This window comes from Sorex araneus, chromosome X (assembly GCF_027595985.1).
Source record: "Sorex araneus isolate mSorAra2 chromosome X, mSorAra2.pri, whole genome shotgun sequence".
NCBI lineage: Eukaryota > Metazoa > Chordata > Mammalia > Eulipotyphla > Soricidae > Sorex > Sorex araneus.
The window spans coordinates 279,431,064-279,492,011 of record NC_073313.1 but is presented as its reverse complement, the minus strand read 5'-3'; the positions used below and the strand labels follow the sequence as shown (position 1 = coordinate 279,492,011).

General features: G+C 42.1%; 1 protein-coding gene across 1 annotated transcript; it reads right to left on the bottom strand.

Moving 5' to 3' along the window:
- Window positions 1–5,761: 5,761 nt before the first annotated feature.
- On the bottom strand, window positions 5,762–56,678 carry FOXN2 (forkhead box N2). The gene is made up of 6 exons (XM_055120212.1): window positions 56,526–56,678; window positions 27,155–27,705; window positions 21,824–21,942; window positions 20,182–20,246; window positions 12,358–12,426; window positions 5,762–10,199 (listed from the first exon to the last, which is right to left on the bottom strand). The coding sequence occupies exons 2-6, from the start codon at window positions 27,689–27,691 to the stop codon at window positions 9,676–9,678; spliced, it is 1,314 nt and encodes a 437-aa protein (XP_054976187.1). The 5' UTR covers window positions 27,692–27,705; window positions 56,526–56,678; the 3' UTR covers window positions 5,762–9,675.
- Window positions 56,679–60,948: the final 4,270 nt, after the last annotated feature.

The window sequence follows — 60,948 nt, the reverse complement described above, 5'->3', positions numbered from 1 at the left end:
GTTATCTCAACATTATTTTATGTTTTCATTGTGTATGTCTTGCATATTTTGTGAAATTTTCCTCGTAGTATTTTATATTTTGCATATCACTGTGATAATTTTCAAAATTTCATTTTCCAGAAGTTTGTTGCTTAGATACAAAGGTACAACTAATTAAAAAAAACATGTTGACAATGGCATATGTGGACTTGCCAAATTTACTTTCTAGTAATCATTTGTTCTAGTAATTGTTTGTAGATTTGGGGGATTTTTTTAGTACACAACCCTGTCTTGAAATAAAGATGGTTCAATTTCTTCTTTTCTAAGCAGGTGCTCTTTGGTCGTTCCTTCCATTTCCTGTTCCTCCTTTAACTCTTCTGCTCACCATTCTGGCAATGATGCCCCGGACACTCGGAATAGAAGCAAGAGAGTAGATGCAGCCCCACAGTTTGCAGGGAAGCACCAGTGTCTCCTGGTGCTTTTATCAGGCAGAGGTATGTAGGGAATTGTGAGGGTAGGAGGAATTTTTTGTTGTTGTTTGTGTTGATTTTTGTGCCGCAACCAGGGATGCTCAGGGCTTACTCCTGACTCAGCTCAGGGATTACCTCTGGTGGTGCTGGGGGCCACTATTTGGGATGCCACAGATGAGCTGCATGCAAGGCAAGTGCCCTACCTGCCATGCCATCTCTCCAGCCCCAGGGTGGGGTCTTGTACAGCACATCACACTAACACACAGCCTGCAATAGCGTCACGGGTACTGGCAGAAAGCGCAAGATCATCGGCTGGAGACAAAGAAATTGGTTTCACAAGCCGAGAGCCCAGTTTTCCCTGTTATTATCATCCTAGTAAGGAACACTTTTTACTATCAATGCAGTGCGATTATATTATTACAAATAAATAAACATGTAATAGATCATTGAAATATTAGTTTTCCTCCCCTACTGTTCTTTATCTGTTTGAGGCTCATTGAGGATACATTTAGTTAGCATGTCTCCTTAGATTCCTTCTGGTTGGACAGTTCGAGATTTTCATCATTTTCGATGACCTTGACAGTAGTGTGCACACTGGGCAGGCAAAGAGTAATGTGCGAAGCTACTTTGTTTAAATACACAAATCAGTGCAGGAGGGCTTTGTGCAACAGCTGGAGGGCATACTCCGCATGGAAGGGGTTCATGTGAGCCTGAGCTCTGCCAGGCGGGAACCCCCAGTTTAGGTAGAAGCCCCAGAACACTACCAGGTGTGACCCAAAAGCCAAATAAAAATAAATGAGCATACAACACATTCTTTTAAGTCCCTCCACCCTGTTTGGGACATCCATTCTCTTCCCTCTGCAGTGGTCAGTGTTCACTGGGCTGACTGATATTTATTTGGACTGTTCATCAGTTTTCTTTCTGTTGCACACACAGAGGAAATCACTGGGTGATTCTTTTTCTTCTCTATTTTGCTATGCACAATCCCTTCGAATTCCTCCATTTTGCTACGTTTTCATCTTGTTATATAGCAGAATAGTATTCTACTGTGTTTTTATAAAATAGTCATAGCTTCTGAATCCAGTCATTCACCAATTCAAACTTTGTTTCCACAATGTAGCTATTTTGAAGTATGATGCAATAAACATTGGGAATACAACTTGAGTTAATTAATTCATATATTCTTTGTTTGGGGGACCATGTGGTGCTGGGGATAGAACCTGAGCATCCACAACAACTCACAGGTGTTTCTCCACATCTTGCCAATGCTCATTATTTTTAATAGTAACCATTCTAATGGTGTGACACAATAGTAACCGTCATTATGACTTTGATTTGTATTTCCCTAAAAATTTTAATGTGTTTATAGCATCATTTGATATGGTAGCTGTCCATTTGTATCTTTCTTGGAGCAATGTAAATAGCTCATATCTTTATGACTGGACAATATTCCAATTGGTGTTCTAACTTCCTTATCCATTCACATATTGAAAGGCATCTTGGTTGCTTTCAACTCTGAGTAATTGTAAGTAACTTTTTGTTCTTAGAAGTCATGCCCGGTGGTGTTCAGGGCTTCCTCCTGGTTCTGCATACAGGGATCACTCCCAGGCTCCAGGGTCATACGTGGTGCTGGGGACTGAACCTGGGCTAGCTGTGAGCAAAAGTATCCTACCAGTTGTACTAACTCTCTGGCGCCTTAACAAACTCTCTTCCAAAGTGGGTGTGTCATGCTCTATTCGCACCCGCAGAGTTCATGCTGCTCCAGGATTTTGGCTGGCATCTGGTGTTCATTTAGATTTCAAATAGGTTTGTAGTTGTATCCTGGTCTTTTGAACAGTTCCCTGTGTTTAAAATTTAGTGTTGAACATCTTTGTGTATGCCATCATTTCTGCATATGTCATCTACTTATCATTTTTGGTGAGGGGTATGTTCAAATAAGTATTCAGATATTTACTGATAATTTTTAAGTGCTTTTTGGTGTTTTGGTACTAGTTGTTAATCAGATGTTTTGTATATTTTACCACAGCTTGTCTCATACTCCGAGCAATGTCTGAGTAATTTTTATTTGTGATAAAGTCCAGTTTACTGATGTTTTCTTTCATGGGATTGTTTCTGTAGGGGCAATTTGTTAAGTTTTTAGTTACTAAGAATCATCATCATCATCATCCCGTTGATCGTCAAATTTCTCAAGTGGTCTCAGTAACGTCTTCATTTGTCCTAGCCCTGAGATTTTAGAAGCCTTTCTCTACTTGTCCTTCCCATCGATGCCGCATTGGAGGCTCTTTCAGGGTCAGAGAATGAGACCCAGCTTGATACTGGTTTTGGCATATGAATACATCATAGGGAGTTTGCCAGTCTCTCCCATATGGCAGGAAACTCTCGGTAGCTTTCCAGTTTCTCCCAGAGGGAGAAGTGGGCTATAAGATATGGCGTGACTGCAAAGCTTGCTTTTAAGTCTGGGAGCTTGCTTTTAAGTCTCTGGATGTTGGCCGTTGATGGGATTACAGCGCCAAGGGCAGTCCCTGGGTGTGACCACCTAGCTACTGGAAAATGGAAAATCTGGGCGGAAGAGGCCCAGTCCTGATCTGAGCAGGCTTGGAGGTCTCAGCTCCGGGTCCCACACACCTGGGTTCCTCTGCCGGTATCTTCATGCATGAGGCTTATCCGAGCGTGTGGAGAGAGGCCTTGAGCATGGCTGTAGCTAGGCTCCGGAGGTCTTCGGCCACCAGGAGCTTTGCTCAGGGCAGGGAGGGAAGCTAGAGCCCATCCCCTCTGAGGGGCCCTTGGGAAAATAGCCAGGCGCACTAAGAATCACTGATTCAAATAAAATTTGATACAAGACTATTTAGATGTTGTTTTCTTCTTGATTTTGGTGTGGTAATTTACATCTTTTAAGAAATTTGTTGGGCCAGAAATGTGGCTAGTGCTGCACACAGGAAAATTAATTTCATCTCACTTTTTGTTTTTGGGCCACACCTCAGAATAACTCTTGGTGGTGTTTGAGGACCATACGGGAGGCAGGGACGGAACACGGCTGGGCCATGTGCAAGGAAAGCACCTACCCACTGCTATCGCTCTGGCTCCTACACCTCATTATTGGAGTATGAAAGTCTTAATGCTATTCTATAAGGCTTTTAGTGTCTGTAGACTATGTCATTTTTATGTACTCTGAATCTTCTTGACAATTCCGTCTTTAATCTGGCTGGAAATATCACTGTATTACTGTCATATTGTTTATCAATTTGCTCGAGTAGGTGCCAGTAACGTCTCCATTTGTCCCTGTCGCATGCTAGTGTAGCCTAATGGCATATTGGGGGCTCTTTCAGGGTCAGGGGAATGAGGACCGTTGTTGTTACTGTTTTTGGCATATCGAGTGTGCCAGGGTAGCTTGCCAGGCTCTGCTGAACGGGTGGGAGACTCTTGGTAGCTTGCTGGGCTCTCAGAGAGGGATGGAGGCTTTTGGGGCGGCCTCTAGTCGCCTCTGCAGGTGTTCCCAGGCTACCGATGTCAGTTTTGGTCACTGGCATGTTGTAATAGACATAAAGACACTAAATAACTGGGTTTGCGTTACAAAGTGGGAACATTTCTTCCCCTGAGCATCCACACCGAATGCAGAGAATTCTATATTTACAGGCCGCCGCTGTCCACCCGAGGCAGGGGGGACCCCAGGGCGTGGTCATCCCTGCTCAGCCCTCCCCGCGCCCACGGAGAGGGGCGCAGTCGGGCTGCACGGAAGTAGGGCTTGAGCTGAGCGGAGGGTGGGCGGGAGGGCAGGTGAGGCCTGTCCGTGGGGTCGCAGCCGAGCCAGGTCGGAATCCAGGTGACGGCCACGGCCGCGGCTTGTCCCCGAGAGCCAGAGGCGCGGCCGGGCGGGCGACGCGCCCTCGGGGTCTCCGGGAGTCGCCGAGGCGAGCACGCGGGGGAGGCTGACGGCCGGGGCCTCCGGCCCCCCGCCACTGCCGCCCCTCGGCCCGTCGGCCCGTCGCCCCTGACGCCCCGCGGGGGCCGCCCGCGCCGAGCCGCGGTCCGAGGCGCGCCTGTCCCCTCCCTCCCAACGCTCCCCGCGAGGCCAGCTGACCCCCGCTCCCCGCGTCCCCTCGGCCGCAGGCTCCGTCCCGCGCGACCCCGGGCCTGCGTCCCCCGTTCCTCGGGGCTCGTGTCGCCGCCTCGGCCCGGCCCGCCGTGGGGGCCTGGTGGCAGGGCCCGGCGCACGGGGACACCGCGGCTCCCCGTCCCCCTCCGGACGAGGCTCGCCTCCTGCCGCGCTCCTCGCACCCGGGCCTCGCCGCTCCTGGCGCCGGGAGCAGCAGGGCCAGGCCTGCCCGCTTGGGCGCTGGCACCGACGCCTCCTCCGGGCGGGCCGCCGGCAGACGGACCAGGGGACTCTGTCCTGCGGGGCCTTCCTGGGCACGCGGATGCGCGGGTCCCAGGCTCGTGTCCGCAGTCGGCGGTGCCGGGTCACGGAGGGGGCTGGGGCTGCAGGCGCCCTCCCCCTCGGCGCGGGGGGCAGGGCGGGCGTTTCCCCGGGCCGAGACCCTCAGGCCGCCCCTGCGCGGGTGCAGACCCCAGCCCGCGCTGCCGGAAAAATCACTCGGAAATGCGGTTTTTCAGATTCCGGCGTTCCGGGTTTCTACCTTCCCACCGCAAATTTGAAGTAAAACGACTTTAAAGTCTTCATTTCTTATTTTTTCAAAATTTTATTTCGCAGTCTCAGATGTTCATGATAGAAAAGGAAGTCCCACACTGGGGCTGGGGAAATATGTCAGCCCCTAACGTGTGTTTTGCATACCGGTGGCCGAGACTCGGCCCTCGGGACTCCAGGGAGTGACCCCTGAGCTGGGGGCACGGCCTGAGCACTGCAGCGTAGAGCCTAAAATCTCGCAAGTGCTCTTGGGTTGGCGCAGGAGCACAGCAGGTAGGGCGCCTGCCTTGCCCGTGGCTGGCCCAGCTTCGATCCGTGGCGCCCCCAGTGGTCCCCAAGCCCGCCAGGGGTATCCCGTGAGGAGTAATGCCGGAGTGCAGGCCAGGAGTAGGCCCCGAGCACTGCTGGGTGTGATCCCCCGCCAAAGAAATGTTTTTGGAAAACATTTTCAGTTTAATTTCAGGAACTGCATAATTTAATTAACACTGGTCTAGTTTTCAGTGAATGGCACATCAGGAAAAACACCTGAAAAAGACAGTTATTAATTTTTCTATTGTGTGTAATTTCAGCTTTGCGATGCCATAACTGAAAAGTGTATACTTTTTGTGGTGTGTGTACGAGGATGAGTCAACTACATTCACTACCCAAAAGAATCAAGAAATCACAAAAATGCTATAAAACAAAGTTTATTCTGCAATACTTTATCATAACGAACTGCATCTCTTTGGTAAAAATAAATTTTATAAACGTCTTAATAATCAAGAGATTAGATACAAAAACTAAACATTTGTTAAGTTGTTTTCAATGTGAGCCGAGACTGGCGACTGAGAAGTAGTTCACTTGGACTGGTCATCTATGGCAGCTGTAACTCAAACTCAGGGCAATTTTTATGCTACATTAGAAAGGAAATGGTTTAATAACTCAAATTTCTTGTATCAGAAAGCATTCTTATACTTTCATTTAAAAATAAATAGTTAAAATGAATTGGCAATCATACATTTTTATACACTATATGATGGCAAAATAATACTTTAAAATTAAGCACTTCGTTTAATAAGAAATGTACAACAATCTTAAAACAAGTTTTAATAATGGCACTGGCAGTTAGATGCAAAGAATGTGCTTTAAGAACAAAAAGGCAGGTATGACATTAAAATATCCTACTTTGTCTTTCAATAAATATTTGACTACATCATTAACATACTGAAGTAAACTTTGATCAAAGCTTACATATTTCAAACTAACAAAAATCCATAAAATATATATAAACCAGAAAGCCTGAAGGTTTCATAATAGCTATGGTTTTCACCAAAGGTTTAGTTACTGTAAAATTTAAGACAACAGTATTTAAACTTTTTGACATATTCACATCAGTTGTTGAAACTGCTGGGAAAGGCCTCCTTCCTGGTTTACCAAGACACATATATCCCCTCAACACTTCGTTCTAGTTTTGAACTCATGCTAACATATATTTAACTGAACATTTATTATGAGTTTTTTAATATAATGCCTCAGAAAGTAGGAAAAGAAAAAAATTTTTAACTTTAATATGTACAAAGGAACCTAAGTTAAATCATGCTGGTAATAGGAAAAGACTTAAAGGCTCAAAGGTGGAAAAAAGAGATCCACCAATAATTAGCTTTTCCATTAATACAAGTAACATTTTCTTTCTCTGAATTTAAAAAGGGAAATATTAACTCATTTAGTAATATATTGCACAAAATTTTTCAAATACATTTTTAAGAAAACACTGATTTTATTTGGGATCTGAATAAGGAAGATTAATCATGTTAAGTCAAACTTTTACTAGGAATCTAATAAAAACTAAAATTGATGCTAAAACAAATTTTATTTTGCTGGTAAGGCAAATTATATATAACCTTAAGTCAGTTTTAGAATACAATGGAAAAACATAACCTCTTCAGGATTTCCAAGTTGTTTTTATCACAATAAAAGTCTATTATTAAAGTATTGCTGGAAATGTAATTTCCAGTCCACAAGACTGAAATTCAACTTTGTTTGATCAACCACTTTCCTTAAATTGGTTGGTTACTAGTTGTTTTTAATTTCAGCACACCTGAAGAATGTGATCATGTCTGTGGAAGCAATAAAGGGGGATTAAAATTAAAAAGGATCTTCTCCTTATAAAAGCAAATAGAAAGTGATACACTGAATTCTGCGAAAGAATTCAGAAGAATACTGTTTCCTCGTTTGCTTTGAGTGCAAGTCATTTTTTAGCCTTGCTAGAGTACAAGAAGAGAAAAAACATTAACAGTTTTTGTTATTTATCTGAAGACAAAAAAAATTTATGAAGATCCCTATTAACTGGGAATAATTCTTTCACTCCTCATCATAGATGAGGTTCCCAAAATTATGGCCTATCGACCTCTTTCAAAAAACAAAACAAAACAAAAACCCAAAAAACAATTCACTCAACATTTTCCTGAAAATCTAGCTCCTTTAAGTAGTGACAGTGTACTTGCAAGTGTGTGGCCTGCCCCACACTCCTCAGTTAACCCAGCACCTCCTACAGGAGGCCGACACAGCTGCCTTGGGGAAAGCGTCTTACATGGTTTTCCTTAACTCAGACAGAGTAACTAAAAATGGACAGAAACCAGAGAGAACATCTGTGATGTAGGACTTCAGTAGAACATAAATTGGAACCAGATCATTGAAATGCTCTTACTATAGTGTATCCAGAGACAGTGATAAATTGCTTCAGGATATTATGTTATTGCAATCATTTCAATAATTTTTTCCTCTATTACGACCGTAGTAGAAGCATTTCTTTTTCGGTGTTTTATCAATGCTTACACGTAAAAGGTACTAACATGTGTTGCTATTTTCTGTAGTAGATAAAGTTATATGCATATAAAAAAATCTAAATATCTCACCCTATACACTTAAGGATAATTTTTCATTATCAGCAAACTGTTATATTTAGCAGCACCAATTTTATTAATGTGGCTATCCAAGTTCATTTAAAACTCACATGAGAACAGGACAGATAATAGAAATAGGTATCCCTGGTTTAAAGTCTTGCCAATTGAAAAAGACATTTTCAGTATGCTTCTCGTTTGAGTTTTGCCCAAATAAAACTTAGAAGTTAAAATAAAAAGTTTCTCTCTTAAAAAAAAATCCAAGAAAATTCTCGTCATAGTAACAGCTAAAAGCAACAAACCAAAATCATAACTGTGTATGTATGATGCATGTGTAAGAGTATGAAACTACCAGAAAAATGAAAACGAATCACTCTTTTGTGGAGCAGGTGTAGCATGAGTTAAGACGAACCTTCTGGAAAGGTGATTCCATGTTGTAAAAAATATAGAGATAATGAATAAATTGTTTTATTAGTATCCCTCATTATGAATATAGTAAAACTATACAAATGGAAAAACGTCTCATTCAAGCAGATTTGTTCAGATATTTAAAATGCCTTAGTCAATGCATGTCTGGAACAGGTATAGAAAATCTCTTAGCATGGAATAATGGCACATATAGGAATTACCCTGCCTTCTCTAAAAGGTATACTGTATATGTTCTTTTCATGAAACTGAAATCCATGAAGATATTTTGTCTTTAGTTTTGTTAAAGCCTTTAAAATTTAATTAAGGATATACAAATTTAATTCACATATAAGCCTAAGTTCTCCTCAATGACCAACCTTTGTGATGACATAAGTATTCGAAATGCTTAAATTTGATTACACTCCATATCTATTATAAGAGCCACAGAAAGCAGCACATGAAACAAGCAAATGAAAGACTCTTATTGCAAAGTTGTGCCCAAACGGTTGGTGCAAGCTCCATCCTACACTTTATGGCTATATCCCCCTCTGGGTAGTTTCCAGTCAACAGAAACAGCTAGCAGCTAAAATTTACAATGGTTGCAAAGCACTTGGGGAAATACCAGAGGCTCTTGTAAATACTACACAATATTAGAGAACTAAGAAAAAAAAATCAAAGAAAATACTGTAATAGAAATTGGAGTGTTCTTAGATGAAATTATACCACAAATTGTCTTTCCTAAATCTTAGGATTCTCTGCCATAGTCTCTGCCTATGTAACCAAAAGGAACTTTCTACACTGTAATATTTTCTAATTTATACTGCTTTGCTCATGTTTCAATAAATAATAAAACAAAAATACGACAAAAATTTCCAATGTCATCGTACTGGATTGTGTGTCAAGAGAGGAGTATGGGGGGAAAAAATCAGCACATTGTTAGATCAATCAATAGTCACTTATTGACTAAAAAAGAAAATGAAAAGTTAGATAGCTTCAAATTCTTCCATTTTGATATATTAAAAAAAAATCTTTCCTACAAGTTTAAGACAGAGAGTGGAGAATTTCTTTTATAAAAAAAATTTACAAAATTTGGAGACACTTATCGCAAAAATCATGCATCTAGGACTTCACCTCGTGTTTATGGTTGGGCATGATCCTAACAGCAATTATAAAAAAAAGCCCCAATTATGCCCCTCCCCACCCTGAAAGAAAAGAAGTCCATTATGGCTTTGCTATCCCTTGTGAATAATTAAAGAGTATTGCCACACTGTAAAATAATTCCACACTGATCAGATTTCTATTTCTTCCGCTGCTTCTGACTCTGAGTCTTCGCAGCACTTATCAGGGAGCCCAGACACGTGCGGATGCCCGCGAGGTGGAGCAGAGAGCCAGCCGCCTCCTTGAGCTCCTCATCGATCTCTTGACACGACTGTTTCCTCAGCTTTTTGCCCGGCTGCCCTTTCTCCGAGGTACTGACACAAGCCTGGGACACATAGCCACTATCCCCCAGGGGGTCATCTTCATAGTCCACGTCCGTATCTTCTTCACTAGGAAACCCCTCGCTGCCGTCACTGCCCGCACGGCTGCTCTTTGGGATAAACTCGTACACCTCATCCACAGACGACAGGGAAGATACGCTGGCCCTGGAGGCACAGCGCTGTGCCGCCATGCTGCTGGCACTGTAATTGTGGTCTTCCTTTGGGTCGATGCTGGTGGCCGAAGAGTCACTCTCTTGCAGCCGCACAGTAGCCGGATGGCTAAAAGCACTGCCGTAGCTTCTCTTGGTTTGCACTGCTGTTGTGAGGGGAAGGGGCTTCTCACCTGTGAAGAAGAGTTTCGTCAGGAGGACACATGCATTTGGCTGCACAACAGGTAAGAACCACCCCACCCCTCCTGAGTAATAATGCTTTAGGTTAATATTTTACAATTTTCTTTTATGCAGACTATATTACCCTATAGGTATTAGAAACAATTTTAAACCACTTAATGAATGATGTGTCTTGACCTTTTCCCGGGAAATATAATTATCTCAAGGTGTTCATAAAAAACCTCAATACAAATGTACTCCTTTTTAGCTAAGCATTTTCTTGTTGATATTTGTATTGTCCTCAATATTCACTCATACTATACTGCAATGAAAATCTTTGTAAATGTATTTCTTTCACATATGCAATATTTTCTAAGAGGAATCCCATTAATTGGAATTTCAAAGTCAAAGAATAAACAGGTTCAGGATCATATGTAAATGGGGAAAAAGGTTCAATATCGGTGTGACGGGCATAATTCAATGGGCTGGAGAACATGATTTGCTTGTAGGAGACCTGGACTCCATCCCTGGCATCATATAACAGTTCCCTGAGCACTACTGGGTGATCCCCAAAATAAAAAGAATACACAGATTTAAAATGATAATTGAGTGGGATTAGTGTTCAAATATTAAATGTAATCAAATATTGTGAACTACTTTACAAAATAAAAAATTTTTTAAAAATAGTAAAATGATCATTGAGACTTGAGGAATAGTGCAGTGGCTTAGTGCCTGCCTTATGTGTTCATGAGTTCATGGTCATGAGTTCAAATCCGTGGTGCCCACCCAACACCAGTGCATTTCTATCTATATTGCAGTCAAGTGTGTAAGACACACACACACACACACACACACACACACATACACGGGGTGGGGGGAAGAGGAAGGAAGTTGTGGAAGCCTCAGTGAGCACCACAATTATAATGGTGTGGCACTGAGGCCAGGAAGTAAAGTATCTGGTGAACATTGTGTCAGCATCGCAGTGGCCCTGACAGCACCACAGCCAGACTTGTGGTTATGCCTCAACTCAGAGTGTGACCAGGGTGAGAAGTTGCAGAAGTGCTGCAACAAGGTGTGCAAATGTCAGTGAGTAGTTTAGCCAAGTGTGCAAACACTGTAACCTGACATGCAAATAGGGTGAGCACCAGCTTTAAAAAAAAAAAAAAAAGCATGCAACATCAGAGCCAGGGTGGCAACAGAGGGAAGGGGGCCAGGAGGGAAAAACAGACAAAACTTGAAAAATAAAATTAGGGGCCAGAGCAATAGGACAGTGGGTAGGGTACTTGCCTTGCATATGAGTAACCTGGGTTCAATCTCCAGCACCCCATACTGTCCCCCGAGCTGCTGGGAGTGACCCCAGTACAGAGCCAGGAGGGAGCCCTGAGCACCAAGTGTAGCCCCCACCCCCAAAACATCATAATTGGTATTCCTAATTTTGTCTTCCAAAAGCCTATGCTACCTTATATATAGTAGAGTGCTTACAATATGCAGACTTCCCAAACCTAGTACCATTTTAAGTATCATTTACTGAGTATCATAATCTCTAAACAAAAGGTAATGTTTCAATATTGTCTCATTTTGCACTTTCCTGATTTCGAGAGAAGTTGTGTATCTTCGCAAATGTGTATTGTCCATAATGTTTGTCCTCTAAGACCCACCTGCTTGTGTATTTGCTGGCTTTTCTACCAAACCATCTTCTATTTCTTTTCCATTGGATCTTTTTATATGTACTCAACAGCAAACCCTTACTTGATATACAAAGCAAAAGAAAAAATAGTTCCCTAGTGTTTTACCATGCTTTACTTTTTTTTTCTTTTTTTTTCATGCTTTACTTTTCTTAAAGATATTTTTTGTTGTCAGTTATACAATTTTGACATTTAAATTTACCTATCCTGTCTTTTATATTTTTATAATTCTTATTTTAACTTAAATATTCAAGTTTAATATCTAAATGTCTTAGTTTTCGGTGAATGTAAAAAATTTCTATCATATAATTAACTTCACTTTCAATTAAATTACTCACATAAATGAAAGGTAATGATAAAACAAGTTTAGTGATAAAAACACAATTTAGATAAAAATATTTCTTCCTGTAATATGTACAATTTCACATGCTAAATTACATTTTAAAAGGAGTCACAGGAATGTTTAAGAAATATCATGATTTCTTACATTCTAAAATCCCTTGTTTTATAGAAGTATTTAAGAGCATCATTGCTGTGGCAGCATCAATATCAGATTCTGAAAAAGAAAAAAAAAGATAATGTTAAGGTTCCTTAAAATGAGAAAATAATATTAATGATTTGAATGCACTTAAAGAAAACCAACTGTGAGATTCTTCCCTTGCTGGGAACCACACAGTGGCAGCAGCAGGGGAAGACAGACACACGTGAGGTTAAGATGAAGCCTGGGCCCAGGCTCAAGGCTTGTCCTGGCACTGTAAGCCACCAAGTTACCTACCAGGGCCTGCTACATTAAGTTTTTAGTTTATATACTTCTACTTAAAAAACAAAACAAACCCAGAAATATATTTATAAAATAGAAATAAAAACAAGCAACAGATTTTACAATCTGCTTTGTTCACCTGGAATTATGAAGTACTATGAACAAGAGTATACAGAGAAGAGCTAAGAGGAACTGAGATAATTTCTCTAATTATTTAGGAAGAAAATGAAAACCTGAACTGAGCTCAATAAGGTTTGCCCTCTAACTAAATTAGCTAATGGCATTACTTTTTAGCATTAAAAAAAAAAAGACATATTGTACCTGAAGTTATGATATAAGACATTGTTATAGGAGGTAAAAATGTAATTGGTCAATTTAGATCAAGTACATTTCTAAATGCTAAATACTAACAACACAAAAAAATCAGCAATTTCTTCAGTTGTATTATTTTTTGTTTGTTTTGATTTGGACTGGAGCTATAGTAGGGCGTTTGCCTTGCACACGGCCGACCAGGGTTCGATTCCTCCGTCCCTCTCAGAGAGCCCGGTAAGCTATCTAGAGTATCCCACCCACACGGCAGAGCGTGGCAAGCTACTACCCGTGGCGTATTCAATATACCAAAAACAGTCACAACAAGTCTCACAATGGAGATGTTACTGGTGCCCGCTTGAGCAAATTGATGAACAACGGGACGACAGAGCTACCTACCTTTACACTGAAATTTAGTAATCTTTTAGTCTGAAAAACTTTAATAGGATAAAACTGAAAGAGCATAATCTAAGTGTGGAAGAAAGTTAGGAATAAATTACAAGGGTTAAGTGCAAAATCAGACTCAGGAGTTAAGGTGACAGTAAAAAAGGTCCGAGCCGAGGTCTTGCATGCTGGAGACCCCATTTTAGCCGTGTCTAGCACTCCCGGAACTGCTGACTGTCTGACCCAGCCTGACTTTCCTACTTGTAGAGAACTGATTAGAGCTATTGCTAGCGATGGCCCAGGGACTCTGCACATGGCTGAGGGAACCCTACCAAATGATTAATGAGTAAGTGTACTGTCTGTCCTCTTGTCTAAGACTACGACAATGATCTCTAAATAACATGCAGTACTTGAAGGGGCGTGACATGATCTCAGTATTAAAAACTCCTTTAACCCTCTCGACTGTCCGATGTGAGGGCCACGAGCATCTGCATCTGCACGTGGGAGGGCTCCAGCCACAGGTATCACCCGAACCGCAGCAGGCGAGCTGTAGAAGGCCGGTCTTTGGTCCATTTTCTAATACTGAGTATTAGTTTCCTCTCAGACTTTCTAGCCAACCATGTGACTGGTGATAGTATGGTGAGATTTATATGCAAATAGAGGGATCAAGTGATACGCTCAAACATTTGTAATATAAGCCATGATATAAAGTTTTATCAGAAAAAAAAAGTGAAATAAAATGTAAGTAGAAAGATGATGTAGAAAAGAGTCAGGCTCTCAGGGATGTACTGAGTAAATAACAGGAACTTGTAAAAATCCACATAATGCCACCTCAGAACTGTAAGCAGACTATTTCCTCTGTGCACGTATGTGTATCAACACACATCTTACTACAAAAGAAAAACAATGTATAGTACTAACTTGATTTCTCTTTTTTTGTTGTTGTGGTGCTGGAATTAACTCACGGCTTTATACATACAAGGCAAGTATTTTACTAACCTAACTTTTCTACTTACAGTGATACAGAATGACAGCAAACTTGACTCTTGCCATAAACTTAACTTTATATAAGATAAAACTTCCAACACCCCACCAATTAATACTAGAAAAAAAAGTGCAACTTAATTAACTCAAAACACACGGGTAATCAAGAACATCAGATTATCAATGATCTAAGGTATAATGAAGTTATGAAAACAAAATAAAAACTGTCAAATTTACAATTTTGATTTATTGTACTCATTTTTTTCCTTGTCATTGTTACTGTTTTCGGCATATCGAGTACAGCACAGGTAGCTTGCCAGGCTCTGCTGTGCACGCGGGATACTCTCGGTAGCTTGCTGGGCTCTCCGAGAGGGACAGAGGCTTTTGAGGCGGCTTCTAATCGCCTTTACAGGTGTTCCCAGTCTACCGATTGCCGGCTTTTAGTCGACTGGCATGTTGTAACGATCTGCACACTGACAAACATGTACCTGTCTGCATCTCTGGGCAGCACCTGGGACATCTGTGGTAATGACAGTCCTCATTCCCCTGATCCTGAAAGAGCCATCAGGCTAAACTAGCACTCGACGGGGACAAATGGAGATGTTACCGGCACCCACTCGAGCAAACAGATGAACAACGAGATGATAGTGATACAGTGATTTTTTTCTGGTATTAAAATGAGGGGCTGGAGCGATAGCACAGCAGCAGGGCATTTGCCTTGCACTCGGCCGACCAGGGTTTGATTCCTTTGCCCCTCTCGGAGAACCTAGCAAGCTACCGAGAGTATCTTGCCTGCACGGCAGAGCCTGGCAAGCTACCCATGGCGTATCCGATATGCCAAAAACAGTAACAACAAGTCTCAAGATGGAGATGTTACTGGTGCCCGCTCAAGCAAATTGATGAGCAACAGGGTGACAGTGACAGTGATTAAAATGAGAAGTCACAGTTGTTTACCATCACAACTGAAAATAATACACGATATTTTTTTCAATAACAGATACCTTAACGGTGGTGTTTTTGCTTTTTTTGGTATCAGGGTCTCACACATGCAAAGCAATTGCCCTAACACTGAGCTATATCCCCAGCTAAAATGACCGTGTTTTTAAAATTCTATGGGATCTGGGGACGCAGTTCAGAGGTATAAGGGATGTACACATATGTGAGGCTCTAGGTTCACCCTGGGTTCACCTATCACTCAGTGGTAGGCCGAGCACTTGTCTTGCATGCATTAAATCTTGAATTTGATCTCCAGCACTGCAAGGGGATCAAATAAAACATGAAGGGGGGAAATGCGATCAGCTATATTATCTAATGTATTGATAACAAAGTGTGAAATCTGTTTCTTATAGTCTTCCTATGCTTTTCCTAACACTACTAAATTCAACGAATAATCATTCCCAAGTAAGAGTCATTTGTCATTAGAGTCTGAGCACAGAGCCAGGAGTAACACCTGAGCACTGCTGGATATGGACCCCAACTACCAACCTCCCCCCACTTAGTTGAAAGTCAGATATTTCCTTTTTAATCCTTCTCAGTTCTGACTGGAGTTCAAATCATGCTGCTGATAAGGGTTAATGAAATTCCTGTTGAAATTGTTAACTATGTTTCCTATGCTGAGATTAGGAAACTATTGAGAAAAAAATTAAAAGACATTACTTTTAGCCACGTGAAGTTGAGAGCTGTAAGACAAACCAACAAGTTTCAGTTACTTAATTCCCACTTATTTAGAGAATTAGGAATGATAAGAGTCTGAGAAGTAGAATTCAAGTGGTTATAGGTTTTTTTCAAAATGTGGAAGTATAAGGTTCCTACTTATCATGATTTGGTATATTACTGAGGGTGGGGATGGGTACTAAGGACATTATTATCATTAATATGGTCACATTTTAATGTCCACAGCCCCAAGGTAACCTGTCACATCATACCAAATAAGAACATTTTGTTTTTAAAGAGTGGGAGAAACTGCAAACTCAGTCATAAATATGAGGATCCACAGCCTCTGTCAAAACAAACATATTTTCACACAGCAACCGCATGAAGAGGCTGGCTTATGCTTCTTCCTTTTCAGGTTTTGGGCCACACTATGTGGCGAAGCGTGTCAGTGGCTATGCTGTTGCGGGGGGGTGGTGGCGCAGCTTCCGGAGGTGCCTGGGGGCACATATGTGGTGCTGGGGACCAACCCCCAGTCTCCTGCATGCACAGCCTGCGCACGAGCCCTTTGAGTTATCTCCCCGCCCATCTTGTTTTTAATAAAGGAGAAATTTTCAATACATTATTAATACCTTAGGCTTCCTGGATCACTTTCCTTTCACTTTAATATTATGCAAATTAAAAATCATAAATTTGCACTTAATCCACAACATCATTGTTTGAATTTCACATTTGTTTGCACTATGACTAGGTAAATACTAGAGTTTTCTAAGCCAGAATTTGTTTCATTTGTTTTGTTCACTGATGTATTATCGCTGGCGTCTAGCACAGTGCCTAGCCCAGAAGTGTACTCAACGAGTGTTGTATTATTGTTATTTTTGTCTGTTCTAGGGTCATACCCAGAGATGCTCAGAGCTTACTCCTGGCGGCTCTGCCCTTGGGGATCAGTCCTGGTGAGCTTGGGGGACCACAGAAGGTGCTGGGGATCAAACCCAAAATGGCCATTTGTGAAGCAAGAATGCTACCCACTGTACTATTTCTTTGGCTCATTTTCCTATTATTATCGTTGTCTTTTGCTACCTTATAGACAATAACCTTTATTAGTACATAAAAATAGAACATTATGAGGTGAACAAAACTGTACTTTAACTATTCCACCTTCTATTCTGAATTTCTAAGCCTAACTTCTATTTTTAAAAAAATATTTGTTTATTTATTTGTTAGTGAATCACCGTGAGGGTACAGTTACAGATTTACATATTTTTGTGCTTGTTTTTCAGTCATACGAGGCTCGAGTACCCATCCCTCCACCAGTGCCCATTCACCACCACAGATGATCCCAGTATCCCTCCCACCCCACCCTGCCTCTGTGGCAGGGCATCTAACTTCTATTTTTAATCTAAAAATAGCTCTACTATAGTAATCAACAAAAATGATTCTAAAAAGTGGTAGATGAATTTGATGTTGTTAAATTACTAAACCCCAACAATGATGAAGTAATTTTTACATAACATAAAACTGACGATGCTGCCTCACTCTTTAAGTCCTGAGCGCCTCCTGAAGGGGAGGAAAGCAGACTGGAACTCAGAGTTGCTTCTACACCATTTCTGTACTAGTTGTCTGCTTTGATAAAAGTTAGTCCCTCCAAACTTTATTTTATTTTCAAAAGAAGATAAAATATCTCAAAGAACTGTCTTGATGATTAAACAAGATAGTGTATGCAAAACCATCAGAGAAAACTCAACTGATGCTAATTAACACATTGACACCAGAGCTGCAATTTGTGTTAATTAAGCCATATGAGCCACTGGTATTGTTCATGTCATAGGAAGAAAAAGAAACTCCTTATGCTAAGTATTAGTCCCCCCTGATTCAGCAAAAGCCTTCTCAGAAGTCTTCACCTGCCTCGCCCAAACGGAACGTTCGCATTCACAGCAACCTGACCGAGGCCTCCTAGCCTTCTTTGATACTCCCAGGCTCTGCCCATACTCATCAGCAGGTGATTTTCAGCAAACGCCCGCCATGAAATTTCTAGCTACCCTTGAGAGTTGAGTATTCTCCCAGCTTTTGAGGTCCAGAGCAAGCATAACACGTCCTTCTCCAAAAGACATTTTCTGATCTTTTTCCAAGCTTAATTTGTCCATTTCCTTACTCTCCTAAACTCTGCATGACTAATCAACCCTCATTAATCTGTGTGACTTCTGAGAGCACAGGTCTCCTTCACCTCTGCCCAGCCTACTAACAGTACCTGGCACTAAGTAGGAACTCAACAATTACTTGTAGAATAGTTGAACGTTAAACAAACTTTCCCCCCAAAAAAACATAGAAAAAAGCAAACTTCCTCAGAAGTTTCAGAAAACACCCGAAAACAATGATTCCAATGTAAGTTTTCACATTTTTGAGACCTATACGCACTGCCCTTAAAATTCACAGGAATTAAGAAATCTATTTTAGCAAAGACTGCATTTATTTAACCAGGAAAACTAACTACCCTCCGCTGCCAAGTGAACTATTCTTAGGAGAATAAGCCTGAGTACCCAGACGAAGGGAAGGGAGCGGTCTGCAGCGTGGAGAGACAATGCATATTGTATGCTGCCATTAGACAGAGAAGGACCAATGTTCTAGTTATGAACAAGTGGGCCTGAAATGAACAACAGAAAATTGTAGAAGTGTCTGTTTTCATAGGAAGGATCAAAATTTAAGTGAAAAAAAAAAAAAAGAGCAGGAAAAGATTCCAAATATTGCAATGATAATATTCTCAAATATTGTATATAAATTGAGCTTTAAGTCTGAGTATCAGAATTTACTGAGATTAGTGTCCCAGATATACAGAAAGACTTTTAGTCTGAGAATTTCTATTTTATTTTTGATTTATTTATTTATTTATTAATTTTGCTTTTGCTTTTGCACAGGGGTTACTCCTGGCTCTGCACTCAGAAATTACCAGGAGGTGCTCAGGGAACCATATGGAATGCTGGGAATCGAACCTGGGTTGGCCACGTGCAAGGCAAATGCCCTACCCATTCTGCTATTGCTCCAGCCCCAGAATTTCTATATTAAAGAATATTTAAAAAATACATCTCTAGGCTCCAAAATAATGTTTAAAAAATTAATGTACTACTAATTTACATTAACAATGAGAAAGGAGGAAAACTCACTGATTCAAAAATATACTACAGACTTCTACAAGTTAATATTTTGCCACTTTCTTTACACTTAACCTATAAAATCTTATGAACTATATTGTAATCCAGAGGTCAGCAAATTTTCGTAAAAATAAAATACTTACCAGAATAATAAAGTATGCTTTATTCTTTGTGTGTTTAAAGTAAAATAGTTTCATTCAGAAAAATGTAGAGAAAAAATTCACAACACAGAGAATGCAACTATTTTATTCTTAAAATGTTACTCTAACTGTCATCCTGTTGCTCACTGATTTGCTCCAGTGGGCACCAGTAACGTCTCCATTGTGAGACTTGTTACTGTTTTTTGGCATATCGAATACGCCATGGGTTGCTTGCCAGGCTTTGCCATGTGGGCGAGATAATCTTGGTAGCTTGCCAGGCTCTCCGAGAGAGGCAGAGAAATCGAACCTAGGGTCGGCCGCGTGCAAGGCAAACACCCTACCCACTGTGCTATTGCTCCAGCCCCTTAAAATATAATAAAGGAAACTAAAATAAGAATTTTCAGCTTTGTGGATCAGATACAATAGAGTTCTCTGTTGCAGCCATTTAACTCAACTGTTATAACAAACTTCATAAGCCTAAGGATACTGTTCTCTTTTAGCCATTTACAAATCCAAAGGTAACCCTAACTCACAGAGCATGCAGAAACAATTACAGGAGAAACGCCATCCACGGGACAATTCAACAAGCTACATGTTAGTCTAGTACGGACTTGAGAAATCTCTACTGATATCATAAAGAATATTTTCTTATTTTCAAGGAAAACATACTTAAAAGGAAACGTAAGAGGCAATATAAAGTAGTATGTACAATATAAGTCCAGTATTTGGAAAAAAAAATTATGTGTCCATGCATGAAATTATGTCTAGTCATGCTATAAAATTATGTCTAGTCATAAAATGGGCCACAGCAATTCTAGTAAACTGTCAACAACAGAATATTCCTACTTCCCCAATCTTCTAAAACAAAATACTTAAAATTAAAATCATGACTTTAGATTTGAGTTTTTAATGATATAAAATACTGATCTTATACATACCTTTGAGGGTTTGCACCTGGTTTGGCTTCAGTATAGAGCTTAAGTAGTGAGGTGAGAAAGAGCCACTGAAAAATAAGGAGATAATTTTATTTCAAAATAAGATAAACATAACTGCTTACTGAAAAAATTTGTTTCACCTTTTACAGATCTAAGTCACAAAAGCAATTTGTAGAATTAAAAAACCTATTTCTATGTTCAACCAAAAACAAAACATAAAATTACATAACTTTTGGATGTTCTTAGGTAAAAATAATTCACCTTTTAGTTCTTTTGCCTGTAAAAGATGAATAATCGATATCTCACGTAGCATTGCTTTGATAATTAAGTAAGCATAGAGCAAGTTAGGGCTGACGAAATAGTACAAAGGTATAGGTATAGACGTAGGCGCTTGCCTTGCAAGAAGCCAACCCTGGTTCCAACCCTGAAACTGCATGTGGTCTCCTGAGCACCTCCAGGAGTTAAGCCCTGAGAACCACTGGAGTGTCTAAAATCAAGCAAAAATAATAGAGCACTCTGAATGTCTGGAACAATAACAGAATACTATTTGGTTTTGTATTGGATGCTAAGGTTAAGGTTTGGTATGTTAATACAGGCATGACTACAGATAGAAAGCATTTAGCAGAAACTTATTTTAGGAGGGTTATACGCACACACACACCCCCAACATGCACCTCACACAAAATCAAGTCAAACTTTATATATCTATTCATAAAAGTAGACCATCCATTTTTAATAAGTTCCAATACCTTTTTATAAAAAAAAAAACTTTTTAATTAAGTCACTGTGAGATAGACCCTTACAAAACTGTTCATGATTGGATTTTGGTCACACAGTGTTCCAACAGCCATCCCTCCACCAGTGTACATTTCCCAGCACCAGTGTTCCCGGGTTCCCTCCCATCACCCCCCGCCCCAGTTAGAATACTTTTTATGAAAAATTTACTAGAAAAACTCCTAACAAAAATAAAACACAATAAAAACTCAAATATTATTTTGCTTATCAAACAAGTAAAAATTTGAGAGTTGAATGAACTTTTCAAATACTAAAAATCCTGTGAAATAAAACAAAAATTTAGAAAAACCAAATATGCATATAAAAATGTTTCATGTGGCCAAGAAGAATGCTCAAAGTGAGGGACACTCAAGGCCCTGAACTTGATTTCCTTCCTGAGCACTGCGTGGTGGGCCCCTGGTGCCCTAATGGGTCCAAGAAGCCGCACTCTGCAAGGCCCACAGCCTGGGACTGGCTGAATCCCTCCCACAACCACTGGGAAGGGTCCCTTCTGCCCCCGGCGGGAAAAAAAGAGATGTTCAAGAACAAACTTAATTTTATGTTTTGGAACCAATTAAAAGGAGTTAACATTTGTGTAGCTGAAATTGTCTTAAAATTTTACTCAAGAGTTTAGTTATAGTCAAGATTGTGTATGTTTTCCAGAATGCAATTTCTCACATATTTCTTGCTTTCTAATAACACAAGTTATATGAAATAAAAATGCCTTAGGCTAATGTCCTACTCACAAATATTTCTCTATCCAGTAAAAAATCCAGGCAAAAGACCCGAAAGCTTATTAGCTTTGTTAGCCAGGTCTTCTGTATCACGCAGTGAACTGAATTACCACAACACTCAGATCAAGACCCTCTACCTTTGAGGAGATGCTGGAGGGGTGTTGAACGGCGAGGAAAAGGACTGCTTCTTCAGTGCCTGCATAAGACTGGGTTTATACTCTGGATCAACGCACCATAAGGAACCTTTTCCATTAACCTAGAATAAAATAGGCCAAGATTAATAACCTGAAGCTTTAAGATATGAATGGTATCTGAACAGATTAAGTAAATGAGTGAGGGAAAAATAAAGATCCTGCCGTCCTGAGGATAATGCAAATGTCGGAGTAGGTTTGTTACCATGCCGTGCTTGGTAAGAAGCCCCGGAGGCAGGCTGTCTGGGTCCAGTCCCCAGCTCTTCCATCTACATGCTGGGAGATCGTAGGAAACTCAACCCACCAACCTCCCCCTTGCTCTGTCATTATCCCCTTACTTGTAACGTACAGACAGTAATAAAACAGTGGGATTGTTATGTATATTAAATTATGTGTAAAATGTTCTAGTCCCTATTTAAAATTTAAGAAAGCAAACAACTTCATGTTCGATGTTAATAACAACACCATTACTGAGGTTCTTTTACTCTGTACACCATATCCTCATCATGTAGCAAAGCAGTGTAATAAATACCATACATATGACAAACACTGATTTGTCATATGTATGACAAATTACTGATTGTCATATGACAAATTACTGATTGGTAATGTGACTGAAAATCATTTAGTCTCTAAGATTCAGTCCTTTCATTGATATTTTATCCTTGAAACTTGGCCATTTCACTATTTATGTGCATGTGGCAGAGATACAAAATAAGTGAAGAGTAAGGGACTATCCGGAAGTTTCCATCTCACAGTGTAACGCTGAAACAACACACATCAGTGACATTGCTTTGTCTTTAGAAGCCAAAGATCAAGATCACACGGATTACAATGACAAGTATTTCAAAGATTTTTACTCTTACAAAGGAACTTGAATTTTTGTTTTGTCACTTGATTCAAACAATACATGTTTTGATAGGAAAATGAAACTTAAAAATGCTAGCATCTACAACATCCTTTGTCCTGTAGGTTGTATACAGAAAAGAAATACGTGAATGATTTTCCATATATTGACTAAGGTAGCAGTTTTAACAATTCTAGCCATGTTTTGTCTTGGTATTCCGGAGATTACAAGTCTAGAAGCTGCCTACTTTAAAAAACCTATTGTAAGAAAATCAAACTTAAAAAAAAAAAATCCAAGTAGAATTGCTGCTCCCTTGAAAGAGCAAGTTGGAAAAACTGGTACTGAAATCGTGCAGTTTCAGGGCAATCGTGTTCCAAGTAATGTCTCCAAGTAACAGTCTGGGTTGTCGCCATAACGGCACTTCCTGCCCACTAGGTCTGTTCACAAACTATCAGAAACAAGAGACAAAATCATGTATCTTCCAATCTGTTTTATGAGCTTATAGCAAAAAGGAACTTATTCTTAACTCTTCCTCTGGGGACGGAAAGACAGCTCAGGGGGACGTGGATGTGCCCTGCAGGAGGCGCCGCAGAGCGCCCCTGCACCGCCTGGTCCCTGAGCACCGCCTGCAGTGCCCCACTAGGCAGAGCCAGGACGCCCAGTCCCCGAGCACACCAGATGTGACCCAAATCTGCCTCCACCAAAGAAAAAAGAAGTTTGCTTCTCTGTCTGCTCCTTTTTTGTGCTCAGAAGGCAGAACACAACTAATTTTGGAAGATTAGTTTAAGCTAAGTTTGCCTACAAAAAGACCCATCTCGAGGCTAGAGAGATAGTACGGCAGGCAGCATGCTGCCCTGCAGGAGACCAACTCAGGTTGCATCCCACATGGTCCTCCCAGCCTGCCAGGAGTGATCCCTTAGAGCAGAGCCAGTAGTAAGCCCTGAGCACCTCTGGGTGTGGCCCCCAAATCAATAAATAAGAAGAAAAAAAAAGATTTGATCTTCTGCAATGGAAACAGGAAATGTGGTTTCTCTCACTATTTTACATTAAGACAAACAGTAAATTATATTTACTATTTTACTCTAAGACTACTTGGCAGAGAACCATTCAAGATTTTCAAGAAATGAAAAATGGGGCCAGAGATAACCTAGTTGGTCAGCGCACTTGGAGAGAAATCCAGCGTAGATCTCCAGCATCACCTGGCTACCTGTGCACCTCAGAGTACCCAGGCACTGGCAGGTGAGGTCCCCAAACAAAACAAAACCAAAAAAATGAAGAAACATGTGAGTTACAATATACTCTCAGAGGATTTATCTTAACTGACGTTGTGAAGAACAAACTTGGGAGAACATGCAATAATCACTATTTCTGAAATGTTTTTATTTACCTGATATAGTTTACTCAAAGTTTCTCCTTGATTACATTATTTCGGTTATTTTTTTTAAAGCATCAGCAAATTAAAATAACTGAAGATTGTATCTGTAAGTATTGTTTGTAGCAAAAATTTTCATTACAGCAGGACTTCTTTTTGTTGTTATTGAAACAATTTATCACTATGTAAATACACAGATTAACATACTAACCAGGCCAGAGTTCTAAGCTAATGCTTGCTTCCCAACTAAAATCTCAGTGTAATAGCTTTAAACATTTTTAAAAAGTAGACATGACTTGAACACACCAAAAATAAAATAAATGCCATGTTCTACCTTGTACAACTTTAAAATTCCAAAGCATATTTTACACACACACCCCCATCTGATTACCACCACCACTTTGTAGTTTGACCTGAACCTTGTGACCTTGCCTTCTTTCAGGGAACATCATTTCTGCATACCATTCAGCAAAAAAGTGCTGCTGAGGGGCTGAAGCGATAGCACAGCGGGTAGGGCGTTTGCCTTGCACGCGGCCAACCTGGGCTTGATTCCCAGCATCCCATATGGTCCCCTGAGCACCGCCAGGAGTAGTTCCTGAGTGCATGAGCCAGGAGTGACCCCCGTGCATCACCGGGTATGACCCAAGAAGAAAAAAAAAAAGTGCTGTTGAAGTACAAACTTAAACTCCAACATATAATGGAAGAGGTTACTTTCCCTTCTGTAAACTTAACATAAGTACTACAATTGTATGTTTATACTCACATTCTTCATTATCTCATAAGATGATTTCTTTCTCTTTATCAAACTCTCCTTGCACTCAGGACTGTATACTTTTCCCTTCATTAGCTCTTACTTCCTTGATTCTTTTCTTTCTCTGAGCATCCAAAACCACTCAGGTTAATCACACATTTAAAAACTGTGGACAAGAACAAGTCCCTTTGATCACGATCACAACGGACAGAGCGTCCCGCAACTTTCATTGTAAGCAATACTCAGTCATTACTCTTACACACAGTATTATTCTTATACTTGCAAGCAAGTATGAATATTACTTTAGGGGGAAAAGCAGAGTATGATTCACTGGATCAAAGAATAGCACATCTAAAATTTTAATATCTACTGCCAAGTTGGCCTCAAGAATGGTAAAACTAACTTAACATGCCTAGCCATGCTATAAACTATTGATATTATTCTCCTGTGTCCTCATCCAATTAATTGCATGTGATCAACCATTTAAACATTTTGCATTTTAATAGGTTAACTGTTTCTTTGTTCCTTTGTTAGTCCATTATTACCTGTGAGAAGAAATATCTTTCATATGTACTGGTCATGCCTATTTCCTCCTCCATGAACTGCCTATTCAAATTCTTGTCCATTTTTCTGTTAGGTTTCATCTCACATCAAATTGTACAAGTTTCTTCCCCCCCCCTTTTTTTCTTTTCCTTTTTTGGTTTCTGGAGCACATCCAGCTGTACTCAGGGCTTAGTCTTGGCGGTGACTCAGGAATTACTCCAGGATGGGTTTAGGGACTGTATCAGACACCTGTCGGCTGCACGCAAGGCAAGTGCCCAACCCACTGCAGGGATGGGGCAGCCCCTATCCAAGTTTCTCACAGTGGTAAGCCGACTGTAAACAACTCTTCAACTATACAGCTAATGATACAGCCTTAAAAATGGCTACGACAGAAATATGTATACGAAGAAATCCTGTAAAACTCTATATCCCCTCCCCATCCGAAGTTGATCAACATATAGCTGCTGTTAAAAGTTGATCAACATATAGCTGCTGATGTATTTTCGATCCTAATCCTTCGGTTGTTGCTTGTGTTGAGGACGTCATTTTCGCCTCTCTATGACACGCTACACTGTTGTTTTTTCACACTTAATCTCACTCTCCTTGGCTTCCACTTTTCCTAGATGGCTGTATTCAAAATCCATGTTGATTTCTTCTAAATTTAACGCTTTATACCACCACAACACCTCTATTCCTGTGCCATATTTCTAAACACCTAGTAGACAATATCCTTCCCTTGTCTCACCTTACATATAAACACTAAAAGTCTAAAACTATGTATTAAAAAGGACAGAGTTTTTAAAAATCCCAAAACTTCTAGTCATTTGAAAGTAAAGTTTGATTTGGGTTAAGGAAATCTGCTTCCAAGATGATTTTCTCATATGGCTGTTAGTAGGAGCTTCATTTTCTTGTCACACGGAACTCTCCACAGAGCTGCCAAAATGTCCATAGGACGTGGGAGCTGATGTTCAGGGATGTATTTATCCAAGAGCCCAAGATAGATGCCGTAGTATCTTTAGCCCCTATGGTTTCTACGAGAGTCTTTTGTACATACAAGTCAGCTGTATCCCGTATTAGAAAGAACTCTACATTCCAATGATAAGGCCAGACTGAACTTGTATTGATATAATAACATGGAAACAAAGACTAGAAAACTGGGGCACTGAAAAATAAATTCTGGGTGGATAGAGAGATAGTACAGTGGCTAAGGCATTTGCCTTGCACATGACCAAACCTGGGTTCAAATCTTGGCATCACATTTGGTCCCACAAGCACCACCAGAAGTAATTTCTGAGCTACGAGCCAAATGTGGCCTTGAAACAAGCCAACAAACAGAAAACAAACAAAATAAGTAAATAAAATAAAAATAAATGTATGTACCTACAGTAGACTTAATATAATTGTTTGATTTATATTAATATTTACGAATGCAGGGAGCCTGAGGATAGCTCCGTGGCAGAAGGCCGGCTTGGCAGGCATGAAGTCCATGTTTGATCCCTGGAACCACGTCACATGCTGAGAGCAATGTCCCACAAACAAGTCTTTACCCTCACCCATGAAATATTTAGGCACTGCAACCAAGTGTTTAAGCTACGGCATCACAAAAACAGACAAAACGGGAAAAAATTGAGAAGTCAACAAATGTGATTTAATTTAAGTTTGAATAATCTGACATGACTATATTTTGTCTTCATTCAATTTCCCTATGTTTCAAACTCTTCATATTAATTCTCTCCAGATACAACAATGTTGACAAATACTGACCTTTCCATGGCTTCTTTCCACCTTCTGAAAACATTTATTCAGGGAAAGATTATGTCGAACAGAATTCTTCCAGCCTGTTGGTGCAGTAGCAAAATATGGGAAGCGGTCCAAAATCCAGCTATAAATTTCTTTGACAGGTAAACATTTATTTGGCGAGTGTTCGATAGCCATATAAATGAGAAGACTAAAGGAGTATGGGGGCTTTGAAGTTGCCGATTTTTTTTCTGGATTCTGGTAGCAAGACGGGCCAAAGGGCGGCACATCATCTCCTTCTATGTCATACAGCGGACTGACGATCGGAAGGCCTTTACTTCCAAAGCTGAAGTTTGTTAGAAGATTAGTACTTTCATGAAGCCAGTTCAAGTTTGTGAGTTCATCATCTGCTGACTCACTGTCCACTAGAGTGGCCTTTGGTCTGGCAGCATCCACAGCTTTCGGCAAGCTTCCTATTTTGTAAACCTGGCTCAATCCTGCAACCTTTTCAGCGCCTGGAGTTTCAGCTCTCTTTTCTGGAGTCATTCCAATTACTGGACCCATTTACTCTTCCAGTTCTGTAACAAAAGAAACAACTATTAATGAGATAGTCGTTAAATTCACAAAAAAGAAAATACCTATTTAATTATCTCTAAACCAGAGGAATTCTGCAATCATTTTATATTTTATGGGCAATATTTGTGTAACAAAGACATCAAAAGTTATAAAAAGGAATAGAACTTACATTATTTGAAGAAATGGTGGTAAAGTAAGTACAACAGTATCAAAACCATAATATAGGTAACATTGACAAAATCAAATAGTTTGAACATTAGTCCTTAACCCATGGTAACTCCCCAGTAATTGCTATTATTAAAAAATCTACTATTTCTTAGAATTACAGAACTATAATTGGCATTTTAAGGACCTAATTTTATTATCGTAGTCACAAATGTAGCTTAGTGTTGTTAAAAATATTTAATTTTTTTAACTTCACTTTTTAGCTTTTGGGCTATGTCAGACAGTCCCCAGGGCTTACTGCTGGCTCTGTGGTTGGGGATCGCTGCTGGCACTGCATGTCTTGCTGGAAATGTGAACCAGGGCAAGCAGGACAGAAGGCAAGCATTTTACCTCCCGTACTATCTCCCTGGTCCATCTGTGATTTTTAAAACATTTCTCACAGTAATAGTAATATGACCATTTATAACGACCATTAATTAACTGATATTAATTATATTAATTGCTATTAATTAATAATTGTCTTTTAAATTTCAGTTTTTTTCCTTTTTTGGGTCACACCCTGCAATGCACAGGTTACTCCTGGCTCTGCACTCAGGAGTTACCCCTGGCGGTGCTCGGGGGACCATATGGGATGCTGGGAATCGAACCTGGGTTGGCCGTGTGCGAGGCAAACGCCCTACCCGCTGTGCTACCGCTCCAGCCCTAAAATTTCAGTATTTTTAACTCAACATTTTATATCATCAAGTACTGGCACTGATAGGCCAACATTTAACTCTTAAAGTCTGAAGTGTCACTATATTTTCAAAGAGGGGAAAAAACATTTTCTGAACTATCCTTTTAAAACTGTTTTCTCTCACGCTGACTCACTAATTAAAAATAAATAAAGTATAAAAAAACCTGTTTTCTCAAAGAACTTTTGCTGTTTATATATACTTAATTCGTGAAACTTATTATGGGGGACAACTCACCAAAATTAAAGTGGTAACTGATTTGCTATTTGTTTTTAATGGCTCACTAAAGATCTAATTTCTAAGCTAAGTGAAAGATCTCCTACTAAAGTACCCAGTCTGCTTATGTTCATATAACCAAAACAAGAGACGTACTAGTTAGGGGCTGGAGTGATAGCACAGCAGGTAGGGCGTTTGCCTTGCACGCAGCTGACCCGGGTCTGATTCCCAGCATCCCATATGGTCCCCTGAGCACCGCCAGGGGTAATTGCTGAGTGCATGAGCCAGGAGTGACCCCTGTGCATGTGCATGGCCGGGTGTGACCTAAAAAGCAAAAAAAAAAAAGAACCAAAAAAACGAGAGGTGCTAGTTAGACTGTAGTGACAGGTAGGGTGTTTGCATGCACACAGCTCACCTGGGTTTGATCCCCAGCACCATATACAGTCCCTTGAGCACCACCAGGTGTGACCCCCCCCAAAAAAAAAACCCCACAAAAGTACTACCAGAATTTTATATCACTTAGATCTACCTTGTGGGTTACTCAAGAACTACGGAAACAACCACGGAGACAGTCTAGGGGTTACAGCTCTTGTTTTGCATGAGATGGTCCTCTCTGCTCAGGAGTCCTACAGGTGGCACTGCCTACAGCCCCCTGGCACCATTAGGAGTGACCCTGATAGAGTCAGGATTAAGTTCTGAGTACTGTTCAGTGTGGCCCCAAACCAAGCACCCCATTCTCCAAAAAAGAATTACGGAAACTGACTAATTTTAGACACAGAGCAGTCTATCTAGATTCTGGTAGTCATTATTAAATGTAGTCTTAGAGTGATCAATTATCAATGTCACTGTCACTGTCATCCCGTTGCTCATCGATTTGTTCGAGTGGGCACCAGTAACGTCTCTCATTGAGAGACTTATTGTTACTGTTTTTGGCATATCCAGTGGGCACGATACTCTCGGTAGCTTGCCGGGCTCTCCGAGAGGGGCGGAAAAATCGAACTCGGGTCAGCCTCGTGAAAGGCGAATGCCCAACCACTGTGCTATCGCTCCTGTATCATCTAATATCTGGATGTATCAGAGGGTAGCCACTGTGCTAAATATTACGTACTATATCTCAGCTATCAATTAAGCCACAAAGTAGGCATCATTATTAAGCTGATTTTATAGATAAGGGAAATGATTTAGAGAGGCTAAGTATCTAGTTGAGATTATCTAGCTAGTTATTTAGAACACCACGAATTAAATCCACGCAGAATGATTTCAGAACCAAGTCATTCTTGGTCTATGGTAAGCTGAAAACAATATAAGCATCACTTATGAATATCAACAAGCAAACCTTATTCTAAAATTAGAAATTTCTCCAAAAACTAGAAATTGAGCTTCCATATGACCCAGCAATACCACTTCTGGAATATATCCCGGGGATATAAAAAAGCACGGTAGAAAAGACATCTGCACTTGTATGTTCATTGCAGCACTGTTCACAATAGCCAAAATCTGGAAACAACCTGATGAGTGCAGAGAACAGACGACTAGTTAAAGACACTTTGGTACACAATGGAATACTATGAATCTGTTAGGAAGGATGAAACCATGAAATCTGTTTGTAAGTGATGGACATGGAGAGTATCATGTTGAGTGAAATGAGTCAGAAAGAGAGGGACAGATATAGAAGGTCTGCACTCATTTGTGGAATAAAAAATAACATTGTATGTATGAGACTAACACTCAAGGACAGTAGAGGCAAGGGCCAGGAGGATCATTCTGCGGTTTGGAAGTCTGCCTCCTGAGCTGGGAGAGAAGGCAGCTGGGATGAAGAAGGGATCCCTAAGTCAATGATGTTTGGAGGGATCGCTCGGGATGGGAGATGTGTGCTGAAAGTAGACTAAGGACCAAACGTGATGACCTCTCAGTATCTGTACTGCAAACCATGATGCCCCAAAGTAGAGAGTAAGAAGGAAGGTGCCTACTAGGGAGGCAGGAGGTGGGATGCAGTGGGAGTGGCGGGATACTGGGAACACTGGTGGTGGAAAATGCGCATTCGTGGCAGGACAGATGTTGATCATTGTATGAGTGAAACTCAATCATAAAAGCTTTGTAACTACCTCACAGTGATTCAATAAAAGAGCAATTTTTTTTTTAAAGGAGAGGAGCTGAATAGATACTTCCTCAAAGAAGATACTTTTTTAGAAGTAGCTACTATTTTTAGGTAATGTAGATAATGACCATGGCAGTAATATAAGAACAATGATCAGGACTGAAATGTACCCATGGGGCTGGAGTGATAGCACAGCGGGTAGGGTGTTTGCCTTGCACGTGACCAACCCATGTACTATTCCTAGCATCCCATATGGTCCCCTGAGCACCGCCAGGAGTAATTCCTGAGTGCAGAGCCAGGAGTAACCCCTGTGCATCACTGGGTATAACCCAAAAAGCAAAAAAAAAAAAATCCAAAAAAATCCAAAAAATGGATACCAAAAGGTATCCATTTTTTCTTAGCTGTACAGTTGATTAATTTTCAAAAGTACATAACATCGATCTACAAAACAGTATATAATGCTCATGCTTATTACATAGAGAACTAATCTAGGACAAGAAAAATAAAATACTAGAATTCTCAGATCATTTTCCAAAAAGACTAGGATACTTTTGCATTTGCTTAGGTCCATACAAATGCTCGTCTCAGAGAAAATGTTTGCAACTAAACATGGAAAGGAACACTAAAGCACAGAATTTTCAGTATTATCATAAACATAGTATGTTTCATTACAGAGTAGTAGAGGGGCTATATTGTTACCCTCACACTTTCACCACCACCACCACAAAATTCCAACACAGATTAAAACTACATAGTCTAGGACTAATTAACGTATTAAGCATTTATCCCCAAATTCATTTACATTACTCTAGCGGAAATTCATTTTTACAGATAATTGGTATTTCATTTTGTGAATATATCATCATTTGCTGTATTCTTAAAAACTGATTGTCTTTGGGCTACTAATACCAGTACTATTACAGATATCTTTGTTCATATTCCCTGCAGTCCAACTGCCAAGACTGTTCCGGGGAATAAGCAACCCAAAGTAGAATATACACAAAAACCAATGATTAAATCACATTATATTTGTTTAAATTTTAATTGATAATAATAAATTGCTATCAGAAGATATTATATTATTTACTCAATGTACTCATTAAGAAGTTTTCCAACCTGATGAGTATTTAGTCATTTGTATCTCCTCGTACTGTATCTCCTTGTGGTTTAATTTAGATTTCCGCTTCTAGTGTCAGTTGAAGACATTTATACTGTTTGGATGCTAATCTTTATATGTGATGCAAATATCTTTAGTAGATGACTTGTCTTGTTGGTATTTACTAGTTGTCTGTAAATGAAAAGATTAACTTTAATATGGTAGAATTTGTTAATCCTTTCCTTACGGTCTGTAGTTTGCTTCTCATTAAGGAATTTCTTCCCTATACTAAATTTATAAAACTTGTATCCCATACGTATCTATAATGTTTTGTAGTTCTTACCTTTCACATGTAAAAGTCTACAATTCTCAAAAACACGTACTTTAAAATTTAGTTTCATTTTTTTTTTTTTTTTGGCTTTTTTTTTTTTTTTTTGGGTCACACCTGGCGATGCACAGGGGTTACTCCTGGCTCTGCACTCAGGAATTACCCCTGGCTGTGCTCAGGGGACCATATGGGATAGTTTCATTTTTAACATATAATTAATTCAGCATCTTTACTGAAATCATCCTTCCTGCTGGATCAATTCAATCCATCCGTCACTGGTCCTTAGGACACACTCCCCCCAAGTGTGGAAGGAAGGCTTCCCAAGGCTGGAAGGCTTTATCTTTGGGGAGTCATACTGGCTACAGTCTCATTTGAGAGATTATTTATTATCTCCTCCCAGACAAAGAATGGCCAAAGTTCCATGGCCATTTTTTTCTTTCATTTGGAAGCTATTAAGTATTATTATTATTATTATTATTATTTTTGCTTTTTGGGTCACACCTGGTGATGCACAGGGGTTATTCCTGGCTCTGCACTCAGGAATTACTCCTGGCGATGCTCAGGGGACCATATGGGATGCTGGGAATCGAACCTGGGTCGGCTGCGTGCAAGGCAAACGCCCTACCCACTGTGCTACTGCTCTAGCCGAGTATGATTTTTTCTTAGTGATTTCTAACTTAAACAAATTGATATGCAGATTATATGTAGTTTGACTATATTTAAATCCTAACAAAACATTTAGAAACAAACCTAGACAGCAAAATGCGACACTACATAATCAATACACAAAAGCATAATACCACTTAAAAGTTTTGTTTTTTGGGCCAAACCCAGAATTTTCAGGGGCAACTCCTGGCTCTGCAATCAGAAATGATCCTGGCGGGGCTTTGGGGACCATATGGTGTGACGGGGGACTAAACCGGAGTCAGCCATGCGCAAGGCAAGTGCCCTACCTGCTATACTGTTGCCTGGCCCCTAATATATCATTTCTTATATGCAAACATTGATGTATATGAGCAAGAAATATTTTTTAAATACCATTTAAAATTGTGTAAAAATAATTCAAGTAATATCTACAAACCAGCAAAGGAAGTTAAAGATTCCTTCCAGTAAAATTCCTATCAAAAACACAGTCACTATTAAAAGAAACGAGACAGAAAAATGGGAAAATATGCCATGCTCATGGATTGGAAGAATTAATATTGTAAAAATGACCACCTCACCTAAAGTATTAAACAGATTTTTACCAATATCCGTATGGCCATTTTTAAAAGGCAAAGAATAAATACTGCTAAATTTTATATGGAACCATAAAATTCCCTGTATAATCAGAGCAATTCTGATAATAAAAAGATGGGAGGCCCCGTGTCTCCTGAGTGAACTATGGAGCTGCAGAGAAGGAGACCCACACAGAGGTGGGAGCCTACTGAATCCCTGGGGTTGTGTCTGTGCCTTTGAAGAGTGAAAAGCACGGCAGATGGAAGTTCTAAGAAGATCTGATCCAAGACTGTGAGTGAAGACCAGGACCCTCGAGTCAGGAGAGGCACCCACAGGGCGACAAGCCAGGAGGGAAGGAGCCCACTCCGCAGCAGAACATGGCGCAGTGGGAAAGCAGCTGATGCACACCCGCAAAGGGACAGAAAATATCACCGGTCTGGAACTACCTGAAGGCATACGATGAACTGGATCAACTGGAAGAACGTGCAGATGCCCTGTGAGTAACTCTGGGCCTACAGAGTTCCGTGGTCTACGTGCAGAGGTGGAGAAACTTGCCTTGGACTACAACCTGAAGCCGAACGCAAGAGGCAGATGCCTAAAACCTCAGCAGCCCCCGCACCTGAGTCCCTCGTCAGGCAGCTGCACAGCTACTGCAAGCAGGCAGGACGCCAGCCACGCACCAGAGAGCCACCTTCAACCCCATCTGGGAAGGCCTGCTTGTCAGAGCACGAGCAAATGCACAGAAGGCCGCCACACGCCCTCTGAGCAGAGACGAGCTTGATCAAGAAACAAAGGAGGATGAGTGAAGAAGGGGACACAGCCTGCAAGTGACTGATGTCCTAATGGGGAGGAACTGTTACCTCTATCCAGCCTTTGTTACATGGTGAGCGTATAGTCCTATCTCAAAATCCCTTTCTTCTTACAGTCCCTGAGGGTTTCTGATTTAGGAAGAGACGTGACTCCATGTGTCTGACACTGTCACTGAGAGATCCCTTCCTCTCCTACCCACATTTCCACCCCGTGCCCTTTTCTGAGCTAAGGGCAGAGCAGAAGGCCCAGATACGGTTCTGTCACTCGTGCCTGAGTCCTGGGGCATTAGTCTGAGGCTCACAAGGCCTTTGTTTTGTGGCCCCTCCCTGTACTTCTGCCTTGTTCCGAAAGGGGAACAGGCTTGGTACATGTATCACCAGATCTCATCCTCAAGGCCAGGCGGCAGCTTGGCCAAGCCCTCCGTTTTGTATTCATTTGGGAGCCCTGACTGTTACCATCTGTCTGTCAGAAGAACTCTGGTTTCCAGGGACCAGGCTGTGTCCAGAGACCAGGAGGTCTCTGGCCATTCCTGGTTCAAATCAGGGGGAAAGATGAAGGGAAGGAGAGAGGGAGTGAGGAGGTGAGCGGGGAGAGGAGGAGGAGAACGTGGGAGGCCCTGGAACTGATGGTCCCCTGAGCACTGCCAGCTCCAGAAGCACCAGTGGGTAAGTCCCCGAGCCAAAATAAACAGACACCCACACGCCACCACTGCCGCCACGGAAGCTATCTACTAGCCCTGCGCCAGAGACTCCTGATTAGATCTTGAAAGAGATCAACGAGCTGCAAACTCTCTCAGATACACAGGTCCCAGGCCGTGATCTCTGGGGTGACCTCAGGAGGTCAAGTTCCCACCCTATCAAAACCCCTGCAGTCGCACTCACACCCCAAGAGCTGCCACCAGGCTCACAGCTGGACACCACCACCTCACAACGGCGCTCCAGAGATGCCAAACTGCCGAAATTTTTATGTATGTAAGAGGTATGAACTCTGAGCCTTCTCAGACTTGGGGCAGGTGACCTCCGCCACCTCCTGGTACTTCTGGAAGCCCCAGTGGCACACCCACAGCCCACAGGCTGCCATGCAGTTCACTGCCCACTTAAATATGACTGTCACTCCAGATTCTACAATACTAACGTCCCAGTCGGAGCACGCCACATTGAGTGGGAATATACTGCCAAAGCTAGCTAAGTTCAATTCACAAAACCAGTCATATGTGGAACGCTCAACCAGCAACGACAGCTTAGTAAACCCTCACGCAGGATTTAATGCCCCCATGGTGACATACAACAATTTTCACAAGATTTTCTTTTTTAACTGTAGTATTTTTTGGTCATTCCATTAGCCATTTAGTGGTAAGAGGCAATATAAAATAAATTATTTGGGGGCTGCTACAGGGACAGGTGTAGGGGGAGGTTGGGAAAATAAAGACAATGGTGGAGGGAAGGTGACAGTGGTGGTGGGATTGGTGTTGGAATATTGAATGCCCCTAACAAACATCATCATGAACAACTTTGTAAACTAAAAGTGGGGAAAATAATAATAGTAAGAACAGCAATAATCATTATTTTGGCACTTAGGCACAAAGAGGAGTAGGCTTAGATTCAGGCGAGGGCCTATGATCCTGCACTGGAGACGGGTAGTATTTCCCACCCATCCATTCTTGCCTCTCTGGGGCCTGCCCTCTGTGATCTCCGTTCACAGACGTCACTGGCAGCTCCCTTCCCTGTGGATCATTCAGGTGGCTCTCTCACTCCCTCCAAAGGACACTAGATGAGGCCAGAGTGATGGTACAGCGGGGAGAGCGATTGCCTTGCATGTGGCCGACCTCAATTTGATCCCCAGCATCCTATATGGTCCCCCAAACACTGCCAGGGCTAATTCCTGAGCCAGGAATAAGCACTGAGCATCACCAGGTATGGCCCCAAAACCAAGAAAAAGAAAGGCATTAGGCTCCAGGCCCTATAACTTCTCCCATCCCTCTGCACTCCTCATACTGTGCCTCCCCCCAACACATACAAACCAGAAAAATTACACCCCCATCCCCCAACACACACCAAAGCTAAATTTCCAGTCAAGTCAGTCTTAAACTGAAGGGAGGGGGACAAGGTTGACTGACGCAACAAGTATTAGCTCTAGTCTTAATCCCCGACAAGGGTGATGAAAGATATTGTCCCTTTCTTAGTAGTATTTTTAATTCTAGTGTCTATGTGTTCATAATGTGAAACATTTCTACTTTTTAGAAAGTGAGTGTGATGTCCATCAAAATAAACATTTGATTTCTAGTGTAAGAAAAAAGAAAATTAAATAGTAAATCAAAACTGTGGTAATGGAATAAAAGCAAACTGAGACAAATGAAACATAAACGAAAAACTAGAAGTAAATCCTCATCTATGGACAGTTAATTTATGACCAAAACAAATGGCAGCAAATTTAAGACAACAAAGGCAAGAGCATAAAGTGGAGGAAGGAAAACCTCTTCAACAAACGGCGCTTGGAAAAACTGGCTAACCACTTGCAAAAAGAAAATAAAATTTGGATTAACACTAAGTGCCATACACAAAAATTAACTCAAAATGTATTACAGACCTTGATATTAGAGCTGAATTCATAAAACACACCATGGAAAGCACAGGCAGAATTCTCCATAATAGTGACTTTACAGGGGTCCTCAATTCAACCACACACAGAGATACCAAAAAATACAACAAACAAATGGGACTACATCAAACTAAAAAGCTTCTGCACTGTGAAAGAAATTATGGCTGAAAATAAAAATACCACCAGATATATATGCATACCATGATAAAGAGCTAATAGATAAGAAAAAGCACTTAGAAAACTTCAACATAAAAATCTCATCAGGAAAATGGGGAGAAGAGCTAAACAGACACTTCCTCAAGAAAACATGGAGGGGCTGGAGCGACAGCACGGCAGGGAGGGTGTTTGCCTTCCACACCGCTAACCTGGGTTGATTCCCAGCACCCCATATGGTCCCCTGAGCACCACCAGGAGTGACTGCTGAGTGCAGAGCCAGGAGTAACTCCTGAGCATAGCGGGACGTGACCCAAAAAGAAAAAAAAAAAAGATGAAAACATACGGATTGCTAATAGGCATAAAAAGGGGGCTTGTGGCTGAGCCTGCCTTGCAGTGTGTGTCGAAATTTCAAGCCCTGGTGACCCACACGCACCAAGAGTGATTCTGGCAGTTCAGCTGTCTAATTCCTGGCACCATGAGCAACGCCCAGAGGCACCAGAGACAGGTGTGTGTAAGCACTACAGAAAGGATGGGAACTACAAAATGTGGAGGACCGTCGAGGATGACTCCCGGCCAGCACACATGTGAGCACCACATCAAACCCCTGAAGCACCACAACCATAACTTGTGTGCCAGAGTAACTAAATATTTAACTTTCAGTGAGCACTTCAGCTGAGTATGCAAGCTCGATTATCTGATGTGCAAACTCCCTTGCAAGCACCACATCTAAATATCTGTGAGCACCACAGCCAGGCATGTGTGGAATCTCTAGTCACTGCAACAGCATCAACAACATGGGAGGGAGAGGGGAGAAGGAAGAGAATTAAACAACAACAACAAAAAACCACGACTGGTTAAAGAAACTGGCACATTTACACAATGGAACCCTATGCAGCTGTTAAGAAAGATGAAGTCGTGCAATTTGCTTATAAGTGGATGGTCATGGAGAATATCACGCTGAGTGAAATGAGTCAGAAAGACAGGGACAGACATAGAATGACTGCATTCATTTGTGGAATATAAAATAACATGAGACTGATACCCAAGGACAGTACACACAAGGGCCAGGAAGACTGCTCCATGGTTGGAAGTCTGCCTCATGAGCTGGGGGCGAAGGTACTGGAATAGAGAAGGGATCACTAAGTCAGTGGTGGTTGGAGGGATCGTTTGGGATGGGAGATGTGTGCTGAAAGTAAGACCAAACGTGATGGCCTCTCAGTATCTGTACTGTAAACCATAATGCCCGAAAGTGGAGAGAATATGGGGGAAATTATCTGCCACAGAGGCAGGGGAAGGAGTGGGATGAGGGAGGGGAGGGATACTGGGGGCATTGGTGGTGGAAATTGTGCATCAGTGGAGGGATGGGTGTTCAATCATTGTATGACTGAAACTCAAACATGAAAGTGTTGTAACTACATCTCACAGTGATTCAATAAAAAAGTTCATGAAAACCATTTTAAAAAACAAATATTTTAAAAAAACCAAAAATTTCATTTAAAAAGAGTGCTGATCATCAAAAATTACTAGGGAAACAAAATGACCATGAACTATTATCTCGCTCTAGCGCAAATCATCTATACCAAAAAGGCTAGAAAAACCCAGAACTAGTCGGGATGTGGTGAACAAACTGAACCCTTGCCCCTGTCAGTGTGACAGGCAATCATTCCAGTTACTGCCCCACACTTCAAGGTCACACAATGCACAGTGGTTTAGAATCCCTGCCCTGCAAGCGTATGGCACAAGTTCAAGTCCCAAGACCCACATCCACCAAGAGTGATCACTGAAGCTTGGCGGTGATTCTTGAAGCCGCAAGCCATTTGCAGTCACACTGCAGTCAGCTGCAGATAAGCACCACAAAAAGAACGTATATGAGTGCCACAGCCAGAAAGCAGGACCTCTGGTGAGCACATACATAAGCACTGATTGCCTCAACTAAGAATGTGAGCCCCATGTGTGCCAGCACGACTAAAGGAGTGCGAGGCAGTGTGAGCACCACAGCCAAGTGTGCAAGGAGCACCACCTGCAGCAAAGCCAGGCTTCTGAGCCATCTCTGGCCACCCACCACCAGCAGCAACGAAGGGAAGAGGGACAGGCACGTAAAAGACAGAATGAATGTAAATACCAGATTCTGTATTTCAGAGTATTATTTTGGAATTCAGAAGATCTGAAATTCATAAAGGGGATAGAATTTATAAAGGAGATAAAATGCTGTATCAGAGATCTGAGGAAGATCTCTGTAATAAACACACTTCTTCAGCCAGTGCACCACAATAAGAGGACTAAGAGAGGGTGAAGACCACTGACAGAATTCGGGTCATGTTTTACCGCTAAATGAGTCAAGAGAATTGGTGGTTTTCAAACGATTTTTGATTTCTAATCTGCTAAATTGGAAGGCCAGGTAATTTATTAAATTTCACATATAGAAGATCTGAAAATAGCTCATCTGGAATATATAGATTTGATGCATAAACATTTCCCCCAGCTACTCAAGACCCCCTTCGTTGTCTTTTATGGTTTAATCATGAAGATGCAAAATAATTTTCTAATAAGCAATACACTTATTATTAATTGTAACATACGAGAAGTATCTAAATATATAAGAAGTATCTAAAAATACCCAAGAATATCTAAATGGACGTAGCACTGTAGCACTGTTCCTCTTGTTCATTGATTTGCTCGAGTGGGCATCAGTAACATCACCACTGTAAGACTTGTTGTTACTGCTTTTGGCATATTGAATATGCCATAGGTAGCTTGCCAGGCTCTGCCCTGTGGTAGCTTGCTGGGCTCTCTGAGGACAGAGGAATTGAACCGGGTTGGCCGTGTGCAAAGCAAATGCCCTACCTGCTGTGCTATTGCTCCAGTCCTCTAAAAGGATACAGGAATTTAAAATGCATCTCAAAGCTAATGAGTTACCTACCATTCGTAATGGATTATGAATACCTTTGAGTACAGCAATACAGAGAACAGAGAGAAGGAAGTATAAAAGAGAGACCACTCAGAGTAACCTGTCCTGGCTCTTTACCAAGAAACTTTAAGAGAAACTTTTTTTTTTCTTTTGGGGTCAGACCCAGTGATGCTCAGGGGTGACTCCTGGATCTGAACTCAGGAATTACTCCTGGCAGTGCTTGGGGGACCATATGGGATGTTGGGGATTGAACCCAGGTCGGTTGCGTGCAAAGCAAACAGCCTACCCACTGTGCTATCACTCCGGCCCCAAAAGAAACTTTTGGTACCTATTCTATTCGCACTCCTGTTGTCATAGCTGCCATAGTCTATGGTATACAATTAAAGTGAAAAGCTTCTTCCCTGAGAATACATGTATTGATATATTAATACATGTCAAGAACAGAAACATAAGTTTAGTCTATTTTGAGCTGAAAAAGCAATTTCATTCCATATGAAAATCATAAAATTAAGATTCAAACAGTTCAGCTGTAGTTTAAGACAATGAGCTATGAAGAGGGTCAGTATCTGTTAGTTCAAACTGTGTGTCACTCAACAGATTGTAAGAACTGTCAATTTAGAATTCTATTAGTACCTAATTTAATAAAATTGTTAATAAACTAAATGAGAATAAAGCAAAGACAGAAGCTAAGTACGCAATGATACCAATTTGTTTAGCATCAATCTAGCATCAATCATTATGACTCCTGCTACTAATTTTTTAAAACGTACCAGTCTTCTCCTTTGGGGGAGGTGGAGGCTCTCGAGCAGTGCTCAAGCCTCCAGGACCACCTCCAGTTATGTCCGACTATTCCAAGTTTCTCAACTCAGTATAGGTCCCCTGATGACCAGTGACTTCCAGTGCTCAGCGCTAAGTGAAATGAGGACTTCTCAGAAAAACGCTGCAAGAGCAGTTTCATCATTCTATCTGTTATTTCACTTCCGCATGGTTTCCATGTCAATCGCTGCTAATCATGCTACATGACAGAACCTGCCTTCAAATCTTTATAGTTTTAATAAGCTGAAGGAACTAAAACCGTATGAACTTTCAAAACTTAAATACTTGCTATTAATGATAAACCACCCTCAGCTCCCCATGGTCTAAATTTCTCTATTACCATATATACTTGATGACCAACTCACACATGCAAGGAATGTGTAAAAATTAAGCAGGGGTCGGGGAGAGAGCACAAGCTCAACAGGCATGAGGCCTGGGACTCGACTGTTCCCATGACAAGATTCTCACACACCTCGGGAGCAACGCCCAGGCAGAGCTGGGTGTAACCCCTGAGAACTGTGGGGTGTGGCTCCAAAACCAGAAGAAAAGAGTTCACTTCTCTGAAATTAAAAAAAAAAAAGTGACAAATAAAATCAAAATATGGTAGAAATATAAACATCTACTTATGATTACATTCGTGTTTGACCAAATCAGAACCTACTATGCTATTACAGAATTTAGTCATGTTAAAATAACAACTTCTTCTCTACTTTCAAAGTATCATATTGGAAATTCCAGCCTTGTATATTCAAAATAGGGGTTCAGGGGCTGGAGCCATAGCACAATGGGTAGGGCGTTTGCCTTGCACGTGGCCAACCCGAATTCAAATCCCAGTATCCTATATGGTCCCCTGAGCACTACCAGGAGTAATTCCTGAGTGCAGAGCCAGGAGTAACCCCTGTGTATCATCAGGTGTGATGCAAAAAGCAAAAAACCAAACAAATAAAATAGGGGTTCATAAAGACAAAATACACTAACAGTTCCCCAGTTAGGCTCATGAATGCTTTTTAGTATATATTTTAGTGATATGAATTGTTAGCTAGTAATATAAATTATTAGCAAGTAGGAATAAATGCCATAAAGGGCTCAGATCAGAGTATTAGGATCTCAAACTGTGGCTCTGTGGTAGTATGCTTGCCTTGTATGTGTGAGAACCTGGGGCAACACTTGAACAACTGCATAGAGGGGCTCTGAAGATGGACAGATAATCCTACGCATATATATAAAAAGATCAGATTAACCCTGAACTATACATATATAGGGCAGCATCTGACCTACTTACTAATAAAGTTGTTTCTTACCATTTTCACATTACTACTCTAGTTCTATTTAAAATAAGTCTCATAAACATTTAAATACCTGAATTCCTCAAGCAGATAACACAACTTTTGAGCTGTACTTAATCCATTTATAATTATTTTTTCAAACTTGATCTTGAGACATTTAGAAATTTCATTCTTGCTGACTTGCCCTTTTATGCCACACCACAACCTTGATGTAATCAGTAAGTTAAGTAATCTTACAAATGTCAAAAGAGCACCCAGCACTGGTGAGACTGTTCAAAGGGCCGGAATGGGAGCCCAAGTTCAATCCCTGGCACCACAATGTCCTCTGAGCACCATCAATGCCATCCACCACTCCATCTCCACCACATCCCGCAATAAAGAACCAGAGAACAGGCCAGAAAGTCACCAACAAAAACTTATTTGACATATATGGAATTTAAAGAAGTCATTAACTTATATCAACAATGTTTTTGCTTTTTCTGGGAGGGAGGGGAGGGCATACCTGGCCCAGGTTCAGGAATTACTCCTGGCTCTGTACTCAGTAAGTACTCCTGGAGGTGCTTGAGGACCACATGGGATGTCAAAGATTGAACCTGAGTTGGCCACATGCAAGGCAAGTGCCCTACCCGCTATACTAGCTTTCTAGCCTGTTCTGTATGATCATATTATTATAAAACCTTCCATAATATTTGGCCTGTGCAGTGAAGGCCTGACACTTTCTTTCTTTCAGTTTTTTGGGCCACGCTTGGTGATGCTCAGGGATCACTCCTGGCTGGCTCAGGAAGGGGTAAGGGACAGGGGGATGATATGTGTTGGGAACCAGGTTGGTTACACACAAGGCTTATCTGCTGTACTGGCCCCAGATTTTTGCCTTTTACTTCTTCCCATGCTAAAGGTAAGCTCCAAGTCCTCCATATGCAAGCAAGGCAAGCGCTCTACTGTTGAGCTACATGCCCTGATCTAAAAGTGAACCATTGTCATTAATTCAGCAAGACGCCATTTCTCAAGACTAGAAGGCATGGCACTCTACCTCCTAAATTAAACAAAATAGTGATCTTATTGTAGTAAGTTTAACACAGAACATTTTAGCAGTTTACATATAGTAATTATTTCCTAAAGCTTAAGTCCCATACTAAAATTTATTTTTCTTGTTAACTTATACATGAGTAGCCGAGAGTTTACTGCCTGCAAGGGAAAGAGCCTGGCAAGCTCCCTGTGGTGTATTCATATGCCAAATACAGTAACAAAGATGGGTCTCATTCCCCAGACCCTGAAGAGTCTCTAATGCAGCACCACTGGGAAGGACAAGTAAAGAGAAGCTGCTAAAATCTCAGGGCTAGGATGAATGGAGACGTTACTGGGCTCGCTCAAGCAAATCGATGATCAACGGGATGACAGTGATACAGTGATAGAGCCAAAATAAAGTGTAGAATTTTACTGAGCATACATTATATGTAAGGTAACTTGTAAGAAACCTAAAATTAAAATTTTACAGCTATTTTATTAACTAAAATATCTGAAAAATCCAGCAACCCTGAAATAATAAGGAAGAAACAATCTTCTCTACTGAACAAACATTATTTTTATTAAGATTCTCCATTATAAATACTGTCCATCCCATAAAATCTAATACTGAGATTAGCAGGCTGACTCAAATCCTAAACTTACAGCACACGTTTTATGCTTGGTTGTAATGCTACATGATATTATGTATCCAGGACAACTGAAGCATTATGGTCCCTAAGGGATAAAATTGCCATTTAGTCAACAGATTTAGGTGGTACAGCATGTGATCCATTATTTCCAAGCAAATAAACAAAATGTGTGCAACTGCATTTTCTAGTCAAGGAAAAAAGTGGGGGGTGGGGGAGAATACAGAAGGATTAAAGATCTGCCTCATAGAGAAATAGACAATGGGGGTTAAAAAAATGACACGTCGGGCTGGAGAGATAGCACAGCGGGTAGGGCGTTTGCCTTGCACGCGGCCGACCCGGGTTCAAATCCCAGCATCCCATATGGTCCCCTGAGCACGGCCAGGGGTAATTCCTGAGTGCAGAGCCAGGAGTAACCCCTGTGCATCGCCAGGTGTGACCCAAAAAGAAAAAAAATGACACGTATATAATTATTTTGTTTTTATTGTTATATATAATATAAAACAAAGCACATTTGCCTCTATCTACTAAACAAACCTGATATTTTCAGTATACATACCAAACACTTTTCTTTTTGCTATACAAGTTCTACCATTGAGTCTGCCTTCCAGAGAAATTCTGAATTCCAAAACAGTATTGTGAAAGATTTAAATTGAGTAAAATTTCTCTTTCTCTGATAAAGAAAAACGACCATTTATAAGCAATGCTTTAATCTAATCAAATTGGATGTGCTGGGTGAGATACATCCAATTAAAATGGCCACTTTGGGATATTGACAATCTAAAGTTTGGGAGAAGGTTTGTTTCACAGATCAATTTTACAGTAGTTAACCCTGAAGAGTCTCTGAAATCTGATCACCTCTCTTCATCTTTACTCTCAGAACTACAGTCCAATCACAGCAACATCATTTCTCGTGTAGATTCTAGAACCACTTCAGCAGTAATCTACACAAATCTGACCACTTAAAATTGTGTTCTGCATAATCATACACAATTCTGACAATACCTTCCTAAACAGACACCCTGTGCCTCTATGCCACATCCTCTTAATATGTTATATCCAAATCTTCACATAAGAACAGAGCAATTAGAAATTGAGCTCTACTCCCATTTGACCCAGCAATACCACTTCTGGGAATATATCCCAGAGATGCAAAAAAGTATAGTAAAAGTGACATCTGCACCTGTATGTTCATTGCACCACTGTTCACAATAGCCAGAATCTGGAAAAAACCCGAGTGCCCAAGAACAGATGACTGGCTAAAGAAACTTTGGTACATCTACACAATGGAATACAATGGAATACTATGCAGCTGTCAGAAAAGATGAAGTCATGAAATTTGCATATAGGTGGATCAACATGGAAAGTATCATGTTGAGTGAAATGAGTCAGAAAGAGAGGGAGAGGGACAGACATAGAAAAATTGCACACATTTGTGGAATATAAAGTAACAGAATGGGAGACTAACATCCAAGAATAGTAGAGATAAGAATCAAGAGGAGTACTCCACAGCTTGGAAGCTGACCTCACATGCTAGGTGAAGAAGCACCTCTGATAGAGAAAGGATCACCAAGCAAAGGGTGCTAGGTGGGCCCACTAGGGATGGGAGATACAGGCTGAAAATAGACTATAGACCAAACAAGATGCCTACTTAATACCTCTGCAGCAAACCACAACACCCAAAAAGAGAGTGAGCAAATGGGAATGCCCTGCCACAGAGGCAGGGTGGGCTGAAGGGGACAGAGGCAGGGTGGGGTGAAGGGGACAGGGTGGGGTTGGTGGGAGGGATGCTGGTACTATTGGTGGTGGAAAATGGGCACTGGTGGAGGGATGGGCACTCGATCATTGTATGACTGAAACGTAAGCATGAAAACCTATAAGTCTCTAACTTTGTCTCACAGTGATTCATTAATAAGATTTAAAAAAAAAAAGAAATTGAGCTCTAAAACCAACATAAAAACACTTAAAAAGGAAACCAACTAAGTCTTTACATAAACCCCAAATACAAAGGGCTGAAACTTGTTTCCTATCAATGTCAAGCAGTTAGGTTCCAGAGAGAAGATAAGCACCGAGGAGCTAACTGATAATCAATGAAACACAGGAAGAGAGAACGTGCCAACAGAAACTGAAGCTACTCCAAGTATTAAGTTCAAGGGGTCTACAGTAAGGTCCAGAGCCCACAGCCATCTTTTCCCTTGTAGCTCTTGGAACTCACTTCTGTGAGATCAAAGAAATGCTGGGAAAGCAAACACAAATAACAAACTGTGAAATTAGAGAAAGGAAAATGAAAGCCCACATGCAAGTAGAGAAGAGCCAGGAAATCTCAGAAAGTCACCCATCGTTTTCTCAAAATAATGTTCAAAAACAAAAAACTATGAAATCGAACTTTTTTCCTTCTATTTTTTGCCCATAGCCACAGCCTTCCCCTATCCCATCTTGGCCACTGTAGATCAGCTTTCAGGTTCTGGTGCCTTGGGACATTTGCTATTCCCTTGAGATGTTTTGTTATCCCACAAATAACATCACCCTGTACCTATCTCTCACCTTTGACTAACTTCACTCAGCACCATACCTTCTAGTTCCATCCACTTATAGGGAATTTCATCTTTTATTCTTCTTCTTTTTTCTTTTTAAGTTGGTTGCTGGGCCACACACAGCTATGCTTAGGTCTTACTCTTGGGCTTCTGTGTTCAGTGGTCACTCCTGGAGGAACGTGGGGGATCGTATGTAGTGGCAATGATCAAACCTTCGTTAGCCACGTGCAAGGCAAGTGCCTCATCAGCTGTGCTATCTAGCCCCAATTTCGTCTTTTCTTACAGTATTCTACTGTAGTTTCCATATTTTGGTTATTGTGAATAGTGCTAGCCCCAATTTAGTCTTTTCTTACAGTATCCTATTGTAGCTTCCATATTTTGGTTATTGTGAATAGTGCTGTAATGAATACTGGTATACAAACATCTTTCCAAAATGATATTTTTTGACCCTTGGGATAGATGCCTAATAGTGGAATTGCTGGGTCGTATGAAAGCTCAGTTCTTAGTTTTTTGAGAAATACTCATATTGTTTTCCAAAGAGTTTGCAACAGTCAACATTCCTTTCAACAGCAGATGGGGGTTTCTTTTTGCTCATCCACGTCAGCTGATTATTTGGGTAGGGGTTGGTTGGTTTGTTTTTGATGTGGCCCAGACTCACTGTGTTGTTTTGATTTGCATTTTCCTGATAGGGGATGGACAGCACTTTTTCATATACTCGCTGGCCATCTGTAGGTCACCTTCAGTTTTTTGGTTTGTGGGCCACGTCTCTGGGAGTTTCCTGGTTCTCTGCTCAGGGATCACTCCTGATGGGCTCCGAGACCATATTCAGTGCCATGGATCAAACCCCAGTAGCTCACGTGCAAGACGAGTGCCCTACTCGTTGTACTATTGCTCCACTCAACTGTTCTTTAGGTCTTCTTTAAGGAAGTTTCTGTTCATCTCTTTGTTTTTGGATGAGGTTTTAATATGTTGTTTCAAAAAAACCAGAGTTGTTTGAAAAAACCAGAGCCAAGAAGACTCATCTTTATGATCAACAAGCATGGTGGTCTTGAAAAGAAACATAATTAGGTACTGAAGATATAGTGCAGGGGTTAAAGCATGCCTTGCATGAAGCTGACACCCATTAAAACCCTGACATGGCATAAGGTCCTCTAAACACTCCCAGGAGTGACCCCTGAGTACTACAGGGTGCAGCCCAGAAGCCCAAATAATAAGTATGATTCAATTCATTCACTTCCAAGCCTGGGCCCGAGCAGGGAGGGTGCTCGCCTTGCCAATGAGTTAATCCCTGGCACCCTACGACCTGGTCCTCTGCCCCTCTTGAGTGAACCTTGAGCACAGAGCCAGAAGTAAACTCTGTGCACCACTGTGTGGCCCAGGCTTTTAAAGACGTTTCCAAGCCAGGTATGGAGCTCTGTGGTCAAGTACTTGCTTTGCATGTGAGGCCTGGGTTCAATCTCTCTCCCAGCTTGCCCTCCACCCCCCATGCCCAATGTTTCCAGCACACATTATGTATGAGCAATTCACAGTAAGTAACACAAATAACTGTAGCAGAAAGCTAGGTGTTTTAGGAAAGGAACAAAGCACTATGGGTTCAGAAGAAAAGGGAATCTCAAATGCAATTCACTTGTATCACTTGTCATCCCGTTGACCTTCGATTTGCGCGAGCGGGCGCCAGTAACATCTCCATTCATCCCTGTCACATGCTAGTGTACATCAATGGTATCTGCTTGCTCCAAGAACACGAAGAGCCTCAAACCATTTGTTCAGGGTTTTGACGAAGTCTGACCATCTCATTGGGCGAAGGCCACTCGGTCTTCTGATGTCCTGTGGAATCCAGTCGGTAACAGCTCTAGTCCAGTGGTCGTCTCTGAATTGCATTACGTGTCCAGCCCATCTGATTTTTGACACCTCAGCAAATGAGACAGCGTCCCTGATTCTTGGTCGTCGACGGAGGTTGGAACCCCGAATTCCTTCTCTCATTTGAGTGAAATGTGATATTCCAAGCAGAGCTCTTTCAATTCCTCTTTGGGATACCCGGATAGCGTTCTCATCGGGCCTAGGTCTTTGAGGCATATGTTAGTGCAGGAAGAATGGTGGAGTCGAAAAGATGTGCCTGGAGCTGGAGGTTCTTCATCCTCCAAATGGCATGTCGGATTTCGGAAGGGAGAATGCTGGGAACGACATATCCATCCTGCGGAATTTGGTATGCAGGCAGGTGGACGTGGTTGTCAAAGAGATCCGAGTAGCAGTTGTGAATAATCCTCTCCATTGCCATTCTGGAAGATGTGATAGATCCATCAGGACATCGAAGGGCAGTCATCTTGGTCTTGTAGTTAGTGAAGGACAGGCGAGCGTTGCGAGTACCTTTCCCAGCTTCCGCTGCATCGGCCAACACTGCTGCTCTTCTCTCTTGGAGGTCTTCCTTTATCGCTTCTCTGCACAGCTTTGCGAGCTCGGACATTAGCTTGTGGTTGCCTGAGGCTTGTGCCAAACCACGTTGGTGAATGAGCTCGAGAGTTTCCGAAGACAGGCGTCTGTTTGTGGCTTTCCCACTCTCAGCATTCTTCGCAAGCATTGTATCTGCAAAGCACCTCAACCGTTCTACCAGCACCACCAGCTCACTACCCAAGTCAGCACCAAAGCCAAGCATGTGTCATTCAGTTGTCACAAAAATAAGGGTCATTAGAGCAGCAGCAGCAACATGAAAAGCAAAGCAGGATGAGCAAGAAAGAGACAAAAACTGACACTGACAGTCATCACAAAACTGTTTAGCCTTTTTGCTTTGCTATTGTTTTCATTGACAATTATTCTGTCACGGGGCTAGAGTGATAGCACAGTGGGTAGGGCACTTGCCTTGCACACGACCGACCCAGGTTCGAATCCCAGCATCCCATATGGTCCCCTGTGCACCACCAGGGGTAATTCCTGAGTACATGAGCCAGGAGTGACCCCTGTGCATTGCCAGGTGTGACCCAAAAAGCAAAAACAAAAATAAAATAAAAATAAAATAATTGTTCTGTCACTATTTTATGTTGTATACATGTTAAATAGTCAAATTTTAAATTCTTCATATTGATTCCAGTTTAAATAACAGAATAAGATGTACACATATACTTACCTTCAGCTTGAGACTCTAAAAAACCATGAAGCCAAGTAAAATCTGAATTCTTGGTATGGCGACCTCTAAATACCAAAGAATTTCACACCACCCCAAGCTTCCTGAATATACTTTTTCACTCTTTAATGTTTCTAGATGTTTTCAAGAACAGTCAAAAGCCTTGTTTGAATTATTTTTTCTATTACTCTTAATTCCTTAGCACCATATATAGAGCCCTACTACAAAATTTACTTGCTATTTATGACTACTCATAATCATTTGCTTACCTTTCCATCACTGCCTCTAGACTAGGAGCTTTTTTTAAATGTTATCCTACAAGAAGAAACACATTTTGGGATCCAGGGTGGTGGCTAGCATAGAGAAACTTCAGATTAGGTACCAAGCAGCATATGGTCACCGAGGACCACCAGGAGCAACCTCTACCCAATCTGCTACAAGACAGCAGAAAAGTACTATGCCAGGAGTAGTGTGGCCCCAAAGCAGCCAAATATTTTGAGGTATAGAACTGGTAAGACAGCTGGAGCAATAGCAAAGCAGGCAGGGCGTTTGCCTTACACGTAGCTGACTCGGGTTCAATTCCCAGCAGCCCATATGGTCCCCCGAGCATCGCCAGGAGTAATTCCTGAGTACATGAGCCAGGAGTAACCCCTGTGCAATGCCAGGTGTGACCCAAAAAGCAAACAAACAAGCAAAAACAAACAAAAAAACTGGTAAGAGAAAGTAATACTGAAGTTAAGGGTAGAATTAGTTACAAGTGGCTAAAATAATAGGAGATACATGATTTACACATATATATGTAAAACAAAAAAAAAACAGTAACAACACCTTTACCACATAAAAAATACTGAACTTTTTATTTGGGGGGTTTGGGTTGTACCTTATGGGAGGGAGGGGTCACACCTGGCTGTGCTCAGGGTACCATATGAGGTGCTGGGGATTGAACCCAGGTCAGATGCATGCAAGGCAAGCTCCTTACCCACTATATTAGCTCTCTGGTCCCATCAACTGTACTTATTTTAAATAGAAACGCTGACCATATTATACAACAGAATTTCTGCCATCATTTAAGAAATAGTGCATCAAAAACAAAGCTTTGTAAGCAAAACAACATTCGTTTTTATGCTCTAGCGCACCCTAACATTCAATACGCTAATATTTATTTATTTTTTGCTTTTTGGGTCACACCTGGCGATGCACAGGGGTTACTCCTGGCTTTGCACTCAGGAATTACTCCTGGCGGTGCTCAGGGGATCATATGGGATGCTGGGACTCGAACCTGGGTTGGCCGCGTGCAAGGCAAACGCCCTACCCGCTATGCTATCGATCCAGCCCCTACGCTAATATTTAAACAAATGGATATAGTTTTGAGTCAAGCAGGCTCATCAACCACCAATTTATTTCTGTAATTCTTCACAAATGATTAGACCTCTTTGAGTAACCCATTTATTGAACTCACTGTAACAACGAATAGCATTTCTGCAATAGAATAGACTTTTATAAATATTAATATCTTTTCTCAATCTTATATTCATCACTTATTTTTTTTAATTGCACCTTTATTTCTCAAGCTAACTGAATATAACTGAAATAATAATGAGATCCACAATCACTTCTTGGCATTACTAGGATTTAGAATTTTATAGATACTATTTCTAAACTTTGTCATGATTCTACAATGTCATCACTTATTCTTTCTGGGGACAGAAAGAGCAGCAAACATATCATCAAGCCAATACCGCCCTTTCAAATATATTTTAGAAAGAATTCCAATGAGATCATTGAAGCTGTGGTTTACATAAAGTTACACAAAATTTATATAAAGTTAATCTAGATAACCTAAGAAACACTAACTGAAATCCTCCCTCAACAAGACCTCCATAAATAAAATCTGTTCTTTGGAAAGACTGGTACTTAATAATATTTCCTCGGAGCATTCCCAGTGTTAGAGGGCATCACTCTTCCTTCCAGTTCTGACTCCCCTTGGGCAGACAGGCAGAGGAGCAGGGAAGGACTGCCTGACACGTAGCCAAGCCAGCACGGCCCCCAAGCACCACCAGGCGTGACCCATGATCACTGCCACAGCCCCCAAACCAAAATAAAGGAACAGACTGCCCTCAAAAAAAATGTCGATCATAACATGCAGGACATTTATGAATGTCCTGTGAACCTCAACTTCATTTTCTTCCCCATATTCACAACTTCCTGAAAAGGAAAAAGCTCAGGGTCTGGTCTTTACAAATTTCAAACTTACTTCTCAAAAGTTTAAGTTTTTACATGACAAAAATAGCAAAAACATACACAAATACAATTTAGGAAAGTAAAAATTCTTATAGTCTGAAATAAATGTTAGGATATGAAAATAACAGCAACTACACTTCCCTGGGAATTTAACATGTGTCTATTTTTTCCAAGTATATATATTACATATGTATAGTATAAATCACCGTATCACTGCATTACTGTCATCCCACTGCTCACTGATTTGCTGGAGCGGGCACCAGTAACATCTCCATTGTTGTTACTGTTTTTGGCATATAGAATACACCATTGTGATACTTGTTACTGTTTTTGGCATATCGAATACGCCATGGGTAGCCTGCCAGGCTCTGCCCTGTGGGCAGGATACTCTCGATAGCTTGCCGGGAGGGACAAGAAGGACGGAGGAATCGAACCCGGGTCGGCCTTGTGCAAGGCAAACGCCCTACCCGCTGTGCTATTGCTCCAGTCCTGGTATAAAATGGTATAAATACCAAAATAACATAACATTTTCATGATCTATGCTGGTAACAAAATAAGTTCATTTTTATGAATATTTAATATTTTAAATTATCTTCTAAATGGTTGAGTTATTTTATTTGCCTTTTAGAACTGACAGAATATTATAACCATCAATAAAACCAAGACCTAAGTAGGTGAGGAGATAAATTCATTTTACATTTACATCAGCAATTTCCAGAAGAGCAGAAATGACATCTTGCTCACCACTATATTCCTAGCACTACAGGAGAGACAGTACAGCAGGTGAGGCGCCTGCTCTGCACTCCACGTGACAGACTTGGCTTTGAGTCCCCTCGCCACATATAGTTCCCCGAGCTCCAGGAACAGAAATCCCTGAAGCAGAGCCGGGAATAAGATGTGTGCACTGTTGTGGCCCCAAAACAAAACAAACAAAAAGAAAAGAAAACTCAATAATGTATGTCCTTGGAGCTGGAGTGATAGCACAGTGGGGAGGGCATTTGCCTTGCATGCGGTCGACCCAGCTTTGATTCCCAGCATCCCATATGGTCCCCCGAGCACTACCAGGAGTAATTCCTGAAAGCAGAGCCAGGAGTAACTCCTGTGCATCACCAGGTGTGACCCAATAATAATAACAATAATGATGATGATGATGATGTATGTCCATGATTTAAGTATTTTTCTTTGTGGAAAAGAAAATTAGGTGAACAGAGGTAAGGATATTTGAATCAAAATTAGGTTCAAGTTCTTCAGTATAAACTGCTCAGCATTTGCTTACAAAGAGTTCTCTATGAACAGAACTCCAAGGAAGAGTACAGTAGGCAAGGCTCTTGCCTTAGACATGGCTGAACTGGGTCTGATCCCCAGAACTGCATCCATGTGGTCCCCCAAGGCAGCTAGGAGTGACCTGGGAAAGCAGAGCCAGGGTACAGCTGGGTGCAGCCAAAAACAAAACACAACAGTAGTAGAGAAGGGTGTGTGGGTGTGGGAATGGGAGAGGATCAACAGAGCAAATATGTCAAGCACTTTATCAAGGTTAACTTCACCAAATTCATTATACTGTTACCATGTACCCTTGGAATAATATAATGAGAATGGCACTTCGCTTCAGCTGTCTTCTTCTCAGAAACCATTAACCCTCTATTCATGAGGAAAATATGAGAATAATCTCAATGGAGGAAATCTGTAAAAATTTGACTAGTATTCCCTAAACTGTTATAGTTATCAAAGACATTATGTCTGAGAAACTGGAATTCTTGGATAGAAAAAGGACATATGGGCACAGGATGGACTGTGAATAATAAAGTATAGTGTTCAGTCATTGATAGTATGGAGGCAATTTTGTTTCCTGAGTTGTGACAAATTGTAACAAAGAAATTTTAACTATAGGTAAAACTAGAGGTACAGTCAGAACTCTATAATTTTTCTAGAAATATTAGTGAAATAAAGTTTAATGAAAATTGGATAAGGAAAATATGGAATACATGAATCCAAACACTTTAGAAGGTGATGATGACAGCCATTCTTTTGCTCTCTCTTGGTAAGACAGAGAATGAGTACCAACATAGTTGGTAAAGTTATTAAGACATTGTAGGAGGCCAGTAGGCGCCAGAGAGATAGTATGGATAGGCACCTGACTCCCACCAGGCCAACGTGAGTTCAACCCCCAGCACCCTATAAAGTCCCCCAGCCTGCCAAGAGTAATCCCTGACTGCAGAGCCAGGAGTAAGCCCTGAGCACCGCTGGGTGTGGTCTCAAAGCAAAAAGAAATGAAAAGACATTGCATGCGTCTATAGTTTTAATTATAAAGTCACACAGAATCACAGCAAGTGCCCCTTGAATCCCTGCTTCCTAAAGCATCCTTCTTAATCTATAATATAATAATCAATTATTATAAGCACACACGAGTAAAACAAGTCTTTGAGTAAGGATGTTACTGTGTTTGTCAGGCTCAAATGTAATTTCCATTTTTGGTAAAGCAGTGATGTTTTCAGGTCCATAACCCATTTATTCTCTTTTGTATGCTTCTTATGTTAAAAAAAAAAAAGCAAACAAAAAAACCTTTCCAGCCAAGTCTCCACCTACTACCATTAAGTCCTGTCTTTTCCTTATTTAGAAAATAATCAAATGTTCTCTGTGCATACAGTGTATAGCTGAGAACATAACATTTCTCTGTGTGATGACAGACTTTATCATCTATCTGGGATTATAAACCCTGAGAGACAAAGACTACGGGAATTGTCTTAATCAATGTGGTATTCTCAGCTCCTACAGCAGAGCCTGAAGAGTTGCTCAGAAAGCAGTATATGAAAGTAAGTTAGTACAGAATGCCACTGTTCAAAATTATCATATACTGTTAGAAAAGAGCATATGCAAATATTATATGCAACTTGAAAGTTCGGGTGAGGTATATGATTCTTGACCTCCCAGGACAAGCAAGATTTCAGCCAAGTCTCAAGTTTAAGTAGATCTTGGGTAGGTATAAGGCCATGAGTATAAGTGAATATCCAACAGAAAGATGTTAAAAGCAAGAAACAAACGTATAAATAAAAAAGAAATAAAACTGCTCCACCACTATCAAGCTGGGATTAAACACACGGTTCTTGTAGGCTAGCAGAGGGTAAGTTGGGACGGCCAGCTGGGGCCGTTGCTTGTTCTGGCTTAGGTCCCAGGAAGATGGGAAAAGTGTGAATTTGAAAAGTTTTGAGATGAAATTTGGTATCATTAGAGTGAGATCTCCAGGAAAAGTAATCTAATCAAATTGTCAGGAGGTTAGATCTTAAAAAGAGCCTTTTCCAAGAAGCACATCTATTAAAATCTCTTACTCTTACAGCACCTGTCTGCATTAATCAATTTAACTCTTAATTACACCCTCTCACACTATAAACTTTTATTTTTCAAGTATTTTTTTCCAACAAAAGATTATGTTCTCAAAGCTTTATTTCTGGAGGGCTTTTTGCACTGATGCAGAGCCCAACTGCTAACGTGACAGCAATCGAAAGGCGACACACAGGTTGGGGATCAACCCAGTGGCCCATTGCATTTGCACGTCTGCGGCCCCAGGTTCAATCTCAATAACCACAAGAGCAAAAATAAATAAAAAATAATTTAAAAAATAAAAGGAAAGCAACACACAATGACTGGCTAAGCAATAATCTGCCTTACAATCTGCTTGACTTGCACTTTTAAAGTTCCATCTGATGATGATAATCTAACGAATAGTCATCTTTCTACATTTTCACTGCTTCCTGCTTCGCTTATATTTCATCAACTCCTTCAGTTTTCTAAACTAAGCATCTCAATGGTCAGCAAACTCATATAGGCTGCTTTCCCTGTCCTGACGTGAAACCTCGCCCACCTTTTATTCGACTGTCATCAGAGCTTGAGTACCATCGCTGTGGTGTAATTTAAATTCTAATAAATTGCGCCCCACAACTTCTCTACACGTCCTTAACGTTTCTTGTGGTTTTACCACTCTTCAAGTAAAACTGATTTAAAAAAAAAAATGATGCAGGAAAAAATTCAAGACCCCCAGGATTTTGGACCAGGAACTGTACTTCTAAATATTTCCAGACTCTCCAAAAAGTTCATATTTTTTTTAAATCTTCCATCCTGTTTTTACTTTTAAAGATCCGAAGCATTCAACTTCGTAAAACCTTCGCAAAAAAAAAAAAAAAAACACAACGTAAAAATTGTGGAGCGAGCTGCCCCGGCGACACACGGGAACTTCTCCCGCAGGAAACTTGGAGTCACACAAAGCGGTCGCGGGTGCCGGGCGGACCCGGGGAGACCCTTGTGTCTGCCCTGAGCCCAGTTCGCGTGGAAAAATTAAACGATTTTCGCAAGATGACCCCCAAGAAATCCTCCAGGAATTGTTTGAAAAGCAGAACAAGATGATGTTCCGAGGCTCGGAGTCACAGGCTTGTCCCCGCAGCTCGCTCGGCGCCCCCGGCGCGGAAACCCCCGCGGGCGCGGTCCGGTCCGGTCCGGTCCGACCCGCCGAGGGATCAGGGTCGCGAGTCGTCCCCCGAGAGGCGGCCAACGCGGGGACCCCGCGAGCCGGGGCCGAGCTCGCGGCGGCGGGGGGCGGCCACGTGGCTGTCACAGGGCTGAGGGGGCGCCAGGGGGCGCGGGACTCGGAGCCCCGGACGCGCCGCGCCCGGCGGGAGCAGGAAGCGCCTCCGCCGCGGGGCGGACGCGGCCGGCCGGGCGCGGCCCCCACATCCGGGCCCGCCCCGCGCCCCCCGCGCCCCCCGCGCCCCCCGCCGTCCCGGACCGCGCGCCGCCGCCGCCCCCCGCCCGCGCCGCCTCCCGCCCGCCGGCCCGCGCCCCGGGCCCCGCTCCCGCACTCACCGTCAGCTCGGCCGCCGCGGCGCCGAGGCGAGGCCGGCCCGGGAGACGCAATATGGCAGCGCCGCCGCAGCTGTCCCCGCGGCGCCCGGCAGCCGCCTCCGGGCCGACGCGGCAACGAGCAGGCGGTGGCAGCTGCGCCCGCGGCCGGGCAGCGCCTCCTCCCCCTCCCGCGCGCTCCCCCCGCCCCCCGCCGCCCCCGCCGCCATGGCAACGCGGCGCCGGCGCGCGGCCCCGCCCCGGCCCCGCCCCACCCTCCCTGGGCCCGCCCACCTCCGGCTGCGGGGCGGGGCCCGGGGCGGGCGGGGCGCGAGGGAGCGCGGCGCCGGAAGGGCGGGGCGCTCGCGTGGGGCGGGGCGGAGCTGACGGGGCCGCGCGGGGCTCGGGCTCGGCCGGCCGGGAAGGCGGGAAGACGGAAAGGCCGCGCCCGTCCCGCGAGGGGCCAATGGGAGCGCGGCGGGGCGCGGCGCGGCCGCTGAGTGGCCGAGGCGCCTTAGGGGCGGGGCGCCGCCCCCGCTGTCTGGGCCGGGCCAGGCCACTGTGCCTGGGTGGGCTCCCGAACGGTTCCCACCATTGTCTGGCCCGGGAGGAGCGCTGGGACTTTGGTCGTGTTCCACGCGCTGGGCCGAAATTGTGCCCCGGACACCCCCAGGCTGGGGGCAGGGGGCGCGGGTTCGGGATCAAGTACCAAAGTGTGATGCGCAGAGTCGGCTGAGCCCTTCAGGGCCGGGGCTGCCTGAAACCTTGGGCACGCGCGGGCAGAGCCCAGGTGCTCCTTGCCTTGAAGATGGCCACTTCAATTTTAGGTGACTTGTAGGCTTTGGGACATAAGAATGCTCCGTTTGAGATGTATTCTCTTCTTCGTTTTATTATTAAGTCGGAAAACGCTATACTGACTCTTAATGCGTTTTACACTTTACACAGAAGGAAACAGGCTTCAGAGGGAAAAAATGTCCGATGAAAGTGGCAGCTGTAAATCTTCCTTTTACCCTTAATTTGATCCTGACAAATAAGTTTCTTAATATCTGCATCCGCATCTCCAAACACTTGAGTCGTTTTCAAATGTGTTTTCACCTGTTTCAAATGTGTGTGGAATGGACTAAAAGAAATGACACTGCTAGTGGGAAGTGTATGCTGGCAAAGGGATGGGTGTTGGAATATTGTATGCCTAAAATCCAGTCGTGAACAACTTATTGAATCAGGGTAATTAAAAAAAGATTTAAAAGAAGAAATAATACATAAAAGAGTCCTGGAAATGACTGATGCATACACAGTAGGTACTAATTGAAGTTCAGTTGCTTCCTGAACAAAGGGTGTTAATTGAATTCTATGATAGTATGCTATATATGTATATGACAGTCTATGATGTGGATGGACTGGAGCTATAGCACAGCAGGTAAGGCGTTTGCCTTGCATGCGGCTGACCCAGGTTCGATTCCTCCATCCCTCTAGGTGAGCCCAGCAAGCTACCCAGAGTATCCTGCCGGCACGGCGAGCCTGGCAAGCTACCCATGGCATATTCGATATGCCAAAAACAGTAACAACAAGTCTCACAATGGAGACGTTACTGGTGCCCGCTCGAGCAATTCGATGAACAGCCGGATGACAGTGCTACAGTATGATGTGGATATGATAGTATAATATAATGATATGTGTCACGGGGTATGTGACAGCTCTGAGTGTAATGTGAACTAAGTTTGAAATAGGCTACCTATTCACAAACTTGTCAAGCTCCAGAGATCACAGAGATAAAGAATTATAGGCATCAGAATATGTAAAAACATGGAAGTGTTCAAAGTTTCTCCTTCCTCAAATAAAAATATTCCATTTATATCATTTGCCCAAAATCTTCTGATTTTCATTTGTTTTTTATTGCACCATAGTGCAGACCCTTAGCTACATTTCGCATAAGACATCACATACACTGGTTTTAGCTGAAGCAAAAGTTGCTTCATTTTCTCCCTTCAAAGCCACTAATATGATCCCTTGTGTGAACAATATGAAGGAAGGTCCTGGAGATGTGTAGTGAAAAGAGAGGATGGGAAAGGAGAAAAAGGTGATAGAAGGTGGTTTCTGGAGTTCCCAACCTTCTCAGACCCATCTTGTTATGTCTACTGGCCATTTTCACTGGTCTTGCTAAAATAAAACTTCATCCTTTACAGTTGGTACTTCGTTGATGTCAAACTTTTGTTTCTATTTTTTTTCTAATCTATTTTAAATTCCTTCGAGACTGGAGTGATAGTGCAGCATGTAGGGCGTTCACCTTGAATGAGGCCGACCCGGATTCAATTCCTCCACCCCTCTTGGAGAGCCCAGCAAGCTACCAAGAGAGGCAAGCTCGCCAGCACGGCAGGGCCTGGCAAGCTACCCGTATTCGGGTATTCGATATGCCAAAAAACAGTAACAAGTCTCACAATGGAGACATTACTGGTGCCCACTCGAGCAAATCAATGAGCAATGGGAAGACAGTGACAGTGACATTTTAAACTCACATTCAAATGGTCCTGCTCAACTTGAGGAGAATCACAGAATTTGAGGGCTGGAGTGGTAACATTCTTTAGAGACATTTCTGCTAGGAGCAGAGTCTATCATGCAAGAGAGAAAAAAAATTCAAAGAGTTATGTAACTTCTACATGAAGATGCAATTGTCTCCACTGCATCCACTGAGTTCTGCCCGGCCATCTTCGTTGTCTTCTCCGTTGACTGATTCACCATAGATTGGGCATGTTTCAGTAACCTCTGTGGGTATGGCTCATACTGTGGGTAGGAAATCTGTCAAACTTGTATCTTGGTATATTTACATTGGGCATGTTTCAGTAACCTCTGTGGGTATGGCTCATACTGTGGGTAGGAAATCTGTCAAACTTGTATCTTGGTATATTTACATAGCATTCTTGAATCCTTGTATACTTACATAGAATTCTTAAAAGCTAAGCTAGTGAACTTTAAATACTAGTTTTAAAGGCTCTGATTAAAAATGGTTATTGGGAAGAATCCTGGCTGGCGGGCACCACAACACCAAAGAATGCTCCGGATCCCAAACCGAGCCGATAACACAGGGGTGCCCCAGATGGAGCAGGTGCAGTCTCCCGGCCTTCCTCAGATGGAATCCCATCTGAGCTTCTACAAATATGGCTCCAGTATGTGGGGACCAGGACTATTTCTCTTTACCACATGGGGACACTGGAACTGGGCAGTGCCATCCCAGCCTCCAGCCTACCCCTTACCCTGGAAGTCACGCCCTCAACCCCGTCCCCAGCACTATCTGGCCGTGCTCAGTAGTGAAGAATTCTAGCTGCCGGGCACCACAACACTGTAGCCGTGCGACCTTTCCTGATATGCAAAGTGAGCAATGGAAAATAGATGACCTAGCATCTGCCCCTAGAAGGCAGGCTTTTTTGGTGGTGGAAATATCCAAGCAAAATATAATGCCCAAAACTATAGAGAGAGTATCTGAACAATTGTCTGCCGTAGAGGCAGGGTCAGGACTGAAATGGAAAAGGAGGGGATAACGGGGGTATTGGTGGTGGAAGGTTTGCACTGGTGGAGGGATGAGTGATCGATCATTGTATTGTTGAATATCAAACATGCGGCTTTGGGCAGAAATGTGTCCGGAATACACATTAGGTTTCCGGTCCAGACCACCCCAGGTGGGAATGGGTTTCGCGCCTTGGCCTGTTTCCCCTGGCGGCGTGGTCACTGCTGCCATATTCCAGAGGCCCAGGGACAGCCAGGGAGGGGCCTGCAGTGACCAGGAACACGGGGCCTCAGGGGTGGGGGCGGAGCCTGCCCTTACCCCCCCAGGAGACCCCAAGTTGCTGCCCATGAAGGAGCCCTCTGGCTGCTCATCAAGCTGCTTATCAGCCATTATCCCAAAAACAAAGCTCGGAACAGTCTTGGCAGAAATCCCTCCAGATTTAATTATTAAAACTTCAGAAGCCATGTGGCCGCGCATCATCATATGCCAAGAGTAAAAAGGCTATGAAACTGGAGCTTAATTGAGGAAAAAGATAATCCTGGTATTTAAGATCCCATGTGAAAGTAACACTTCTCTCCAAAAAAAATGAGAAAGCAACCTCTTTCTCTAAAGCACTAAAAAGGTGTTAAGAAAGGGGGGCACTTCCTGTAATGCTCAGCCGATCAGTGCTCAGGGCCGCTCAAGCCACACCCAGCAGGGCTCCCGGAACACTGGGGTTACCAGGGCCACGCCCAGCAGTGTTGGGGAGGGGCACCAGCAGGCCTACACCAGTTGCTAGGCAGGAGTCAGACTGAAAGTGATGCAGAAGACCACAGGGCCTTGTCTGAGCTGGCAGGAGCTCTACACTAGAGCTTTCTCTTTAGCCCTCGTCAAATACTTTTTAAAAAAACATATTCAACAATAAACTTCACCGGAAGACAAATGCACTAGCATATCTGTTACTTAAAA

Excerpts from the sequence above, each read along its gene's own strand:
- FOXN2 (XM_055120212.1), bottom strand. The coding sequence starts at position 27,691 with ATGGGTCCAGTAATTGGAATGACTCCAGAAAAGAGAGCTGAAACTCCA. Across the intron at positions 20,247-21,823 it reads CCTCCAGCATCTCCTCAAAG|TGGCTCTTTCTCACCTCACT; the intron begins GTAGAGGGTCTT and ends CTTATTTTTCAG. Across the intron at positions 10,200-12,357 it reads AAAACAAGGGATTTTAGAAT|GTGAGAAGCCCCTTCCCCTC; the intron begins GTAAGAAATCAT and ends TCTTCTTCACAG.